Raw genomic sequence first — 72,089 nt, 5'->3', positions numbered from 1 at the left:
GATAACGGAGGTTAAGTTATTAGACGAATAGCAAGATGCATGAAAAGAAAGCATGATATGGAAGGGGAGCCATTAAAGCTGTCTAGTTATACATTAAAAAGGCTGAACATAAGCCTTTCCTCCTTTTATTCATTCTTCAACAGCTGCGGACTTCAGGGGTTATTAAAGAGAATTGACACCGGCACATGTTTACAAAGATATTACTTGACTACTATTTAAAGCCATAAAATATACACATAGTAGCTTGGAACATGCACGCGCAGGCACATATCACTTGATAAGCCAAACAAAGAAGCGTGTTTTCACTTGAGGTTAGCATAAATATTAAAAGTATCTTAATGAATAGTGAGCCTACAAGAAACAGGCAAAAAACTACATTTTGGTGTCATTCTAGCCACAGGACCCTACGGCATGAAATTGTATGTTGCGTTATGAAATATGCAGCACAAAAAGTTTGATTGTGAAGCGTGTAATTGGATTTCCCAGCACCCTTTGAAGTACCGTAATCCGGATGTCTCAAGACGGCAGCTGATCTCCTTACCCAGACACAAAGGCACGCCAGATGCATGGCACGGAGGGAGGAGGAGTACGAAAGAGGGTGGCTAATCAGAAATAAAACAACGGTTAGCAACCCTGCACTGGGGGAAGGGGGTGAAGCATGGCTCGGAAGTGTGGCGTAGAAGATCTAGATAGAAATCATTGCCTGGTGTCCACAAATATATTTTAACAGGTCCGCTAAGCCAGACCTCTTAGCGTCATACCAAGTGCTACGATGGTCCGACCGAAGACAATGACGGCACGCTCCAGCTCACGAGCGGCGCGCAGGCAGAGAAGCGAGCTCGGTGGGGGACATGCTTTTGAACATCTTAGCTGAGATTTACCACAATTACGAAATCACCTAGGGGAACAGCGATCCTTTAGTTTAGTTAATGGGGCTTAAGATCTCAAAGCGGCTCAGGCTGTGAGAGACGCCATAGTGGAAGGCTCCGGAAATTTTGACCACCTGTGGTTCTTTAATACGCATTGACATGACGCAGTACACGGGTGTCTTGCTTTTCGAATCCATCAAAAAGCGGCCGCCTGGGCAGGGATTCGATCCCGCATCCTCAAGTACAGCAGTCAAGCGCCGTAATCACTCAGCCAGTGTTACGGGGAAATTGTGATTTTTTTGCTAGCTGTCTGTTTTTTTCTGGCGGGAAGCTCAAGGCATCGCTAAATGACAGCGCAAAAGCCCCGCATCGACGGTCATGAAAAAGAATGCTTAGATATATAAGCTTACAAGCGTAAAAATTTAACGTTGGAAATTGTCAACGAATCGTGTTTCTGTATGAAAGCCGTGAACGTATGTATGTACGTGCCCGACATGCGATAAATTCATGAATGCCACAGAGAAGGGATTCGTGACAACGCTGCTAAGGCTGGCTACTTTTGCGTGTAAATGTGGCTCACCAAATGCGGTGCGTGCCATGTGGCGCGAAAGGAAATGATACATCAAGCATAAAGGCACGCACTTAACAATAAAACATCAGTCATCACTCCTCTCGGCGCACAGTTCATGTTGGTGAACATTTTTGTTCCTTTTTGGAACATATGTCAAGTGTATCGGAAAAGGGAGCATACGAAGGCAAACCGATGCCAGCCATTGAAATACCTGATGCTCGATCAAACACTGAAGGCGTTTCTGCCCTTAAGAATAAGGGAGACATTTTACCATTCAGGAAACTGCACTTTACCGTTTCGCCTTCTCTTTTAAATCCCCTCAGAGCACCGTTCCGTCTTTTTTCCTCCTGATTAATTTAAGCAGCAACTTTCTTTTTTTGCTCGCGGATGCATGAACCCATGAGTTCAATGGTTGGTCTCAAGGATCTTGTGAAGAACAGTGCTTTTACTTCAAGACGCGTAGCACTCACTGGCCGTACAACGCCAGGCATACGCCCCCCCCCCCCCCCCCATTTTTTTCTTCTGGGACATGTGATGGCACGGTGCATGCGTTTGTCTTCTAGATCAAACACACCTGGCACGCGATCACCCTTCAAGCGATAGATGAGCGTGTTACACATTATTGCTTGCACTTGTTCTGCCACGATCACCACAAGACATTTCATGGGGGAACATTGATCTCTATTGTCAGAGAATTCTAGCAATAACTCGATAGTTACCACACACACAGACTTGCTGCCGAACGGGAAAATTGCGATCACACTTACCGTTCTCGCTGATCCGTATGAAGGTCCGGGAAGCTTCATCCAGCAAAGCCGAGCTCACGTATTGTACAGGGACTTGAATATTTGGGGGCTGGGATTTAAAAAATTCCTATGCAAAATCTACTACCCCATTCCAGCTGAAATAACGTTCACAAAGTAGCAAAATAGCGTCTACGTTATCTGATAAGTGATTCAACATCGGTACTTGCCTAGATTTTCCGAAATCGAGAAAAAACTGCTCTCGGCGGCGTGCAAAATTTTCGCAGAAGAGAGTCGAAAAGCTATTTTGACATGATGCGTCATCTGTCGGGCAGCGAGGCAAGCGCGCCAACGGCCGGGATGGAGCTTGTCTCACTGCTCGACAGATGACGCATCATGTCAAAATAGCTTTTCAACTCTCTTCTGCGAAAATTTTGCACGCCGCCGAGAGCAGTTTTTTCTCGATTTCGGAAAATCTAGGCAAGTACCGATGTTGAATCACTTATCAGATAACGTAGACGCTATTTTGCTACTTTGTGAACGTTATTTCAGCTGGAATGGGGCAGTAGATTTTGCATAGGAATTTTTTAAATCCCAGCCCCCAAATATTCAAGTCCCTGTAGAAGGGGCACCGGACACACTGCACATGGAAGACAAGCCAGCAGTGGCACTTTGGCATTTCTTACGTGCAACGTTCGAGAGAACAGCCTGCACGAACACACGTTGTCAGATATAGTAGCTCTGAATCGGGATCAAACCAAATCTCCGAAGAAATTAGGTGGTCCCAGCTATCACAGAGCTTCCACTGACGGTACAGAAAGAATTGGGAGGCAGGAAAGGTTTCACTAGGACAGTGAATGAAGCTCGGTTTATGTTCACGTCACCAGTAATTAAAAAAATTACAACCTAGAGCATCCCAAAAAAGCTGTGCTGCCGCTGCGTCGCTACAGCCCGGTAAAGCTATGGCCCAGCCTCGCCAACTCTCGGCTGCTTGCCCGGCAGTAACAAGAAGCATTATCTTCGACCTTAGTTCGCACGCGTTGCAACTGAAATGATAGCGATACTTTCTTTCTTCTTTTTATGTGGCTGAATGCATTCTTTTACATTGGTTTCGAGTTTTCGCCTGATCGCACTCGAATTTTTTTTTTTTTTTTTATAGCCTTGGTATTGGATGCTGTTGTAACCCCCAAACCGCCCTATGTGTGTGCAGCTACCGGCGATGGCACTGCTCGGGGAGAAGAGCACAGCCGGGGAGCGGAGAGAAGGGGAAGAGCTCTAACCTTTAAAGAAATAAAATAAAATGGCCGCCACTGCACCAAGAGTTGTTCGAGATCGGCTTCGCTGTTGGCCATTGCAATAGACCACTAAGTTATCGGTGCAACCGATCACACCTCGTGTTTAACCGTGACACTATCTTCAGTGAATCGCCTGTCTTTGTCTTCACCAACTTCCACTCGAGCGCATTAGATCTAAACCCACCGCTATCGCATCGCAATCTGAAGCTGAGATAAGCTGTTCCTATATTTTTTCATTGCACTACCACTAAGGCCATCGGCAGCATTTTCATCGATCTTTACCTGAAGCCTGATCTTGAAACTCTAGCCTCGAGTCGAAAACGAAACGAAACGATGTGCTGGAACACACTTTCACGTTTTCCCAGCTTCGCTAAACTAGGTCCATTTTTTTCTTCTGGATGGGGCTGGCGAGTGCCTCGTCGCTTTTTCGTTAGGATTCGCAAAGCGCTATCAGTCTAACAACTCTCTTCTAGCGTGATGACCTGTTTTCCTCACGGGATGCATATAGCAAAGTTAAGGGGACAGGAAGTCAGGTATGCTGATGAGTTTGACGCGACGGCACTAAGTCACACCGCTATGCAGAAAATCGGCGATACAGTGAACATCACCTTCTCCTAGCGGCCCCACGTAACTGACAGGGTAGGGCGATTCTCTTCTCTGACTTACGTGCGTCGGTTCCGCCTGTACGTGGAACTTGTTCTGCGCTGCTTGCACGCTCTTTCTCGCTTCCGTTATAACACTGCTGTGTTATAACGAATTTTTGCTACGCGCTTCCGTGCTTTGGAGAAAGGGTTTTTTGCTCTTATCTTGTCAGGCAATATTGTTTTTTTTTTCGTAAAGATATAATCACGTGGTATACGAAATTAAAAATTAAAGGCTACCCTAGAACGAACCTGCGGCACGAATGTGTTTCTCTTTTTCGCGTTTGCATATACACTGTACTTGCTCGGCTGGCTTGAGCTTGCATCCGCCGTGCTCGTGTCCTGGTCGCATTTTTTTCTGTTACGTTTTGCATTTTCGTTTCAGCGGTGCTTCGTTCACTTTGGCGTCAAGCTGCTGACCCGAATGTCCCTAATTGACTCGCCGAGGATTGATGTTGACGAAATACGTACGAAATTACATTTTGTTACATCGCGGCACGTGAATGAGCACGAGTGGTTGAACTTTGAGGGTGGCGTTTGTACTGTTTGTTTATATCGAGACAGCGGGGCTGAGATGGACGTCCGCTAGCTTGAGAAAATGCGACGCTACCGCCTGAGTTAGGTCTTTATGAACGACTCAGGACGCGGCGTTGCGTGTTTACGGCATCATGACCAGCTTCCTCAGTTGTTCTTAGGAAAGCCTTGCCCCAGATTGACCGACCACTTGGACCCTCTATGAGTTCAAGCCGCATGAAACACCCAGGATTCATCATGCCGCGTGTTGATGGTGTCAACAATAGCGTCGTCATATTTTGCGTGGAGCCTGCTGAGCTAGCTATATAGCACCAACGACGGGGCGCAGCTGTCTCTCTCAAATCACGTGTAGCTGTGCCAGCGTGTACGCGCCTATAAAAGGACATATCGTCTCCTACTTGGCATCCCTGTGTAACGATGAATCGGCGTAGGCGATGTGATGTGACCGACCTTGAAATATACCCATAGTTCCCCACCAGCCCGCCATCACTGTTCCCGGGTCAGAATCTTGCCAGAAGAGGAGATAACGCGACAAGGACGTGTCTGTTGGGCGTTTAATTAAGGTTGCGCACATTACTAAATCGAAGTACTCCCACAACGAAACCATACGTTACAAAATTACCTCGTCCGTAACGAATCGTAACATGATTTGTCGGTATTGTTTCACGTCCTTGGCATCCGTGTCTTACTGGTTCTTAACTGGTTCTTGGTTCTTACTAGTTATCAGCGTTCTTCGAAAAATACAACATGCTCGAAATTATGAAGCACTGCTTTTACAATGTTTGTGCGTATAGTGCGTAGAGGTAGAGAGGACAATCGCTGGTCGCTTTTTTGAAAGATTAAAGATTTGAAACTGTTGTGGTCAGGCCACTTCAAAGCCAAAAATAAACAGACTCCACCCAACTATCGACCTATACCTTTAAAATTAATCTATGCAGAATAATGGAACACGTAACATTAAGTCCCCTTGTTAATTCGCTTGAAGGTAATAGTTCAATCTAACTCAGCATGCTTTCGAAGAGTTTTTCTCCCGTGCAAATCAATTACTTTGCTTTCCTAATGATCTGTACTTGTATTTGTACCGCACTTTTTAATACACTGCTTATTTATTGACTTTCTTTATATATTAGACAGCACTTGCACTTAATGCTTCCGCAAAAATGAAGGATTCTAATAATCGTCCCGTGGTTCCTAACTGGATTTATATCTCTTCTGTCGTCTTCAGTTAGTCAATACCAATGATACTCATTCTTTTACGCGCCACTTGGTTCGTGGGTTCCTCAAACATCTGTAATTGGTCAGCTACCATTCTAAGTTTACATAAATGACCTACCTACAACACATAACTCTAAAATTTCTTTGTTTGATCAGCACTGCTTAATTTGCCGCGACATAACTAGCAGTCTTGATAAGCACTTGCCCCAGGTCACTCCAGATGTCGTTCTGATTGCTGTCACATTTGGCAAATGTAACTCAATATTTAAAACTAAGTTTATGAGTTTTTCTCTGTCAAATTCAACTTTCCCTTGCTTATTTTCTTCACCGTCACCGCTTCGATAGCGCCGCATCGTACCTGTATCTTTACATTCATATAATTAATACCGTCCGGGAAAGTACATATTGAACATACCTCATTTCAAGCAAACAAAATACTGTAATATCTCGGAACAAAATTTCTCACTTGCTCTTTCTTCACTGAAATTATTATTTCACGCAGCCTACCACAAAGATACAATGCTTTACTTATATGGGTCTTCAGACCAATCACATGAACTCAGGTTTTACAAATTACAAAATCGTGCATCTCGTTTTACTTTGCCTGATTACCATCGTACGTATATCTAGGGCCACTAATTAAAAACGCCTTCATACCTCCTGACGTTAGCCACCCCCGTAAGCACTACCACATTTGGCTAATTTATAAGTTTATTGGCATGGTTTTAAGCTCGCTTTTGATGGATTGCACCAGTAACCCTCATTTCCTGCCGCTGTTATCATTAATAACAGGTCACAGTGCACTGTTGTAACACAGTGGCGTGTGCAGGTGTATGTTCAGCTAACCTAAGTCTAATAAAGGAAATTCTTCACCTGTCTCATTAACATGCATCAATGATTTCTTTAATTTCACGTTAGGTTAAGAAAATTGTTTGCTATTTTTGCGCTATTCTGGTTCTCTATATAACACTGCTCCTCAACTGTTTCAATAGCCTGTGTTTAGCGTACTTAAGATTGCTTACCTATGTCTTTATAACCTAAATTGTTTGGTAATATTTCATAAATTACGCGTTGTAAATTTTTTATTGTTAATGCTTATCTTCTCCCTCTGATATGTGATATCTTGGTTAGGGCATCGCAGATAAGTAAATAAATATAAAGCAGCAGTAAGTCATCGAAACCGAGGGAAAGATAGGGGAACATTATTTTTATTATCATGGTGTTACTAAATGAGCAATCAATAGCGCAGTCACTTTCCATCTAAATATAATTGATTATAAATTAGAAGAAAGAGCACCTAACATCAGCAAATTAATATGTAAGCACACTTTTTGTTTTGTTTTTTGCGGGCAGCGGAAGTTTCAGAGCTAACTTCAGCTCTCACAGAACAGGAAATTGTGAAATCTATGTATTGACGGCGGGGAGGGGAAATGTGCCGTTTTGCTCAAGCGCTGCTTTTCTCAGAGGGGTTCGAAGAACACTTCATTCGGAAAGAAGAAAAGCGTAAACAACCCAGGAGCAGGACGCAATAGAAGACAGACGGCAAAGCTGACGGATTCATCATCATCATCATCATCATCATCATCATCATCAGCCTGATTATACCCACTGCAGGGCGAAGGCCTCTCCCATATCTCTCCACTTAACCCGGTTCTGTGCTAGCTGCATCCACTTGACCCCTGCGAACTTCTTAATCTCATCCGCCCACCTAACTTTCTGCCGCCCCCTGCTACGCTTTCCTTCCCTTGGAATCCAGTTTGTTACCCTCAGCGACCGTCGGTTATCCTCTCTTCGCCCTACATGTCCTGCCCATGTCCATTTCTTTTTCTTAATTTCCACTAGAATGTCGTTAACTTGAGTTATTTCTCTGACCCACTCTGCACGCTTTCTATCTCTTAATGTTACCCCTACCATTTTTCGTTCCATAGCCCTCTGGGTTGTCCTCAACTTAAGTAGAACTCTCTTTGTTAGCCTCCACGTTTCAGCCCCATAGGTGAGTACAGGCAAGATGCAACTGTTGTATACTTTCCTCTTGAGCGATACCGGTAAGCTGCTAGTCATAATCTGCGAGTGCTTGCCAAATGCGCTCCATCCCAATCTTATTCTTCTTGTTATTTCCTTTTCATGGTCCGGATCTGCGGTTACTACCTGTCCTAAGTAGATATATTCGCCTACTACTTCCAGTATTTCGCTACCTAATGTAAACTCCTGTTCCTTCCCGAGGCTGTCGGATTATAGATTGCTTATTGTCGGCGCGGAGTGTGTATACTTGCTATCAGCAACATGTGAAATCCGAACACAAAGTCTGGAATGTAAAGACACAGACATATGCATTAGTTCTTGGAAAGGGAATACAAACGAGACTGAATAACATTTCTAAATAACATTTTTTTTGCACCTTTGATGTGAAATTAACAACTGCCGTTCGAGTTATCTGCTTTACTTTACGACAGAATGCAAAGTCGTATTTGTAATTATTGCCGTGCGTGGCACGGATGGGGTCTGCCGTTTACAATACGTGTAGTCACTACGTTCTGTATGGCTGCAACGTGCAACGGGTGCAACGTGCTTTCTTTCGCAGCGTGAGCTGTATCTCTTAATAGGAAGCTTTCATGGTAAAAGGGTAAAATAGGGAACCAAAGCTGGAGTTTGCTCCGCGACGCCAGCGCTTGGTTTCCAGAGGAGCGGAGAGGAACTGCAAAACCTACGCGCATCCGCGCCCGCGCTGCGCGCAGCTGTCTGCGGAGTCTGCGCAGACCGCTCACTCGGGAGCGCGTGCTACAGGCAGCCGCACGTGCACGCGGAGCGGGAGAAGAGAGTGAGGACGAGGGGGGATGGACGCGCGTCTGCGCGCGCAAAGCCGGCGCTCTTTGCCAGTGGGATTTCTTATTTTTGCTTTTTTTCTGTGCCCCGGCTGACATAGAGGCTGGCTGGAAGCATGCTTTTATCGGTGCCTTCGAAAGCGAGAAATTATGATTATTTGATATTCACGGAAATTGTTTTCAAAGAGCGCTTCTTGGCAGGATCAGACATTCAAAAAAAAAAAAAAAGACAAACAAAACATGAACGCGAATTCGCTGCTCGAAGGCAGAGGCAAGCGAGAGGAATTTTGAAGGACTTGAGGCGGCACCTCTTGATGTCTCTGTCCATGTTGTTCACAGAACGAAGGGTCCAGCCATCTCATTGAGAATCGATACGCGTGTACACAGTGACGAGTGCTCCGGGCGCTGGTTGGGGAGCTTCCTTTCTATTTGTGACTGCTCACTTGAAAGGGGCCTATTCAACTTTTTAGGGACACGTTTTAGGCGATGCTACCGGCGCCGTGGTGCCTGCTTTCGGCGCGTTTAGGACGCGTTCCCTACAAAAACACAAAGCATGCCGCCTTACCCTTTGGTTCGTGCTAACAGCGGTCAGGGGGAGTTCGCTGCTGTGGCGCTGCCATCCGAAATCAATCACTTATCTACCTTTAACGATGAGAGGTTTCTTAACGACCTGGATCACTGACGAGAAGCCGAGGCATGCCGTTCTTTCGGCAGTTTCCTCTCTCCGTGAGACGAAGAGCGAGGAAATGCCTGACGACTTTTCATGCAGGCGGGGACATCTCTCCAAGTAAACCTTTATCTTCTTAATTCCACAGCTACGCTGTGCAATCCCTAGTCCAGTTATCTCCTCTAGCGAATGCGCAGTTTTGAGCTTCCAAAGCAGGATCGCGTATGAAGATAGGACGATTAACGTATGTGTTTTCCCTTTATAAGCGCCGAGTGATGGCATTAATGACATATATCTGTTTCTTGAGGCCGACTTGGTTCTGCGATGGCAGCTGCTGCGGCACCGCCAGTTACAAACAGAGGTGCGAGATACGAGCGGTACGAGATACCTAAAAAAAAACGACAACCATCGTTTCAACACGAAAGAGAGAAAAACACTTTCACGAGTTTTGCGAAAAAGCGCGCCGTCACTTTTTCATTCCAGTTTTTTTTTCTTGCCCCCTTTGTTGGAGCGCGACGGCGGCCACAATGCGGCTGGAGGAGGACAGGAACAACCGAGCGCGCGCGCGCGCGCAAACACGTGCTGGAGAGCAGCGCGGAGCAGACGACAGCATGCTTTTCTATGCGGCGGGGAGCAGACGACGCGGCCGCACTGCGCGGAGGTTTTGACGGGATCTCCATCGAGGGCGCTGACGCACAGAGCGGCGCAGCGCGCCCTGGCCCAGGTTTTCTCTCCTATAGTGAGGCAAGGAAGCTTCCATAACTTTCACCATCGGTGTGACCTTGTGTTCTACGGATGCGCGTCGATGTAGTCAACATCCATTATCCTCTCCTGGCTTGTCTGGAATTTTGTCTCGAAAGACTAAATGAATGAAACCTAAAATGAAGCAATGGACACGATTTTTTATCGTGCCCTTATGGATATGCACATCTATACTCACATTTTCGCGCATGCGCATTGCAAAATATTGCTTGTCATTCAATGTCTGGTATAACCCTTAAGGGTTATATATTTCATATATTCTGTTATATCTAATCGTTGAATAACTTCAGTCAGTGTGTTCAATTGTGAATATTCCTGGAGAATTGAGATGGGGCGTCCGTCCACATCTTGTAATTTGTCATTGCGAATCTTGCGGGTAAACTTGTAGCTGGAAATATCTTTGTTCTGCTATCTTTAGCCACATGTAGAAATTTCTCTCTCTGCTGATGTTTCAAGTCCCCCTTCGGGGACGTACTCTTCCACAGTGTTTGAATGCTCATGAAGTTGGAGGTTCTGCGTCTCATGATATTATTGCGATGGCAATACTGCGCCAGGTTTCGAGCCGTCACGTGGTCCCGGTGGAGGCCACGCTTGACCTTGCATAGCCGAGGAGGAGGAGGAGCAGAAGAAGAAGAAAAAGAAGAAGACTGGTAAATTATGCTCTCGCGTCATACTCTTAAAGAATGAGATTAAGTGTCCGCAATAATGTAGCTTCTTACTCTGATAGGGCGTGATAAGGGAATAATGTAGCAGGCAAAAGCACCTTCCGCCGTTGCTATCGCAAATCAACTAGGGTGAACCAGAGTTAAGCCAGAAATAATTATTCTAATGAACTATTGTCACTTCCTCTGCGTAAATAATGAATTATATATGTGGTGTGCCGCCAAAGTTTGAGGGCAGTGGCATAGAGGTTACGTTAATAGTAAAGGCGTTCACACATAATTTTCTGGAACTCTATTGTTAGAGGTGCGACTACTAATTTCTTCATTGATGCGGATGGAGAATATACATTCGTTAAGTAGGCTGTAGAAAGCTTTGTAATTTATGAGTGAGTTCTCGTATCTTCCATACTCTCAAGGTCATTCACGTACGACACGTTGTCATACGATTTCAGCACTTGTGGATCCACGTATAATGCGTAAAATGTGTCTATGTACGGCTAGCGCAGTCAATCCCAGTTCCGTATGAAGGTTCGCCTAAACCACGTTTTTCATGGCGGATACTTTTTCGCCCTTTCTCACTCTGAACGATATTCATGTAGCATCCCATTGTGTCAACAATTTCACAAATTGTGGCTGCTATACTGGGGGCACTTTTTCTTGGCAATGGGCGCAAATGTAGGGAGGCGGGGCGTCTTTAAACGTGTCACTCCGCCATGTAGTTAAACCGCGCGTCTTTCGGCCCGCGCAGACGTTGCAGATCATTTCCATCGTTTTCTTCTAAAGCCAGCATCTCTCGAACTTGACTCGAATCTTGTTTGGTGAAAACGCTTCCAACCCTTGGGGAGTGGACGATCCAGAGCAACCGGAATGACTCGAAGAGGCGGTTGTCGCCATCTTGTCTCGAAAACTAGCGACAGACAGCAGACGAGAAACCCCGTTTTGAACCAAGAAACATGTTTTAGGCATAACAACTTCCTTTCGGAAAATCGGTTTCATTATAAAAATATACCGTGAATAACTAGCGCTATGATTTTAATTTGTTCCGGCAGGAACTGTCCATTTAACTACATGACTATATTCAGCTGCCACTGTGCCCAAGGACGCGGGATCGAATCCAGGCTTCGCCGGTCGCTTTTCGATGGAGGCGAAAAGCAAGGCGCCCGTGTGCTGTGCGATGTCAGTGCACGTTAAAGAACCCCAGGTGGTTGAAATTTCCGGAGTCCTCCACTACGGCGTCTCTCATAGCCTGAGTCGCTTTGGGACGTTAAACCTCACAAACCAAACCAAACCATATATTCAGCTGCGTAAGAAGATGATGCGTCCCGGCTCCGTAGCTTTAGCTCCATTGCCAAGAAAAAGTGTCCACGAGTATAGTAACACGGGTGGATATGACTGTATGCTGAGATGCTTTCGAGCGTTTGGTAACGGAATGAAGGCTGAATGTTTGCAGTAATGCAGGTCTTCTCCTTTTTTTGCCATACATAATTTATTTAGCCCGAAATATCGACAGCTTCTCTTGAGTACCTAAAGATTTCGTATGGAATATTGTTATCTTCCGGAGTTGTAGCTTCACTCGTTTTTTTTTTTTTTGCAGTCATGATCCTGAATGTGGGAATGGTAATGTTTTTCCTGTGTTGTCCACCACGTCACTTGTCGGTGGTTGGGCCCAAGTGGGAGCACTGTTGTGTGATATTGCTTTATGCGAAACGTTTGTGTGAAACAGAAAGAGCTACGATAAGGCTGCCTCTCTGAAAGCCCCTGGCTCGGATCATTAACCTGGCGGATAATATCCTTCTGCGCCGTGATACGGAAGCGATATATATGCTAAAACGTTGACCCGCTCGAGATGCACCTTCTCCACAAACAAGCACGCAACGCTTAGAGACTACGATATTCGTTTTAACTATATCTGTAACACATTCGATAACAAACAAGAATCATCGGGAACCGGTTTCGGTTTTGTGCAACACTCTGTAACCACTTTGACACTGCAAATGTGCAAATGCTTACTGCAGCCCCTCTTGCTATACTTCTCACCTGTTCATCATTTCTGTCCGTTCTTTGAGCTTTGAACTGCGCATTTTAGTGTGGTGCTATATATATATATATATATATATATATATATATTAGTTACAGAATTCTCGGTCTGTGAATGAGTGAATAACTCACTGTACCCTGACCAGAAAAAATTATGGGGACGCTCAGGCTTCGCCTTAAGAGCAGAAGCGATAACGCCTTCAAAGTCGCCTTTTCGTTGCGAGAATGGTTTCATTGAGAGACTGGCACAGAGTTTCGCAAATAGTTGAATGCCTTTAGTTGGTTTGCCTTTTGGGAAAAGACGCAGTATCTGTCTCACTTTTTTTGACGGACACCTGCTCTTAAGATGAGCGGCTAACAATTGAAGTTACATATGTTGTCGGTTCCAATCCTTATCAGGCGATGGTTAGGCTTTTTCGACCATACAATATGCTTGTGCGCAACTTCGTGTGAACTTGCGCATTCTTTAGTCATCTCGTTGCTGACGTTTTCTGAGCTAATTGGAATGGTTCGCGCGAGCTTATACGCTATTTGCGTTGTGACATCGAGCAGGGCAATACTTTGCGTCAGACCATCCAAGCGAACCCGTGTCAGCACGGAGGATAGCGCTGGTACAAGCTATTCCGGCACGTGCAAGCCGCGCTATTACGAACGTCGTCCCTGCACGTACATTTCCCTGCATGACAAAATGGGGCGTTCCTAAAATCGCGCATGAGACCGCAACGTCATCCTCTTCTCGCACTAGCTTGAGGCCATGTGACAAACTGCAACCACACATTCAAAATAATGCCTCTTATTTATGTCTTGTGGGCAAATTTGTCAGAGGAGACGGAGACGATAAGGATGATGACATCCGAAAAGCAGTTTCATAGTCTGGTAGCTTCGCGTGCAGAAACCGTCCACCGAGATACTGCCCCGAGGTTCCATGTGATCATTTAGTTATCATAGGACTGCTCAGCCTGTGGAAGAGCCGCATGATTGATTGCCACGCAGACACATTCCAGTCATGGAAGTTTCTCTTGAGAGAACTGTGCACTGTGGAGCGGCGGGTTGTACGTTGCTCAGTACCGACCTCTTGCGTGGCTGCCTCTATTCGAAGCATGTGTGTATCCCAGAATTCCGATCTGACGGCACATGGATAGCAGAATGCTGGTATGACTATAAGGTTTTTCGGTATGCGGCATGGTGAAGGCATTAAGCCTGTCACATTGGTTGTATTCAATGCAATAAAAAAGAAATTGAGATGGTGCAATGCTCTAGTGCAGTGGATAGCGAAGCTGATCAGACTCGGCCCGAACTCAGAACCCATTGGTGGCGACTATTTTATTCCATCAATGTTCGCAAAAATAAAAGGTCAAACCTGCTTCAGATCTCTATCGGAGATACGTTCGAATGCGGCTAGTAGTTACCTGCACAAAATAGCTCATTTGGCAGGCTAATAAAAGGTGGTAATACTCTTGTGTCACCATGCGGTAGCTTTATTTAATGGGTGTTTTAATTAATTTCTGAGTAGTCAAATCTTGTACTGGTTACATCACGCGCAGTGCTTATAAGATTATGGCTACTATTGTTACTTTTAGTTGATGAGCATAAAAGTTTATTTCCCTGCACATTACGCGATGTAATTTTGTTGGCAAGAATGCTAGAACTTTCAGAATGGTGTAAATGTGAAACATGCAGCGTCTACATCCCCGTGCGCCGTACCAAACGGCTTTCTGCACAGCGGAGATTCGTCGTACCCGCCTGAGCAGTGTGCGCGCTATGAGTGCGAGAGCGGCATCCTCATCTTAGACACGTAAGTAGCCTTTGCAAGTGAACTTTCACAGCAGTAGTCAAACATGTGTCTTTTGCTTTATAGGAAGTCCTCTGCAAACATTTTGCGGGCCAGTCCAGGTAAAAACTAGATTGTAATACAGGAATCCCACTTTTCTAGCGACTTTTCGGTGGACGCAATGATATTACACAGAATAAAAAAAAATTGATCACATTTAAGTACTCGGATTTGTGAAATTCTAGCTCAGCTTTAAGGTATTGCAGTTTTACAATATGCTGAGGGAAAGAATGGGAATGACCTGTTTTTATATATTTTATATATGTGCAGTTGAAGCCTACTGTACATTCTCCTCTGCGCAAACATATTGTACCATGGATAAATTGTGCATTCTTTCGGTTAGTTGGATTGTGCGGTTTAACGTCCTAAAGCGACTCAGGCTATGAGAGACGCCGCAGTGGAGGACGTAGGTAATTTCGACCACCTGGGATTATTTAACGTGCACTGACATCGCACAGCACACAAGCACCTAGCTTTTCGCCTCCACCGAAAAGCGGCCGCCGAGGCCGGGATTCGAGTCCGCATCCTTGGGCACAGTAGTCGAGCGCTCTAATCATTGCTCCACCCCGGCAGGGCTGTGCATTCTTTCATCACGGCCTTTAAGGGCATGATGCGCCCACGTTAATGGCTTCAGTCATGAGCTAAACTTTTTTATTTATGTTTTCTTTCATGCTCTTTGGAACTGTGAAATTCACTTTCATCCGCCTGTCCTCGTAATATGTCACATATCTAAAGCATACATTACCTGCAGTCGTAGGTTGCTACATTATGTGGATAACCCGACATATATATAAAGCCCCAAGACATGTATATAAAGCCCCAATACATGCACATAAAGACCTAGAAAGTCGTCTTAATGCTCCTGTGTGTCCTAGGTGTTGCATGTATGAGTCGGGATCCAAGGGTAGCGGGTTCGATTCCCTTTTGACCTTGCCATTCGAAAGCCTCCATGTTGGCAGCCGAGCAACAGAGTAGCAATGTATACCACATTCTTAATGCAATCCCTATCACCTGCACACTACAACATGCAAGAAGAGTGCTTTTGCTTTTTCGCTTACAACTCAAAGCGCCACTGCCTACCGTTCTCCGCCGCATTTCGTCCTACACTTTCACCTTCCCCTCTTCAGCCGCGGCCTACCTCAGTCTTGAGGCAGCACTGTACTACCGTTCAAAATCCTAGCTTGCAACGCTTGCAATAGGGTGGCCACCGCGGGCCCTTTTTTCAGAATACGTTTGAGCTTCGCCTCTAGCGTAGTACGCGACAGCTTTATGGGGTCTCTAGCGATGCCATTCACCACGGCTTTTTGCGAGAAAGCTAGCAGAATATTGTCACGTAGTGGTGACGAGGTCGACGACACAAATGAAGGGGTCGATGATTGCACTAAAGAAACTCTTTATTTGGGCTGACTTGCGTCCGCAAAAGAACTAAGCAACTCGGCGGCGGCGATAGAAACAAACGTGCTCGTCGATCGTCGAACAAAGAATGCCCGTCACACTCGTCAACGCTCAATTTAAAGGCTGCACAGAACAATCTAGATAACGTCGCAAACAGCTACCAGCACGGGCTGGAACATTGTGGAAAGACACACGAGTGGCCGGAATTTTCGAGATAGATCTCGGTGCATCTTGCGCTACAACAAAACTGATAAAGGTGTGACTCGCGACATCAAGCATTAACAAACAAAGATTACAGAATCAGAGTGATAAGCCTGTATACCGGCGGCTGTTAAAAAACAACAAATACAGTTTTAAAGGTTTTGCGGCAATATTGAGGCCCAATTTGACTAATGGCTACTGTGATACACAGGTGCCCTGGACCAATATACAGCTGCCCACCGGTTATGCCGACGCCCTTCAATCTAAGAAAGGGGGCCCAAAAGCTGCGCTCTAGAAACTAACATTGCCTTTATTATCGCCGTATACCGCACGGTTCAATGAAAGCCGTTGAAGTGTCATATTTGGTTGGTTGGTTGGTTTGTGGGGTTTAACGTCCCAAAGCAACTCAGGCTATGAGAGACGCCGTAGTGGAGGACTCCGGAAATTTCGACCACCTGGGGTTCTTTAACGTGCACTGACAACGCACAGCACACGGGCGCCTTGCTTTTCGCCTCCATCGAAAAGCTGCCGCCGAGGCCGGGATTCGATCCCGCGTCCTTGGGAACAGTAGCCGAGCGCCGTAACCACTGCGCCACCCCGGCGGGTGAAGTGTCATATTTTACGATATATTTAGGCGAAGAATTCGAAAACAACAATGATATATTTATAGCTACGAAGCGATTGTTGTAGTTTTACACACGCAAGTACTCATTTTTCGACAAGTACTCCTGTTTATACTGGGGTTCCCCGCAGCTGGATTTCCCCTTGAGGGAAGCGTTTCATAGCAGTCATCCCAGAGAAACCGTGCTACATTTCTCCGCTCTTTCTATACCTTCTTTCCTCCTTCCGCGGTACTCTTCGAAAGGTGCTCGTAGCACTCACCTGCTTTTTGCCCACTCGCTATACCTCGTTTCTTATTCGTTAACAGTAATTCCACTATCGTAGTAACTATTACATGAATTGTTCGTGTGGCTAACACCTTCTGGTTGTCCCTTCTTACGTTTGGGCCAATACCTACTTTGTACAGCTTATCCGCCCGCTATCACTACCCTTTCTTCTTTCGAGGATGACCACGCTCCCTACGCACGAAATGCGCCAATAGCCACTGGTACCAGGAAAACACAGGGAACGTTTTCTGTATCATTAATGTGAAACAACAATGCTGTAAGCGTGGAGAGAGTAGATTAGAAAGTGGAAAATGCAACTTAGCGCTGGTGGGATGCTAACCCACGACCTCCGAATTTCGCATGCGTGCCTTACTACTTAGCTAAGAAGACGGCTGTTCAATATTATATCAACGTGGAACACTCTTTGTTAATGCGAATGTAACGTGGAACGGGACACAACGGGGAAGGTGGAGCAGTGCGGGGACCTGCTTACACTGTGACATCAAGGATGTCTTATTCGAAGCCCCAGTTCGGCTCTTGAGCAAACAAAAGTAGGAAAAAGAGGCGCTTATTCAAATTTTTCGATGATTACGTTATTATTTCGCATAAATAGTAATAATATTTCCTTGACTTCTTATTATGTACCTCATAATGAGCCGGTAATTTCCTCACTTTTGATTCCTCCACGAGCTCGGTAGGGTTATTGTGGTTGCTACTCCTAATTTCGGATACATACGCTGTCACCATGCACACAGTTTACACGGTAATAGCCCGCCGATGGCGCCTCTCCTCCGGTTGCCGATTCCCACCCTCATTCCACACCCTACTGCTTTTAAGGTACCCAAATCTCCTCTGGGATTGCTCCGCTCTGTCGAGCTGTCATCCGTCCACGCTAATTACCTTCCAGTTATGCTGAATACTGCTGTACACCAGCACGAAGCCAAATTATAGCCTTTGACTCTAAATCAAGATGCAAAGATTAAAATTAGCAACCGTCACGGAAAACCATAGGTTAGATATAAAAATTTGCTATCGTTTATTGAAATGCTTACCAAACCGTGTGTAGAAAAGCGAGAAACCGATAGGGCCTATAGGCAGAAATGTGTTGCTATAGTCTTGAAGAACTCTCGGCTATACCTCTTCCATCCGTAAATATGTTTAATGGGAAAGCGTGAAGGCCCTGGTGATCCAGATTATCCGAGGTCAGTGTTGTGGGCGTTGGCTTGGTGAGCGAAAATCTGTGTTTCTACTTGTTGTGCCAAAATGTTGGGGACAAAATGTATGGGGGACATTTATAATACTTTTTCCTCTTTCACCGTCATGTTAATGCGTATTACCTGTTGAAAGCATCCTCATTTTATTGCATTGGGGGCTCTGAATTGCAAATTCACATAAATCACCTTGAATATAAACATTGCTTCTAAAAAATGTTTCTCGTTTTCGTAATATTTACATCAGTATTTGTGTTTTCTAGATGCGATAACGAAGAAACGGCCGGAAATGGTAAACCCGCTCGGGGAAATTACCCTACTTGTTGCGGACAACAGGACGCAGGAAGTTGAGGCCAGGATGCAAAAAAAAAAAAAAAAAATAGAAAGATTTATGAAAATGTTTTTAAAATCTAATAAACGTTGATATCAAAGTATAAATGTGACAGTAGTTCAGTTGCTAGTTGTGCTTTGGGTTTTTTAAATACCATGAACAAATTGTGAAAGAGAAACACGTGGAGGTTAACGAAAATGTTTCTACTTAAGTTGAAGACAATGCAGAGAGCTATGGAATCGAAAATGGTAGGCGCAACGCTAGGAGGCAGAACGAGCGCAGAGTGAGTCAGGGAACAAACACGAGTTAATGACGCACCCGAAATGAATAAGAAAAATAGGCAGGGCATGACATGTAGCGCGATAGGTCACTAAGAGCAAAAGTTTGGATTCCAAGGAAAGGCAAGCGTGGCAAGGGGCGGCATAATTAGATGGGCGGTTGAGTTTATCAGCTTGCCGAGGTCATATGATGCAGAAGGCATATTACTGGATAAATTGAATGGTATGGTTAAAGTCTGTGCCCTGACGAGGGCATAGTCAGGTTGAGGATGATGAACAAACTAGGTTATCATAATCGCTTGCTCCAGATGTCAATAAATACTAGTGTATTTGCGTCAAACCTGGAAAACAGACCTTATATACAGCTTTGCCCTGAATGCGTACGCTACAGCTTAATTGTTGAAATATTAATGAATCTTGATGGTCACGCCTGACGTCAGGAAGGTAAATATGATAATGATCAAGAGGCCGGCAAGGTACTTGCGCCTGCTTTAATGGTAGTTATTAAACATTTATTTGGTTCATTATGACGTGACAGATAGTTTACGAGAGACCAAAGGAACCAAACAACCATCCCGTACGCACATTGGAGTCACACAAAGGAAATATTGCAGGCAGTATACTTAGAAGAAAAAAAAAAACATTCCTAGCACATGCAGCACACTGTCACATGACTTATGCTGCAAAATAACTGATAACAGAATTATCACTTATTGGCAGGCTATGAAATGTTCTTCATTTAATTCAGCACAACTCCACGCCTCTGAACAACTAGCATAAAGTCAAGCTTTTGTATCCATCATCGTTGAGTGTTTCATGAGAGATAGTGGTGAACGGTCAACAAGCAAAGCGTCATTAGAAAATAATAGGGCTATGCGTGCACTCTGTGTTAGGCCTCGTTTTTAAGCTTGCTTTGGAAGGAAATGTGTAAAAGATATTTATAGAATAAAAAGTTTTAAAATACAGGGACTCGGTTCTTTAAATATATTTTGCTATGTTGATTTATAGTTGTGAATTAAACAATATTTTAGCTTTTAGAAGATCATAATAAAATAATTTTGTTTTGCAAAATTATGATAATGTTTGAAATAAAAATAAATAATATATAACATAACAGTAAGATTCAAAATCCAAAATTAATATAATGCTTCTTTTCAATATAGCTTATGTTTTTTATGTCACCGAGTTTGCGCAACATTAAGGCAACTTGCATAACATTTTTATAACATCATTCTAATGTTAGACACAACTTGGAAAATGACCCACAGCGATCTAGGTAGCTCCTTGGGACGAAGAGCAATAAGGATCCGATGAACTATTGGCAGTGCGCAACACAACGCGAACGTCCAGAAATGCGTCCCACTAAGGGGCCTTCGCTCTCAGCACTTCTTTAAAATGTTAGTTGGTCCACTTTGGCTCCGCTCTATGGCCTGGCAATACACCTCGCACGATCTCATCCGTTTGCTGTGGGCCCACTGTCATTCCTTATTTGTCGTCAACGGGACAACTCCAACAAGCTCTTGGACGCATCCTCTCGAAAAAGATCAGAAAAAAATTAAGAGGAACACACATGCTTCGCCGTAAGTTAGTCACGCGATAGGAAACGCTCACGGACGTTGTTTCTCACTTTCAAGCTTTTAATTACATATTTGTTTTGAAAAGAGTTTTACTGAGTACTGAAACGGGAAATCTAATCCTCCGTAAGCTGCACTGCGGACAACACAAAACACATGCAGTCTGGACTCACAAGCGAGCTCAAGCAGCGCAGCGGCACTTCGTCGTTGTCATCCTCATCTTCCCGAGATGCTGTCATAGTTCGCTACAATTGCCCCGAGAACGAAGAGGAACCACCCTGGCTACCTATGGCAAGGACTAGATGAGCAGGTCGTAGTAGGTCTTGAGACGGCTCACGTGGACAGTTTCACGGCACGCGATGACGCATGTCCGAAGAGGAAGTGAGCGACTCCATGATGTAATTTAGAGAGGAGGTTTGGTGGACGAGTCGAGCGCAGCATGGTGCAGCACTGCATTTTTATGATTTGTAGTCAATTGATGCGCATCTGTCACAAGTTTGACGGCCGCGACAGCTCTGAGAGCCGTGGCCAAATTTTTAGCACTTGAAAAATCGTCAGGGGTTGGGTATGTAGCCTCGGCCGTTCACTTTTCTGTACCCTACTTCGATTTCGTCGGAGAATGTACTGGGTGTAAAAGTAAGCACAAGATATTTGGTCCGTATCTCTTTGCCATTTCTCCTTATTTTTATCCTGTATACGTTGGTTACATTCTGGTCTCTCACGCCTTCCAGCACTTCATCTTCGGTCAGGTTCAGAAAGTCGCTGTCAGAAATCACTCCGCGAACTGTGTTCTATGTTCTATATATATGTTCTACATATATGTTCTATGAAGAACATATATTTGGGGAAACACTGTTTGGTTTTAGAAAAAAATTCAGTGGTTGCCTCGGTCCGCCTCTTTTTACTGAAGCAATCAGCTTGTTGAGAAGAAGCCATAAAAATGTGTACTGTTCGGCTACGGTGCCGGACACCCACCATGGAGCCCAACGAGGGGACGGGACAGGAATTGGCATTCAAGTCTGATCCACACCAGCCGCACACCGTAACAATACCCCAATATGGCGTAATTCAGAGTGGTTAGTTACACAAGGCTAACCCCCGCCGCCTGGAAGTAGGAAAGAACAATGAAGGTAGGGGAAAACAGGAGAGTTGTGAGAAGAGAATAGGAAAGTAAAAGGTGGAAGTGGGGATATGAAAAGGCGACTGCCAATTTCCCCCGGGTGGTTCCCGGAAGTGCCGTCTATGAGAAGCATGGCCAAAGTGATGAGTCGCCTCCGCCGATGGGCCTTAAAGGTCCGAACACTCGGCATCAGCTCAACAACCAGGATCCCTTTTTCCCCAGACACGGCGACGCCACGCACGGCGAAGCGTGGATGTTAGGGGTCCATGGTGCCGCATAGTACACCAAACATCTAACAGATGCCCCTGCGAGGTGTGTGTATATGTGTGTATGTATGTATGTATGTATGTATGTATGTATGTATGTATGTATGTATGTATGTATGTATGTATGTATGTATGTATGTATGTATGTATGTATGTATGTATGTATGTATGTATGTATGTATGTATGTATGTATGTATGTATGTATGTATGTATGTATGTATGCATGTATGTATGTATGCATGTATGTATGTATGTATGTATGTTGGTTTGTGGGGTTTAACGTCCCAAAGCGACTTCAGCTATGAGAGACGCCGTAGTGGAGGACTCCGGAAATTTCGACCACCTGGGGTTCTTAAAGTGCACTGACATCGCACCGCACACGGGCGCCTTGCTTTCCGCCTCCATGGAAAAGCTGCCGCCGAGGCCGGGATTCGATCCCGCGTCCTTGGGAACAGTAGTCGAGCGCCGTAACCACTGCGCCACCGCGGCGGGGTTGTATGCATGTATGCATGTATGCATGTATGTATGTATGTATGTATGTATGTATGTATGTATGTATGTATGTATGTATGTATGTATGTATGTATGTATGTATGTATGTATGTATGTATGTATGTATGTATGTATGTATGTATGTATGTATGTATGTATGTATGTATGTATGTATGTATGTATGTATGTATGTATGTATGTATGTATGTATGTATGTATGTATGTATGTATGTATGTATGTATGTATGTATGTATGTATGTATGTATGTATGTATGTATGTATGTATGTATGTATGTATGTATGTATGTATGTATGTATGTATGTATGTATGTATGTATGTATGTATGTATGTATGTATGTATGTATGTATGCATGCATGCATGCATGCATGCATGCATGCATGTATGTATGTATGTATGTATGTATGTATGTATGTATGTATGTATGTATGTATGTATGTATGTATGTATGTATGTATGTATGTATGTATGTATGTATGTATGTACGTACGTACGTACGTACGTACGTATGTATGTATGTATGTATGTATGTATGTATGTATGTATGTATGTATGTATGTATGTATGTATGTGCTTATTTCGCATGCTAGCAAGGTGATGTTAAAAATCCTGCAAGGTAGGCTGCAGCAGTATGTGGATCGGGAGCTTCCGGACGTGCAAGCTGGGTTTCGCAAGGGCAGAGGAACTAGAGACCAAATTGCCAACCTTCGCTGGATCATGGAAAAAGCAAGAGAGTTCCAGAAACCCATTTACTTCTGCTTTAATGATTATGCGAAAGCGTTTGACTGCGTAGATCACAGCAGATTGTGACAAGCTCTCCAAGAGATGGGAGTTCCAATTCACCTCATCTGTCTCCTCAGGAACCTTTATGAAGGGCAAGAGGCCACAGTCAGAACTGGGCATGGTCTTACTGATTGGTTTCCGATTGAGAAAGGGGTGAGGCAAGGCTGCATACTGTCGCCCTGCCTATTTAACCTATATGCAGAGTGCATCATGAGGAAGGCCGGTCTGGACGAGTCTTCAGCTGGAGTGAAGATTGCTGGAAAACGTATCAACAACCTTAGATATGCGGATGATACCACTTTAATGGCAGAAAGTGAAGTGGAACTCAAGAGACTTCTGATGCGCGTACAAGAAGAGAGTGAGAAGTTTGGGCTTAAACTGAACATTAAAAAGACGAAGATCATGGCGTCTTGCCCTATCAAGTCCTGGAGCATCAATGGACAAGAAGTGGAAGCTGTGACAGATTTTTTGTTCTTGGGCGCCAAGATTACCTCGGAAGGAGACTGCAGCCATGAAATTAGGAGACGCCTGCTTCTGGGAAAGAGAGCAATGGTTAGCCTTGACCGCCTAGTAAAGAGCAGAGACATTAGTCTACCAACCAAGATCCGTATAACCCGTGCTATGGTCTTTCCAGTTGTGATGTATGGATGCGAGAGTTGGACTGTGAAAAAGGCTGACCGCCGAAGAATTGACGCGTTTGAATTGTGGTGCTGGCGAAGACTCTTAAGAGTTCCTTGGACTGCCAGAAGATCAAATCAGTCGATATTGTCGACCATAAACCCTGACTGCTCATTGGAGGGTCAAATTCTAAAGTTAAAGCTCAGCTACTTTGGTCATCTGATGAGAAGAGAGGAGTCGCTGGAGAAAGATTTGATGTTGGGAAAGGTTGAGGGTCGCCGGAGAAGGGGTAGGCAGCGAACGCGATAATTAGATGGCATTTTCGAGGCATTGCAGATGAAGTTATGTGATGTTAAGATAGTGAGAGACCGGAAAGCGTGGCGTGACATGGTCCATAGGGTCACGAAGAGTCGGAGACGACTGAACGCCTGAACTGAACTGATGTATGTATGTATGTATGTATGTATGTATGTATGTATGTATGTATGTATGTATGTATGTATGTATGTATGTATGTATGTATGTATGTATGTATGTATGTATGTATGTATGTATGTATGTATGTATGTATGTATGTATGTATGTATGTATGTATGTATGTATGTATGTATGTATGTATGTATGTATGTATGTATGTATGTATGTATGTATGTATGTATGCCCCTTCATGGATCACTGCCTTGTCGTGGCGGAGGGGCTTGCGAAACTATGATGTCGTGAGCTCTGCTGTGTAGGGCCACCCAAGATAGACAGGTCACGGCAGAGAGTTCTGACAAAATGTGATTCACTGGAGAAAGTAATGGCAACCCACTCCAGTATTTCCTGCCAAGAAAACCCTATGGCCAGTCACAATACCATTAATGACATGGCGCCGGAAGATGAGCCCCCCAGGTTGGAAGGCGTCCCACATGTTACTGGGGATGAACAAAGGGCAATTCCTAGTAGCTCCAGGACGAATGAAGCGGCTGGGCTAAAGCCAAAAGGACGCTAAGTTGTAGATGTGTCGGGAAGCGACCGGAAAGTCCGATGTTGCAAGGAGATATATCACATAGCAACATGGAATGTAAGATCTATGACACAAGGTAAACTGGATGTCGTCAAGCGAGAAATGGACAGATTGAACATTGATATCTTTGTATCAGCGAGCTCAAGTGGACCGGAATGGGAGAATTTAACTCCGGCGACCATTATGTCTTTTATTGTGGGCACGAATCCAAGTGAAGGAATGGGGTCGCTCTCATAGTAAACAGAAGAATGGGCAAAGCAGTGCTAGGATACAACCCCAAAAACGACCGAATGATTTCACTTCGGATCCAAGGTCACCCTTTCAACATAACAGTAATCCAAGTCTATGCACCGACCACTACTGCTGAAGAAGCTGACGTTGAGAGATTTTATGCGGACCTACAATGCCTTTTAGACCGCACCCCATCATCAGACGTCGTTTTTCTCATAGGAGACTGGAATGCTAAGGTAGGGAGTGAAGAAATATCCGGAATTACAGGCAAGTTAGGTCTTGGTGAGCCAAATGAAGCTGGGCAGAGGCTAGTAGAGTTTTGTCAAGAAAACAACCTGACCATAGCGAATACTCATTTTCAACAGCACAAGAGGCGCTTATACACATGGACTTCACTGGACGGTCTGTACAGGAATCAGATCGATTATATTCTTTGCCGGCAGAGATGGAGAAGCGCTATACAAGCAGTAAAAACAAGGCCTGGGGCCGATTGTGGCACCGATGATCAGCTTCTTGTTGCCAAAATTAAGCTTCAATTGAGGAAAACGCAGAAAACTAGAAGGCCTTTCGGGTATGATCTTGATCAAATTACATTAGAATATGCTGTGGAAGTGAGGAACCGATTTCAAGAATTAGATCTAGAAGACAGAGAGCCTGAAGAGATGTGGACTGATGTTCGTGATATAATACAAGAAGTTGCTACTAGGGTAGTTCCGAAGCAAAGAAATGCAAGAAAGCAAACTGGTTATCTGAAGAGGCTTTGCAAATAGCTGAGGAAAGGAGGATGGCAAAAGTTATGGGGGAAAAAGAAAGATACAAAGTTCTCAATGCGGATTTTTAGAAAATAGCAAGGAGAGAAAAGAATGCCTTCCTGAATATACAGTGCCAAGCAGTTGAAGATAAAAGCCAATTAAGGAACACTAGAGCTCTGTATAAGACAAAGATATCAAAGGAAGCTTCTGTGCTAAGCTGGGCGTGATAAAGGACAAACGAGGCAAGGACCTCACTGAAGCCTCAGAGATAAAGAAGAAGTGGCAGGAATACACAGAAGAACTGTACAAGAAGGACCTGAATGTGCAAACCCAATATACGACGGTTGTGATTATTGATCTCGAGCCGGGCATCCTGAAGAGTGAAGTTGAATGGGCCTTAGCCAACCTTGCTAAGAACAAAGCTAGCGGAATTGATGGCATTCCAGCTGAGTTGCTTCAAAACCTCAACCATGACGCTGTTAACATTCTGCATCCATTATGTCAGACGATTTGGACAACCCTGCAGTGGCCACAGGATTGGAGGAGGTCAGTTTACATCCCCATTCCAAAGAAAGGCAGTGCCAAAGATTGTTCCAACTACCGCACGATCGCGCTCATTTCGCATGCTAGCAAGGTGATGTTGAAAATCCCCCAAGGTGGCTGCAGCAGTATGTGGATCGCGAGCTTCCGGACGTGCAAGCTGGGTTTCGCAAGGGCAGAGGAACTAGAGACCAAATTGCTAACCTTCGCTGGATCATGGAAAAAGCGAGAGTTCCAGAAACCTATCTACTTCTGCTTTATTGACTATGCGAAAGCGTTTGACTGCGTAGATCACAGCAGATTGTGGCAAGCTCTCCAAGAGATGGGAGTTCCAATTCACCTCATCTGTCTCCCCAGGAACCTGTATGAAGGGCAAGAGGCCACAGTCAGAACTGGGCATGGTCTTACTGATTGGTTTCCGATCGAGAAAGGAGTGAGGCAAGGCTGTATACTGTCGCCCTGCCTATTTAACCTATATGCAGAGTGCATCATGAGGAAGGCCGGTCTGGACGAGTCTCCAGCTGGAGTGAAGATTGCTGGAAAACGTATCAACAACCTTAGATATGTGGATGATACCACTTTAATGGCAGAAAGTGAAGTAGAACTCAAGATACTTCTGATGGGCGTACAAGAAGAAGTGAGAAGTTTGGGCTTAAACTGAACATTAAAAAGACAAAGATCATGGCGTCTTGCATTATCAAGTCCTGGTGCATCAATGGACAAGAAGTGGAAGCTGTGACAGATTCTCTGTTCTTGGGCGCCAAGATTACCTCGGAAGGAGACTGCAGCCATGAAATTAGGAGACGCCTGCTTCTGGGAAAGAGAGCAATGGTTAGCCTTGACCGCCTAGTAAAGAGCAGAGACATTAGTCTACCAACCAAGATCCGTATAACCCGTGCTATGGTCTTTCCAGTTGTGATGTATGGATGCGAGAGTTGGACTGTGAAAAAGGCTGACCGCCGAAGAATTGACGCGTTTGAATTGTGGTGCTGGCGAAGACTCTTGAGAGTTCCTTGGACTGCCAGAAGATCAAATCAGTCGATATTGTCGACCATAAACCCTGACTGCTCATTGGAGGGTCAAATTCTAAAGTTAAAGCTCAGCTACTTTGGTCATCTGATGAGAAGAGAGGAGTCGCTTGAGAAAGATTTGATGTTGGGAAAGGTTGAGGGTCGCCGGAGAAGGGGTAGGCAGCGAACGCGATGGTTAGATGGCATCCTCGAGGCACTGCAGATGAAGTTATGTGATGTTAGGAAGATAGTGAGAGACCGGAAAGCGTGGCGTGACAATGTCCATAGGGTCACGAAGAGTCGGACACGACTGAACGAATGAACTGAACTGATGTATGTATGTATTCTCAATGTTACCCTGAAGAAGTACGGTACATCGTCCGAAACTGTCCGATAATCGGATAAAATAGAATAATCGGGAAAATTGTGTGCCATCCTTGGAAGCAGAGCAGTCATGGGAAAGTAGAAATATAACCGTAAATACCGCATTCAATGAATTAAACGTGCTATGTGAATCTGTAACCTCAGCGAAATCTGAGAACCAACGGAGGAAAGCCTGTACCCATTTGAAAAACGATGGTTTCCTGAAAGTAGATTGATTCGAACACTGCATGTTTCGATTAACTGTAATGCGGATGCTCAAACTGAAAGGCCACTACTGCGCTACGTAATACTTAGCAATATCTAACTGTACCTAGCGGTCGCTTTTTAAGGTAAATACTGGCTCTTAAAGTAACGGCTGTTGTGGGGTCGACTTGTTTGTGCATCGACTCGGAACATTGTGAAAGCCTTAAAATGATTATTGCCAGGCATCATGCGTTTATAATTTCTCCCGAGAAGTCACAAATAAAGGGAAAATGTTGTATGGTGGTCATAAATCTGAGGCAGGAATTCGGCGGGAGAAGTTGGGTTTAAAATCAATGATGCATCTAAAACACCGAATACTTGAACCCTAAGTCGACGCTTTGCCGAAGCGATAGGATACGGTAAAGGTGAGCGAAGGTGGGTCAAGTTTGTTTTCAACTATCTAGAGAAGATATGCTATGTGCTTTTTGGTAGCTCTACTTTGTCTAGGGGCTTCACTTCGAGAGACGTTTGAGGCACATCGAGAAACACCACAGTTCGAGAGACCCTAGTCGAGGATACATTACCTTAACTGCAAATAAGATTTCATATAAATTGGGGGAGTTCATGAAACTGTTTGAACAGTTACGATTCTTCCGGGTTATGAAGTTACGAGCTGCTTACTGAGCTGCACAGAAAAGAGGAAAGACTCTTGAATTTTTGGGAGAGAATTACATCTGGGGACGCTAGGAGAATCCTTGTCATTCTATTAACTGGCAGGCGGAGCAGTTATCAGTGGAATCACAATAACACTATTCCCGCTCGCACATAAAGATCACCACCACACCCACCAGCTTCTTGACAACAGGAATATCTAGCAATTATTGAAATGCGTTTGTCGGCGTACAATAAACGTGCTTCTCGCTGACATGTGTACACCGAAAGCGGACTTCCGAAACATCGTAACGGAAGAGAATATCCTGCTTGCTGCGACCACGAAAGCTGATGATGCCAAACGATGCACTGAATAATCCACCTGTGTGCCTAATAATGGAGCCTTGAGCGATTACAGAGACCGAAAAATGAGCCACAATGGTTACTACCGCTGAACACTGATGAAAAAAGATTTCTTTCTGCTCTTGATGTGAACAATTGGGGAAAAAAAAAACGTGGTGTGAAGTTATGGTGTAAATAAAACAAGACCTTTTATTGTCCATGTTGAAAAAAAGTTCAAAAGAGCGTAGAGGGTGAAAGGATGACGGTTTTCTGCGTCGTTCTTTCTGTTTTTCGGTGTCATTTCGAGCAATTTCTTTTTCAACATGGTCAGGTGCCAACTCACCCACCTATCGACGCTACCTTTCATTGTACTGATATAAATGAACGCTGTAAGACGCATTAAACATGAATTGGCACCCATCAAAGTGAACCAGTAGTCTGGGTATCCGACCGCTGAAATCAAGGCCGCGGGGTTATGTTTTGGCCGTGGCGGCCGCTTTTCATGAAGAAGCGAAAAGCAAGGCGCCGGCTGAATGTGCGATGCAAGTGTGTGTTAATGAGCTCCCAGATAATGAACCCCCTTTCCCGACAAAAGAGCTTTGTTGGGGGCGGTAACAAAAACATTTATTGCTTCCAAGATGGAGTTACATGGATGTTGCTGTGAAATTAGGCTCAGTGCCTTTCCCCTCACAAAAATTAGGTGGAGTCCCTACTACGGGACTCCAGTAGCTTCCGCTGCCGAAATTGCTCGTTTGACTATCGCCTCTTTGGGCTTTCAGGTCGGAGAAGGCACGTAGGGTTGCCTCCCAGTCCTTCCGGGTGGGGTTTGGGTTAAGTGTAAGGGCTGGGTTGGAAGGACATGCAGACATCATGTGGAACAGTCTGTGAACATTTCCCCTCAGTGCGGACACTCACCGGAAAAGGCAGTGTCGAAGCGTTTCAGCGACGCCGGGTACATCATGGTGTTAGTAAGGAGGCGAAGAAACATGAATTCCGCCGCTGTCGTAAATCCTTTACATGGGGGGGGGGGGGGGGGATAATGTTGTGTCTGTTTTGATATAGTTGGGTTATATGCTCAAAAGTGTAGACCGGCGTGACCTACGCTTCTTTCTATGAATAGGGGGTTAGAGAGCGTGCGGGCAGCTGCACCTGCTGCCTCCTTTCCTCCCAGCCCCGAGTGCACAGACTATATAAAGCGGTGTGATGGACTTCCTGCGTAGGAGCTGTTTTGCTGTAGGCGATAGGCCAGGTCCAAGCTGTTTAGCAGTAACCGGTGGACTAGGTAGGGGAGGCAGCCCTGTTGAACGTTCCTACAGGCCACTCGCGAGTCCGTTATGATTGTCTTGGAATCTGAGTGTGTTGCTGCAAACGCGATGACGACCTCTCCTAATTGTGTTATGTTCCAGGCTTTAAAAGTGACCCATTCATCGTTTTGAATTCATGGATTACTGTCACCGTGCACCACCCTCCTTGGTTCGGGCCGGACGCGTCCACTTAGTAAGCCACAGATTTTCCTCCGTAGTGGTGAGCTAAGACCTCTGCCCTGGCCATGCGCCTACCTCGTGGTCGTCTCTCGATATAATAGTGGGGAGTGGTCTTGCAGCAGGGCGTATCGCCACTCCTGTGGATGTCTTACTCTTTCCTCGGTTAGAGTCGTGAGTTGTATAGGTAAATAGGCGGTGCCCCGACGGTGTCTGCGTTAATCGCGTGTATTGGCTTATGAGATAGGTTCTCATCAAGCCCATGGACAGTGGCACAGCCTTCGCTTTGCGCGCTGGCTATATACATAGCTACCTGACAAGGGGCGGGCGGGGGGGGGGGGGGGGGGGGCAAATCTTGAACGAAAGAAAATCGTAAGAATATGTGATTCTCGCCAACCAGAGCCGCAATAGTTTAAGGGAAAAATGCGATTAGGAGGAATTATAGAGACCTAGAGGCAGTGCAAAAGGCGTCCGTCGAATAGCAATACGTAATAATGCAGAAACCAAGATAAGAGGACTGTTCAAGGAATTTGGATTTATGCAATGTGACTGAGTGACTATAAGAGCTATTGAATATAGACCAACACAAGTCCTAACACACAATATCTTCAAATATAATTAGATCGAGGACGTTAGAATTTGTGGAATGATTAAAAACTGTTTAAGTAATCAAATTCTCGTCCATAGCAAACACACCATAGAAGCATGCACATGCAAAAGCGAGTGCATACACGCAAGGATAGAACCATGCCAACATAGATACATATTGTAGATATTGTTGCAGATGAGGTGGGTTTATCGAGGCGAATGCTGGACGAACAAGCGGCGGAACATAAATCCAGGTAAACGTCTTTAATCTTGCCTCAACCTCTTCCTCTTCCAATCCAGTCGCTGCGGCTTCTTTCAACTCAATCACTGCAAAGCCGTGACAATATTTGCAGTCTCTGTGGAAATATCTTAATATTATTAGCTAAAATTCTTTCATTATCATGTTCTGCCAGTATGCCTTCCGTTAGGTTGCTAGTTTTATTCTTTTTTAACTGATGCGCATACGTATGCTAACAATACTTTGATGTTGTTTCTTAGCCTAGTGTCGTAATTCCTATAATATTGTCGTCTGGGCTTGACATGGGAAACACCTGTTTTATATTTTGTTTTTATTTCCGTACTATTTCTCACTCACTTTGTACTTTATCAATTTTATATTCTAGATTGGCTTTGCACATAGGACCACGAGGCTGTGTGTTCCTCACCTGTTGTCCATACACTTCTCTGTGTATGTACATCCTGCAACAATTCCAAATGGAATTAGCAGAATCTGTAGATAAATAAACAAATATTTAAGTACCAATATTTAATGACAGAAAACTCTTCAATAGATATACCATAAGTGTTTTTACCCCATTACAGATGTTCTGTGCATTCACGATGATTTCTTGACTCGTGACTTTTAAAATAGCAGAATTCGTAACTTCTCATAGTTTTGCTTTTAAGATATCCTTGCATGGTCATTACGAAGTAAAAGTCACACGGGTGCGAGGGAGGACCCTGCACCGTACGTCTGCGGGTGCGTTGATTTGCCGACGAGGGTCACGTCTGTGGTATGGTCATGTGGAGCGCTTCCTTGTGTGACGTGATGGTGCAGACCCCATGATGACCGCAGCTTTGAGGCTCGGCGGAGATCCCTCGCATTCCATGCGCACTTCATTTAGTGTGCATGGCTCACAAGGAACGTTCATCAGTGCCTTTACAAAGTTACGAAGTCTGATAATATGCGATGTTTGTCACAACTGCGGCTTTCTTGGATGCACCACGCAAGCGACGCAGTATCCTGCTCAAATTTTTTTTTTTCAGAATTTATTGATTGAATGCAACGAATGAATACAAATATTTGTAAGTACAGGAGGAGGTCCCAAAGCCAATGGCTGCACAGGGGACCTCCTGTTACAAGTATACAAAACAAAAATAATTAAGTGCAAACAACACTACATGCGTCAATAGATTCTTTTAAATATTATTTATTCTCTCACACTATAGAAACGCAGGATTCCCTGGAAGATTCATGTCTTGCACCACCTCATGATGAATTTGCCAATGAATCACTGAATAAACTGTGACAATGCATTTTCCCCTTTCCATTCTATTATGCGCATTTCGTAATAATACCAAGGAGGTATCCGCATAGAAACGTGTTTGCGGGTGATGTTTTTTCCTTTGCACGCTTTGTTGTTGTATCATGATCTTTGTATATGTACCCACGCCTGTATTGTCTCTTCTTACATGACACCAGTATATGTAAATAAAATAAAATAAATAAAATCAATGTGAAAAAAATTGAATCTCACCGATTACAAGGAGAAAACACTTATATATTCAATAATATAATTAAGGATAGGAAAACTTACATAAGACACGCGAAAGAAAAATTCTGACCCCTCAATATGGGAACTTCAAGCATCGCGCAAACGACCTATTCTCTTTCCACTACTCTTTAATGTTGCCCTTATCGGCCTCCAGACAGGATCGAATCCGTGAATGTAAATTAGCCCCAGTACTGTACGCAGAGTGGGCGTTTTGCATGTGGGGGAAAATATTTCAACTGTTAAGACGGTGCCCAAATTATGCGTTAGGGTATATTCTGGGAAAACATGTAACAGGGGCAAAATTTCTAGTGTAAAGAGACAGGAATTTACTTCGTGGGTGCACGCTTGCAACCGATGAAGGCATCTGCATCATTGCGGTGGTGCACGAGCAAAAGCAGGTGAGCAGGGGAGACCACCGATGTGCTAATGTTGGAGGAACTGGTCATGGCTCTCGCCGCCGCCAACTCTGATACGGCGTGCATAATGCATGACTCGCAGCAACCCTGTCGAGATTAGGTGATGGGTAGGGTAGTACCTTTGGCCGGAATATTTTTGGCGAATGGGAGCGATTCATATTTAGCTACTATAGTAACAAAAATAACATTGTACAGGTGCCCGGTCACCAGGAGATGGGGGGCTCCATTCAATCCCCTGATTCTGCAGCAGCAGTCATAGATCTCGCCAACATCCTAGGCGGAGATTAGAATTCATTTGCCTTTATGCAGGTACCTACTGCCAGTACTCCTCAGGAGTGTCTCGAACGAACCATTGAGTGCCACCTTAGGACGGCTCTAAACCGCGTTTTTCTAAATTTAATTTCATTTAAATACCTTAAAGACCCCTTTCAGGGTACTACATAAGGGGGGGGGGTGTTAACAAATAAATGAGATTTATAATGTTCGAATATGTGAAGTTGCAGTTGTCGCAAACGTAGATGAGCAGGTGATGACAGCAATGACGCGGGGAAGGTCGTTCCAGTCGATAGTCGTTCGGAGAAAAAGGAGCCATCAAATGTGCTGGTTCTGCACAGTGGTCGTGCAATATGAAAAGGATGCGCAGTGCGGTAGAATATGCGTGATGGCGGGGTTATGTAAGGGGTATGATTGAGCGAACTATGAAATAGCTTATGGAACAGGCAAAGGCTAGCGATGCGACGACAAGTGCGAATTGGTTCATAAGATCGGATTGAAGTTTTAATGCTGTTACGCCGGTATTAAACGAATAATCAGAGTAAATGAATCTTGCAGAGCGATTCTCTAAAGTGTCAAGTGCGTTAGCTAGATTGACTTGATGCGGGTGCCATTTTGGGGATGCATACTCCACCCTAGGTCTGATAAGCGATTCATACGCGAGTAACTTTACGTGCTGTGGTACATGCCTTAGAGGACGTTTTAGAAAACCGAGATATTTATTAGCAGATGATATCTCGTTAGAGATATGCGCGCACCAGGTAAGATCACTGCTTAAGGTTACGCCAAGATATTTATAAGATTGCACGTGTTGAATAGTGGAAGTGATGATAGTGTAGTTAAATACCAGGGGGTGTTGGCAACGATGAAAGGAGACCTGTTTGCATTTGCTAGCGTTTAGTTTCATTAGCCACTGGTTGCACCTTTGCTGGACGTGTTGAACTTCATTTGGGAGAGCTGTTTGGTGGGATATTTTAGTCACTGTGCGGTAGATGACACAATCATCGATAAACATGCGAATATAACATATTAGAGGTATTGGTAAGTCATTAATGTTGATCAGGAGCAACAGCGGACCAGGACAAAGCCTTGTGGGATGCCCGACGTTACGGAAAGGGAGGTAGAAACTTGATTGTTAGCAAAAACAAGCTTTGAGCGGTTAGTCAAATTTCTTGATCCATGCGAGAACGTTAGGGTGCAAATTTAACTGCTCTTGTTATATTAGTAAACCTTCGCGGGATACCGTATCAAACGCGTTTACAAAATCTAGAAAATACCACCAGATCTAATACTACGATCGAGGTTAGCATGCAGACAAGGGATGAAAAGTGCTAGCTGGGTTTCGCAAGAGAAGCCCTTGTGGAAGCCATGTTATGCAGGATGAAAAAAATGTGTTAGCGTCTAGAAAATTCGTGACATGGGAGTAAATGACAGGTTCCATAATTTTACTTGGTACGCTTGATAAAGAAATAGGATGGTAATTAAGGGGAGATTGTTTGTCACTTGATTTGTACTCTGGAATCACCTTGCCCACTTTTCAATGAGCCGAGAGGCTTTCTGTAGCGAGAGACAGCCTGAACAACAAGTCCCAAAATTCACAAACAGGTGCACCTTCTCCGTGCAATATGCTGACCTAGACCCAATGGGGAGGGCCTGACAGTGCAATACATATCCAGACATAATAAGTCAACCAACAAGTGAGAGATAAGAGGTGGGCGTGTCCAGCGTTAAATTGGAGTCTCTTGATCGAAAGAACTAGAGCAGCAGAGACGGCTAGTGTCATCCAGTGCAAAATCATCTGCACCTCCCTTTCCCAAATTAGTATTTTGTTCACTAAGCCCTATCTCGTGCTACTAAAATGAACATAGCAACAGAACTCCATTGTGTTTGCAGCCGCTTTAAAACCCTGCATGAGGGAAAATGGTTTTCTGCGCGATACACAAACCGAGCAACTACAAGACGTATGCGGGATCTACGAATGCGAGGACGGAAAACTCGTCAAGAAAGTGTAAGTAAATATTACGGTTATAATATTTCGATGCGTAGTAAATATTGTAAATATAGACAAGAGAAGCAGCACAGTAGTTTCCAAAGAACCGAGCCATTCGAAAACCAGTTTTCTCCAGCATTCATATTCTTTGAAACAGTATATTACGCAGTGCAACAAAATGACGCTGAACAAACATCAAGACAAGCCGCGGGCATGCAACGGATTTATCATCCTTCAAGAATAAATTTTATGCAGTGTAGTGTAACTACCAACAGAACCATACTTAGGCTGAGGCAGACGTCTTCAAGGCACAAAAATACTATCAGGAGCCAGTAGTTCAGCACTTGTGGATTCACCAAAGGTGTCATTCTTGTTACGGTAGAGTACTTGAGCTCACGTTTGCGGGCCACCTAATTCCTAAGGAAAATAAACATCTTCCCTGAACATCTCGTACAAATGTTAATTTCTCTAATTACTATTTTTCAGCATTCATCATTACGTTCTGCGGCCAAATTTTTGATTATATTTAGAGTTCCTCACATTTTAATCCTTTTACTGTAATTCCCAAAAGGGCCCTTATGGTATATAAAAAGCTTAAGACTTAAAATTCAAACCATCTGGCACACAAACTTCTGTCCAAGAATGCATATGTGCGACATGCGTATTTAGACAACTATATCCTTGATACTACTAATTTTGTCCACGGAAAAAGTTGATAGTTGCTTTCAGTAGCGTGAATGTATAGTAAAGTTAAAAGATTAGAATGAGCTCATGAGAAGTTAATTAAGCATTGAAAACGGAGGAAGCCATGGCCTTGCGGCACAGGTGCCTTGTGGGTGCCTTGTCCGAACACCGCGCCCGTCCCCATTTTCTACCGGTCTCCTCAATATGGATGCAGGTTTGTTCGGGAATAAAGCCTGGATTTCTTGGGTGCATAGCGTGAGAAACCAGATTGCGTCTTTAAGTCCAGTCCATTTTAGCCAAATAGGAACTTGTGGAAAAACCTATATGCTGGCTTTTGCTTCTGAGGTGAGTTTAAGACGTTTGAAAGGGTCTTCTCGGCTGGTCCTTTGCGCAACAGTATGGTTCATGACAATTATTTACGGATACCATCGCAAAATATGTCAAGAACAAATGTGAGGTTGCCCAAGTCTTGTTCAAGCGATGATTGTTTACAAGGCCTGTGGTTTCAATCCGACACCTCCCGTTTGTGTGCCATATTATGACTGATGGCTCCATGAATGGGACGGAAAGAGCCGGTAGTGTGCAGCTGAGGGGCGCGGAAGGCCTTAGCCGATTTATCTTTCGCCATGTCTGCAAACGGAGACGCACAACTGCGCATTATGAATTGTTGTGCTTGTGCGGATTTCGCTAATTTAGCCAGCGAATGAAACGATCGCTGTGCTTACAAACAAAAACGGCTCGACGCCTTATCCAAGTATTGCGATATTTCCGCAATGTTATCTTACTGGCGCCGCCATGTGGCGAGCTCGGGAGACTGGCACGCGCTCGTCTTCTTCGCTCTCGGTGCTCGCCCGCCAGCCGGTTCCGTGCCTTATCTTGCCGGTGCTTTTGCTTAGTTGTGAGTAAATCTGCTTAACCAGTTGTACTGGCTTCTGTGACAATATTGTTTAACAGATAGTTCAGCAGTGCACAAGTGTTTTAAAGACTGTTTGCTTAGCTGATCCAGTCGATGTAGAATTTCATAAATGTAGGTTACATGTTGCTGAAAGGTAATTGAAAAATGGAGTAAAGTAGCAGTGTAGGGCTAGCAGCTCGTCACTAGAAGCTGTCATATCAGCTTTTAAGATGTAGACAATATTGCACGAAGTTATTCAACAAGGTGTATGTATTTCTCGCAAAATTCGCAAATTTCGTAAGTGTCGACGTGAGCCTATATGTCACGTCTACCTCGCTGCGCATAACGCAGAAAGTAGGTCCTGTCGAGGCATGAAATGGAAAATCACGTGACATCTGCGATACAGCGTGATGAGTTTTATGGCACGGCGCTTAGCGCCCTCTGCGTTCGCGCGAATTCTTGGATTGTGTCAAAAATTGTCCACAATTTGTTGAGTCAGAGCGCGATGTGCATTTTGCGTTTTTAAACCTCTAAACAGTGATATAGCTGTTGTGTTCGGAGTTTAGCGGTGGGGCAGTTGCGCGTTCCTGCCGCGGTGTGGTGCGAGTGTGCTCCAGACTAGTAACCAGGCGTGGGAGACTGGCGTCACACATATCAGCGGTGCAGTGGAATGCGGTGTGTGTTTTTCTTGAGTGTTGTCACGGCTGGGGCCGGACGAAGTTAAATAAAATGTTGTGAACCCGACGTAACATTGGCGACGAGGATGGGATGCTGGGTCGACGTCGTTTCTGCTGCGGCTGAGGGAAGTTGACATCGCGGACGCCCACCTGTGCAGCATGGCCGCCACCGCCAGCGAGGGCTACATTGAAGTTTTCGACTTGTCCCGCCCCGAGGACTGGGAAGATTATGCACAGCGTTTCGAGTTCTTCCTGGATGCGCAAGGTATAACAGACGGCGGGAAAAAGCGGTCCACGTTCCTTAGTCGTTGCGGCTCCGCCACTTTTCAGTTGGTGAAAGCGCTCGTCGCGCCGGCCCAGCTCGGAGATACCCCGTTCGAAACAATACTCGCCGTGCTCAGGGAGCACCTGGCCCCGAGGCCGCCGGAGCTCGCAAGGCGATACGAGTTCCACCGACGCGACCAGGCACAGGGAGAGCCGGTGGCCGCCTACCTTGCTGCCCTTCGAACCACGGCGCAGCATTGTAATTTCACCACCCTGGACATCGCGCTTCGAGACCGTTTTGTTTTCGGGTTGCGGAACGACAAGGTAAAGCGACAACTTTTGGCCAAGAAAGAAGTGACCCTCGCGAGTGCTGTGGAGGAGGCAACCGCTGCCGAGGCCATCGACCGGGAAGCTAACCGCGGCGTCCGTCCAGGTCTAACCACGCCGCGCATCGAGCCAGTACATCAGGGAACGAGCTCGGACGTCGATAATGAGCAAGACGCCACCGAAGATGTCTTGCGTCTACGGAACATTCCTGCCCAGCGGACGGACCCAGAAGGAACAGGGGGCGTCACCTGTGCTGGTTGCGGCGGCCCCCACGAACGTCGTCTGTGCCGTTTCAGGAACGCCCAGTGTAGGGGCTGCGGAAAAATTGGTCACATATTGAGGGTCTGCCGTTCGCGGAAGCCAAGGAACTACCGCCAGAACTCCGAGACTGACAGCAGGACGCCTCGCGCGAATATTTCCTACTGCGACGACCAAACTGCGACCGCTATACACGATGTGCCTGCACCCGCCCTGAAGAAGGTACATGTGGTGGTCGAAATTGAAGGTAATCCATGCCGAATGGAGGTGGATTCGGGGTCAACTTTTTCACTCGTATCTGAAGCCACAGCCAGGCGGATTTTCCCGAGCGGCCGTTTGCCATTGCTGAAACCACTGGATATCATGATGAAGGATTACCAGGCCAATCGCATAGCCGTGCATGGGTATGGCACGTTCAGAGTGAAGTTTAAGGATTTCGATGTCCTGTTACGTCTTATCATTGTCAAGGGTGAGCGTCCAAGTCTGCTTGGACTGGACTGGTTCCCAGCATTGGGTATCAACATTACAGGAGTGCAGCATATCAACCAGCCATTCCACTTGAGTGCTGACATATTCCAGGAGTTCAGTTCAGTGTTTGATGGAGCACTGGGGTGTTACAAAGGGCCACCTGTGCAGTTTGCACTCAATGCCAAGGTTGAGCCAATCCGACTGAGGGCACGCAGAGTACCTTTTGCACTTCGTCCAAAAATCGATGCAGAGCTGGACAAGCTCATTCAGCAAGGGGTCCTGGAGCCAGTTGATCATGCAAGATGGGAAACACCTATCGTCACTCCTTTGAAGGCTAATGGGGACATCCGTATCTGTGCAGACTACAAGTGCACAATAAACAAAGCATTGCAGCCACATGCATATCCAGTACCAGTGGTGAGCCATGTGCTGTCGTCCCTCTCCGGTGCAACTGTGTTTGCTAAACTCGATTTGGCTCAGGCTTACCAGCAACTGCCAGTGACCAAGGAAGCGGCGGAAGTGCAGACTATCGTAACTCACCGGGGAGCTTTCCGTGTCCACAGACTTCAATTTGGGGTCAGCACCGCACCCGGCATTTTCCAGAGTCTCATGGAAAACCTTCTACGGGGAGTGCCTGGGGTTGTTGCTTACTTTGATGATGTCATTGTTGCTGGAACCTCGGAAGAAGAGCTGCTCAGTCGTCTTCGTGAAGTTCTCAGAAGGTTCCAAGATGTGGGGCTTAAGGTCAAGAAAGAGAAATGCCAGCTTGGGGTGGCTGAAGTAGATTTTTTGGGGTTTAGAGTCGACGCCGAGGGAATTCATCCAATGCCGGAGAAGACTCAAGCGATTGTGAAGGCACCACGTCCTGCAGGCAAGACAGAGCTACAGGCATTCCTGGGGCTCCTCAACTTTTATCATGCATTTCTGCCCCATAAGGCAACTGTCGCAGAACCACTGCATCGGCTCTTGAACAAAAATGCGCCCTGGGTCTGGGGTCACACACAGCAGAGAGCGTTTGATAATGTGAAGCACCTCCTGTCATCCAACCAGGTCTTGGTGCATTTTGATGAGAACAAACCACTCATTCTGGCTTGTGATGCCTCACCATATGGAATAGGGGCTGTGCTAAGTCACAAAATGCCAGATGGCAGAGAAGCACCAATTGCATTCTACTCAAGGACGCTGTCTACTACTGAGCGGAATTATGCTCAGATTGATAAAGAGGCACTTGCAGTAGTTGCAGGCGTAAAAAAGTTCCACGACTATGTATATGGCCGGCCGTTTCAGATCCACACGGACCACAAGCCACTTCTGGGATTGTTTGCACCAGACCGCCAGACGCCGCAGATGTTGTCCCCTCGGATGCTGCGCTGGTCCATTTTTCTGAATGGGTACCAATACTCTCTCCTTCACCAGCCTGGAAAACAGCTGGGCCACGCGGACGGCCTCAGCAGAATTCCCCTGACAAACCAGCAACCCGAGGATCCGTCCCCAGCTGAGATCATTATGCTTTTGGACACTCTTCCAGAACCCCCACTCCATGCGGCTCACATTGCCACGTATTCTGCCAAGGACCGTATAATATCCGGTGTACTCAACTGGGCATGGAAGGGGTGGCCACCAAAGCACAGCATTAGTTCTGAGTTCACACCATTCGTGGTCAGGCAAAATGAACTATCGGCCCACAAGGGCTGTTTACTGTGGGGTGACCGTGTAGTAATTCCGCAGAAGTTACATTCCAGGATTCTTGAAGCCTTGCATGCCGGGCACCCAGGAATTGTTCGGATGAAGGCACTTGCCCGCAGTTATGTATGGTGGCCGGGAATCGATGCAGCTATTGAGGAATGGGTGCGACGATGCTCTCCATGTCAGGAGACACGGCCAGAGATGCCCAGAGCACCAGTCCATCCATGGGAGACGACGCGGACACCATGGTCCCGCCTACACATTGACTTTGCAGGGCCGTTCCAAGGACAGACGTTCTTGATCGTGGTGGACTCGTATTCAAAGTGGCTGGAGGTCATTCCAGTTTCATCGATGACATCACTCACTGTGATCAACGCTCTGCGGAAGCTGTTTGCAACACATGGCCTTCCAGCCACTATCGTGTCTGACAACGGGCCTCAGTTTACGTCTGCCGAGTTTCGGGGGTTTCTCGATGCCAACCTAATTCGTCAGGTGACTTCTGCACCCTTTCACCCGTCCACAAATGGTTAAGCTGAAAGGATGGTGCGAACCACTAAAGAAGCACTGTCCCGCATTATTCAGGGGAATTGGTCACGGCGGCTAGCAGATTTCATGTTACAGCAACATGTAACCCCGCACACAGGCACAGGGCGATCACCAGCCGAACTTTTGATGGGCCGCCGGCTGTTAACCATGCTGGACCGGTTGCATCCGGACAGGGCCCCAGACAGGTCTTCCCAGCATACAGAAACGCTGCCGATGCCACGTTCATTCCAACCTGAAGACCCGGTGTTTGCACGCAACTATGGCCAGGGGCCTCCATGGGTCTCTGCTGTGGTAGCCCGAGCCACAGGCCCAATCTCCTACGAAGTTACGCTGCCAGATGGCCGAGTGTTGCGCCGGCATGTGGACCAGCTCCGTCGACGGGCCGCTACCCCTTGCATAGGTGAAGGACCAGTACCCACAGAACAGCAGCCAGAAGTCTGCCCCTCACAAGGAGGGCCACCGGAAGAAGCTTGTCCTATGCAGGGAACACCACCCGAAGTAGTGAGCAGCGAGCCACCTGAAGACCAACCAGTGGAGGAGCAGCCAACAGCTGAACCTTCCTCTGACGATACTGTCACACCACAAACAGTACCAATGGCTATGCCTCTACCACTGTCTTCAGGGGAGAAAAGTGACCCTGCTGAGCCACCAACCCTACGTCGCTCACTTCGAGCTCGGAAGGCTCCGTCCCATCTGCGGGACTTTGTGCTGGCTCTGGCCGACTGTTGAGTCCGAACTAAGGGTGGAGGAGTGTTGTGTTCGGAGTTTAGCGGTGGGGCAGTTGCGCGTTCCTGCCGCGGTGTGGTGCGAGTGTGCTCCAGACTAGTAACCAGGCGTGGGAGACTGGCGTCACACATATCAGCGGTGCAGTGGAATGCGGTGTGTGTTTTTCTTGAGTGTTGTCACGGCTGGGGCCGGACGAAGTTAAATAAAATGTTGTGAACCCGACGTAACAATAGCTATTACTAATGACTAGCTACAAAATTTATAATTGCAACTGGGCGGGTATCTGTAATAGTTCATATGAGCAATTAGAATTGATATAGCAGACTAGCTATCTAGTAAACTCAGTAAACTGCTCTCTGATGTCCACGAACAGTTGCATCACTGTGCCTTGGAAATAACTGCTATTGTTTTTTACTTCGGCGCACATTTTCATTATAAAAATTATTGTTTTTACATCGATTCGATGTTTGGAGAAAATCTTGTTTATATTTATTAATTTAGGCTTTCTCCAGTAGCCACTCAAGTAGCTTTGTTACCAGTAGTGTGGACACCCCCCCCCCCCCTCCCCCAAACGCTGATCTCAGTTATAACTAACATTTACAGGATTGATGCAAAAGACTCAATTATATTGCATATGCACAAAAGGATTACCCAAAAGGAAGAGCTGAGCAGCATTTTGTACAGTTGCAACAGGCCAGAACACCAGAAACCATAACGACCATGGTGAAGTACAATATATGGCGAGGGGTTGAAAGTGGGAACTACAAATTATTTCTATTGAGCATGTATTTGTTAATGTGCGAGCTAGGGACACAGGAACTAAAATTCTTCATGAATATGTGTGCCTCCATGCCAATGTCAGAACAAAATACAACGCTAGCGCCCACTCATTATATACTGCATTGAAGTAAAGCTGTAATATGGGACATAAATGCACTAAAAGAGCGGCTCGTTATAACATCACTATAGGTAGTCTGTAAGGGACCGACGGGCACCAGATAAGCGCGGGCCCCGATGGAACGCTGTGGCGAACGCACTCGTGACGATAGGCGGGTCGTGACAAGAACGCTCTGTTCTTTTTTTTTTTTTTTTTTTTTTTTGGGGGGGGGGGGTACACCGGGTTGAACGCGCTGTCTCGACCGCGCGGGGGCAGGTGAGACGCTCATTCATGAAGCGCCCAATGGAAGGACGCAACCCGAGGAGTTTTGCCTTTCCTTTTTTGTTTATGAGAGAGAGTGTTTAGTCATCTTGAAGTTGAAGGGGGTGCTGGACATCAGAACCAACCAATACGGTCGATGTTTCGTGGTGATTGGTAGTGACGGAATTTAGGGCTGGACCTAAGGGGGTTGAAACCAAGCCCGAGGGCACAGTCCGGCGTTCCGGACTAGGTTTTGATGCTCGACATCGTCGGCTATGCCGAGGTGAGAATATTTCCCTTTTAGCCGGTTCCAACCGGTATCTCTGCTGTAAATGTTGTTAATATTTGCTGTGTGTATAAAATTCAGTTTTCTTCTCGTCAACCCCTGCCTTCAAGTCGTCACTCATGCCGTCTCTGACGGGGCGTCTCTGGCGCAAGGAACTTCCGCTGCAACACGTATATACAGTCTCTGACGGCGCACCCCTGGTGCACAAGGTAAAAACAACCACCAACGGAACATCACTGGCGCAGTCGACAGGATGTTCTGTCTACTTCTACGATACTAAGATGTTTTCCTATCAATACGATCACTTTCGACGTTCTTACAGCCACTGGAAATATGGAGAAGATGTATGTATCACTGCTATGCTGTGTTCTCAAAAGTGATCAAAGGAGTTTAAATCATGCCGGTCTAATATGAGACAGGGTGCGGGTATTTAGTGACTTTTGTTCGAAAAGTATCACTCGAAAGAAGGAAACCCAACCTAAGACGAAAACATTTCGCTCTGTCACTGATTCTTAGAAAACCGGCGTTCATTAAGAGTCGTGAGGACTGTACGGAATGTACATAAATCTTAACATTTCTTATTAAACAGTTTCGGATTTTGTTCGATTCTTTTTAAAGGAAAACAATGCAACAATAGTGTGCTCCAGCACTGAACGCGCAAATCTCCTGCATGCTAATAGTTTCGTCTCCGAGGAAGCAAACCTAAGTAGGCTGCGGCGAAGTGAGCGTAGCGACGAGTATGCGTTAGGTGTAATATAAGACATAACTAAATCGTTTAAGGTCGCAAGTCAGAATAATGCCCAGATATTTGTACTCAGTTGTCCTATTTAGTTCCATATACAATATATCCAATGGTATGATTAGTGGTTCTATTTTTTTATAGTTAAGTCATGCAATAGGCTCCGCAAAAACACTGCAGAGTGCAAAAATTTAAACTACAGGACTAACAGACATGCGATACGGCAATTCTACGCCACTGAATGCCTGTACTCTGAATGGAGGCTTCACACATGCGGCAGATATTAGCAGGGGGGAGGTGTTTAAAGGTTGGAGAAGTAGAAACGGAGGCAGCGCTCAGCTATTTGTAGGATGCGATAAAGAGGTGTCTAGTGGGTGGTGTTTCAGGGAAGTGCAGGCGCTAGCCATGACTATAGTCTTAGGGACTTCATCTCAAGAGACGCCGGGATTCTGGCGGTTAGCGGAGCACTAGTCCTAAATTCGCAATAAACTGAGTTCATATAAGCGTAGGAAGCTCGTTAAGGTGTATAAGCATTCGGGATTAATTCGTGATATGAGGTTACGAGCTGTTATTGAGCAGTAAACATAGCCGAAAACACTCACGAACTTGCAGAATGAATTGACTTTAGAGGAAGCTAGGAAAAAGCTTCTCATTATGCCAATAAGAACCATTATCCTCACTATCATACAAATACCACTTTTACCTGCATATTGACCATATGAGGTTTTAACAATCCTTGAAATGCATGGTCCGCGTAAATTAAAGACTACTTTTTGCAGGTGCGTGGAACACGGCACTGGAGTGCCGAAACCTCGTAACGGACAAAATTTTCCGGAATGTTGCGGCCATGAAAGCTGAAGAAGCCAACAGATGCACTGAAGAATACAGTTTTCTTTCTATATCTGAACTTCTATCGGTAACTGATCACGAGATAAAAAGCCGGAAATGTGACAACTGCTGAATATATATTTTGTTCCGTTCATGAAGTGACCGAATATTGAACAAAAAAGTACTACGATAATATGATGTAAATAAAAAATACTTTCTGCACTGATATAATTCAGCCCTGAATATACGTGTATTAAACAACAATTTCTGCTTCACCGCAATGGCTCAGTGGTCACGGCGCTTGACTGCTGAACCCAATGACCTGAGATTTGATCCTGGTTGCAGCGGTGGTTTTTTAACCTAGGCGAAAAAAAGATTCCCGCGTAGTGTGCCATATCTGTCCGGGATAAAGAACCCCAGGCGGTCCAATTTCCCGGAGCACTCCCCTACAGCATTCTCCGTTCTCTATCTAGTTGATGTCACAGCTGTACATTATAAGATGCACTGGTTTTATAATTCTATGATGTTGGAGGCGTCTAATGTAAAAGCCGCTAGTTTATGAATGCGAAATATTTTGGCGCTACTTTTAGAATAAAAGGGCGCAGTCGCAGATTAAAGTCGCATGGCTTTAAAGCTTCGCTGTGCCACTGAGCCACAGGGAAAGAGGGGAGGGGGCGGTGAATTCACGGACGGTACCTGTACATTTTCCGCATCAAACCGATTGATTTGCAGGAGCAAAAACGACGTTACCAAAAGCGAAGGCCTAGAAGATTTTATTGGCGACGCCCGATAATGCTCCGCTTGGTGTGTGTGAATACCACGAAATTTAGAACAGTCACCGTCCGTGACGTCACTTACAATATTCTTCGCAGTTTCTGGAGGGCGTGAAAACAAGTTTAAGATTTAGTCAACGCTTAGATAGTATCCGAGAATAAAGCAAAAAAAAAAATATATTGTTATGAGATGGCAAGCCAGTGAAAACTGGAAAGCAGAATACACAGCTGACCGATGACAATGAGGCAAATTTAAGGAATACCGGTGGGCCTAGCGTGAGCTCTCCTGCCCGCGCAACTTCCCAGTCCTTCTTCCTCATCCGCGACACCACCCGGGGCCACCGAAGTATTGTGGCGATCTTGGACAAGGACGAATAACTAAGATGAAGAGACGCATGTCATGACGATGTGCGTGACTAGGTAAGTGAAAAGTGAGAAGAGGAGGGAGGAGGTTAAATGCTTGCCGCAGCGGTAATGAAAAGATGAAACCTCGCCCAGGAAACCTTCGTTGCGCAGGTTTCTGGGATCCGACGACTGAGTCCCAGGCACGCATTAAACTGGACAGACAGGGCGATGTACTAACATGTGTCGGTGTCCTGGGTTGATGGGTCTTCTGGTCGGTATCTCGGTAAGTGGGATCATCTGGTCGGGCTTTGTCGTATCATGTCGTCGTATGAGGGGCGTCTCAGGTCGGTGGGGTCTCTTCAGTGTTGTGTGTCATACCTTATAATCGGGGCGGTGGAACAGCGAGGTTGCGTCGGGTCCGGCAGACTGGGGAACAGCCAAGTGATACGTCCCAAAGAACCGTTACTGAGAGTGGAAGCAGACGCGGGACAGCGAAGCTTCAATGCCTCGATGACAGGAACGAAACCCGCGCCTCCAACCAAAGTATTACGTGGCGGAAAGGCAGTGAAACGGGTAACAGAGGACAGCCGTCGGACCTGAGCGAGCGCTCCTGCTCGCGCCATTGGCCGTTTCTTCTCCCTCGTCCGTGACATTACCTTTGTACCATTGAATAACGTGGAATTCTCTAAGAAAGTATTGCAGTTTGTCTGTAAACCTTATAATACATACAGCAGAACAGAGACGAAAATTATTTATTTTATTTTGCCAGTAAAAATTGCCCGAAACAAGATGTATGGACATCGTTATAATGTTGTTTTTGTAGACGTATCTCACTGCACGACCTCATGAATGCATCTATGCAAACTATGGTACATTAAATAAACTGTACAGTAATTTAAGAACTCCCTTAGCATCGCCGGTGTAAAAATTGATCTGTTACAGGTGGCGTCACGGTGTTTCGCATTTCTTTTATGAAAAGGTAAACTGGTCAATCAGTCGAGTTGTGAAATTGTGTTTGCAACTCGACTGAGTTCATAAAGAAGGTAAGCGACATAGCATCAAACTATGACGAGATTACGGTCTCGTTTGACGTCAAGTCGCTTTTCACATGCATTCCGTTGACCTGGCCGTACAAGTTTGCTCTGTTGTACTCGAAGTGGCAAGTCTCTACCTAAACGAACGCCAATTAACGTTGTAGTTACAGTTCTACAGTACACGCATACAATTCTGCACGGAGAACACTTATTTCGCATTCCAGGGACGCTTTTACCATCAACTTCAGGCCAAACTAATAGATTCCTTTATATCTGTGACCATCTTTAACCTCAGTATGGAATCCGCCATTGCCTTGAGACGTTCGCATTACGGCAATAATTTTGCTAAAATATGTAGGGTACTGCTCTTGCCGAATTCGAAATGTGGACTTAGCCGCCTTCTATTCCCATTTGAATTCTTTAGAAGAAGCAATAGACTTCACTACTGAAGAAGAAGCGTATGGTGTGCTGCCCTTTATGGACATTTTGATAAACCGGGACTGCAGGAAGCTCATATTCAGCAATTACAGAAAATCGACCCACGCCAGAAGATACCTCAACTTCAATTAAATTTACCCGGCCATAGAAAAGCAATCAGTCGCTATGTACTTGTTCAGACGATCGGAACGCACCTGCAGCTCCCGTGAAGACCAGGCAGTTGACTTGCAAACTATGTGACAAGAACATTTCAAGTATCAAGTACCCGACCTCATTTGTGCAATTTGTCGAAAATGAGTTCTCGCTCAGCAATGGACACTTCCTTGTCGCCCTTGAAACGTGCTGCCGTGCACAAGACTCCCTGAATAAGCAAATCCTTGGCTTGCATTGCGCACCTTCGGAGGCCAGGTTGCCCACGTTACGACAATAAATCTGTGACATGCGTTAGTAAGCATCAAAGGCCCTCTTCCCAATAAAAAATTATCTGGCGTAGTGTAAAAAATTCCTTGTTCCGAGTGTGAATGCGTATACATTGGCGAAACCTTGTAACAACGAGTGGCACCTAAAAGAATACAACCACGACGTAAAAACAAAAAAAGGTGAATTGAAATGCTATTGCCGAGCATGCCGTATCTACAGGCCACGACATCGACTGGGGTCGGGCTCGCGTGCTGACAACCGAAAATAAGCTATGTCTTTGTCTGCACTTGGAATCATTAAGCATTCACTCTACAAGTAACACCCTCAACTGGAATGATGGCAATCTCAACCCAGTCTGCACACGCTCCCTGTGCCGTCTTTTCAAGCATAATGTCGCATACCATTCAAATCTGTATTTGTTACAGCCGCTGGCATGCGGCCTTATCGATGCGATTGTAGCACATAGATCAATTCTGTATTCTTTTTTCGACGACCAGTGAGTATGTTGGTTTTTATCGCCGCCGTCGAATTGCTTAGTCTTTTGCGGGCGCGTGTCAGCCCAATAAAGTTTATTCCAGTGAATTTCAAGCCTCCTCAATTGTCTCCAACGGCATTGTCCCCACTATGTGACATCTGGTAGAGGTGCTGAATTTCGTCAACGTGGAATACCCTAGAATATACCGGATGAACAGAAACCACCCCTGTCTTCTTGCAGCTCCAGGAGCCCCCATCTCCCAAAGAATGCCCACTGAAAACGAAGACGACTAGATGGACCTTTTTGACCACGGAGCAGAGTTCAGTGGCTGGAACGACGCTGCGAAACTAAGACAAGTTTACTTTGCTCTTTAAAGATCTGCCATAATATGGTTCGAAAATCATGAGACATCTTTTAAGGATTGGCAGACATTCAAGGCGGAGTTTTTTACGGCCTTTGCAAGTGTCGTCAGGAAGGAAAGAGCCCAGGTCCTATCTGATTCAAGACTTCAACTACCAATGAGCTTGTCCTGGCTTACGTTGGGGCGATAAAGCCCCCTTCTTCGCCGTGCCGACACCAACATGACCGAAGGGGAGGTGAGAATGTTCATGAGGGGCGCTAGAGTCGCATTTCACGAAACCTGTCTGAAATCCGCCGAAAGCCGTGGCTGTTTAGGGTATTGCACCAGAAACACAGTGTATCTGAAAGATCAGAGACAGAGTGCTAAGCTAGAAAAACGCTGTTTCGCTCTTTCGCACTTCAGCCAATTACCTAGGCGCGGATAGACCGAAGGAACACGCGTCGCCTGCTGTGTCATCAAAACCGCTATACTTGGTTGTCGACACAGAACACGGCTCAATATTTCACGAATGCCATTTGCAGCGCACATTTCTCCGTTGCTGTAAACTTTCATGTGAGAGTGTCCAAGTCGCGTACTAACAAAACAGAGTACAAGGATAGGAAGCATGGTAACAGGCCGCCAAAGGATGACGACCTTAGGAATCACAGAGCTTGAAGGAAAACATACAAACGCAAGCAAAACGCTAAGCGCCCGTGTAATGTGCGATGTTATGGCAAGTTAAAGAACGCCAGGTCCTCAAAAGTTTCCAGAGCCCTGCACAACAACGTCGCACATAGATAGGCTAAGCCACTATAAAACAACCCATAAATAAAATATACGCTTATAGTCTTTTGTACTAAGTGATGAACAATGATAATCAGTTAGGTAGAATGGATGTTACTTTGTTATTTTGAAAAGAACATTAAGTGATTTAATCCACGTTGTATCCCCGAGAGAAGGAGATTACAAAAAGATATAGGTATGTGATAAAGCTGTGTATCGACCTGAAGGTGGTCGTATTCACGTGCGATTATCCTCTCGTCGGCAGTCTCAGCGATTCTAACAAATACCAATAAATGTCAACCCCAGACAGGCGTACATGCAATTCAGCGGTAATTTCAAGATGGCAAGTGCGTCCTAAGTTTCGTTTTCAGCGCGGAGCAACGAGACACAGGGAACCGAGCACACAATGCAAGGAGTTACTAACAACTGAGCTTTTTATTGATAGAGCACTTGCTTAAATACAGCAGTAATCGTGATCAACAAAAAGAAGGAAAATCACATACGAACGTATCAATGCAGCATGTTTCGCATTATACGCGCTTAAAACCTATTTTCAGAAATGCACTAACTAGCTTTCAATAACATACTTTCAAGTGCGGTTATGGTCATCTATCATAATCACGTTTGAATGGTATAAAATACTGCAGTTTTTTATGCGATTTATTCTGTTAACCAATGAGACCACCCTCAATTCATTAACTTCCATGTGAAGTTTTCGCCGCTAAGAGCGCAAAAGTTTCAGGCTCCTTTAGGAAACATTTGACGAATAACTCGATCGAAGCACAGGTTTTCTAGATTGTCCTTGCTTTCTGAACTGCTCTTTTGCAGACATCACTTGTGCAACGCTTCAGCACATGTATGCATCTATTTACGCATCTATGAATCCATGTACTCACGAATGCCTGAATGTACGCAGTGTAATTAAGATGACGTGGCGCCAGCCCCGTCAACTAGACCCCTGAACTACGTCGTTCAGCCAATCCCGCATTCGCCCGATCCTCAACGACGTGGGCGTGAAACGGTCCATGTCTCTCGATTAAAGACGTGCTGCGACCCAGACGTATTGTTGCCCCTTAGCTTACCAGGATCGCTCCCTCTTCTCCTGGGGTGTGATTTAAAGAAAACGACCTGGCGTCAGCGCGCCGGAGAGAGACGCGAGCACCTATCTGGACGAGCCAGAACCTGTAAGAGGCTATCTTGACCTAGCCCTAGTAAACAAGCTGGTCTTACAATAAAGCTCTTTATAGCACAAATTTCTGAATGCATGCATGTATGTACGAATGTGTGTAAGAATGCATATAAGCACGCGTGAAAATCTGAATGCATGCGTGGATGGGTGCACGGCGTGAATGGATGGATGTATACATGCACTCATGCATGCCAGAATACATGCATGGACGGATGTATGTACGCATCTATGTATGTACGCATGTATGGGCTAAGTATATACGCATATATGTACGTACGTGTGTACGTATGTACATACATGGTCGGATAGATGGATGGACGGACGGATGGACGGACGGACGGACGGACGGATACATGGATGGATTGATGGATAGGCGGACGGACGGATGAAGGCCCGGGAAAGGACGGACGGGTGGAAGGATGGATCAATGAAGGTATACAAATCAGGCTATATCAAGCAGCACGTCAGCACAGACACTATTCTCGATTCAAAAAGAGAGAGAGGAAAAGAGAGAAGGCAGAGAGGTTAAGAAATTCCCGCGATATGCCAGGAAGCTTCGGGCCACTATTTCGTACAGTTCGCGCGCGGTAAAAGTAACGCTGCATGTGGTAAAGTAAATCATGTACATGTCGAGGCAAGAGCCTAAAGGCCAGTACGCTGTTGTTGTGGCTGTACGAAGAAGGAAAAGAACATGCACGGGCCTGCTACTGGCTCTGTATCTGAGCCACCTCCGCTGCCTGATTTTTTTAAACTGATTTATTTATAGGAAGGGATCATACGGACAGAAGAGAGAAAGTAGAGAGGAAAGAAAGAAAATAGGGGGAGAAAGACGCAAGCCACAACCTCCGTCGTCCACCACCTAAGCGGTGGCGGGTGCAATGACGGCCTACAACAGATAAAACCCGCCGCAAGCGGCGTTTACTGTTGCTATGCAGAAATTGTTTGGTATATGAGACCTTTCCACCAGAATGTTTCAGCGCCAAAGATTTCGGGTATCGGAGTAGCGTTGAGGCCGTTCTTAAGAATGGTCAGCTAATCACCGCCAGGACAGCAACGGTGTTTTATTGAACAGTGTATCCTTGTCGGAGAATAATAATGCCTTAGATGAGAGTAATCAAATTGTATTGCTAGTGATGATATCTGGTGCGCATTTTAGCAAGAAGGCTTCACTCGACTATATAATTTGCAATGCTGTCAGGTTCAAGTTTGCTAATGTTACACGTCGGGCTGTTAAAGCTACGACTGGTTTCTTTTATTTTGCTGGTTTAGGCCTTCAATGAGTGCTTTCCTTTTTCGGCTTATTCCCAAGCAAGTAGTTCACCAATTGGTTTGTTCATATTGAAAACGAGAAACCCATTTCGCTTTTATCGCTATTAGGCCTGGAGCAGTCCCAAAAATGTTTTCGGTCATTTTGTCCCTTTATAAAAAGCTCTTCTTTGGCGCAAAAACATCTCCGTTATGCTTAGAACAATTCCCCGAAAAGTTGATGTTCTCCTTCAAACCATGGAGCTTACATGTTGAAGACAACACTTTACCTGCCTTGCTTTTTCCGGGTTGGTTATTTCGTTTCAAGCAGACGACAATTCTAAGTTGTCAGTGAAGAACTCAGTCAATTATTTTTCTCAATATTCTTGTGTGTCATTTACAGGTTTATCCAGGCATAGATTGTCATTTTCAACAACCGCTTCTACTCTAAACATTTTCCGTCGTGAAAAGTTAGTTTTCACAAGAAGCTTTGTTTTTTGCAAGAAAATAATTAAAAAAATAAAGCGCTTGTGTTATACGTGCTTTCTTACCGTGTGCCCTGTTATTTTGGGCTAAACAAGATGAGCTTTAAGGCTCATCACCAACTAGCCCAACATTTAACGCCTTTTTGAACGGCCTCGAAATGTAAGATCTGGAAGATATTATTCTATTCATTTCCTGTCAGCAGCCACAAAGAAAGGAGTTTTTGGTACAGAAAGTGCCCACCGGAAAGCCAGTCGCGACGTCGGTGACCTTGTGGTTGCGGCGCTTTCACTGGGACAACCTCTTTCTCCCAGGGGATACACGGGCGCCCCCCCTCCCCGCTTGTAGCTTAATTTTTTTCCCAACATTCGTAGCCGGTGGAAAATATCAGCAGCATTTAAAATGTCGGCATTTCATTTATTTCCCTATGCATTTCATACTTTTCAAGAAATTTCTTGTTTATTGCAAACACTTTAGTTCCACTCCATGAAAAATAAAGGATCGGAGTGGTAGTCACCCGCGGGGAGATTGACGAGGGCGTTTGAGCAAGTAGGAACAAGAAGGCAGGAAAAAAGAAATAAAGTAGTCAGGCATGTTGTTTCAAGAAGTGCAATATTGACGGTTGAGACTTCTCTGTGGGCAAAACAAAATAATACCCGCTTATGGCTGCTCGCTTCAATGTGCATTATTGTCACTTGTGCCACATGTTAAGCGACACATTATTTCCGGATCAGAAAATTGTAATTTTGTTTAGTGCCTCTTTTGGGATGGGAGTAAAACAAGCTGGAACTCTTTCATGATATCCAAGAGTGATGAATTACCTTTTTTTTTCTTTTTTTACAAGAAGGAACAAACCCTTTCAGCCTTTCTCGTTTTTATCTATTTATTCATACCTCAAGGCTGCTGTTTGGGTATTGCATGAACGGGGGGAGGGGTGTCTGTTATAGTATTTCTGTGACGCTTTCAATGAAGCAATGGCCGCATGAGGTGACATCCTTTGGCAATGCGTCGCGCGACACCGACGCCATCGCCTGTCGTTGCGGGTGATGTACCCGCACAGACTGACGGGTCTCGGCGGCAGTGGAGCGTTTTCAATTTTGCTCTATTGCCGCCGCATTATCGTTCGGCTATGAAGACTATAACTACACTAGTATGCTGTTTCTAGCATTTAACGGCATGAAATACGATAAAAGTGCTCATGAAAATTTTGGTGCCGCTTCGCTTTCTAAGGACGGAACGCAGTGGTGCCAAACTGAAATCTACGATGTCGACTTTTTTTTTTTTTTTTCGAAAAGTTTGCCACAAGGCATAAGCTGAGAAAGGGGGAATGGGATGCAGGAGATAGAAAGTTAAAAGGAGTGAAGCCCAGTTGTGCTTAGGTATTCACAGAGGTTGGCGGTGTAGCGATTGTCCATTGTCCACTTCTCGTAGTCACAATCGCGGTTCCACCGCAGGCCCACCTCCATGAGTAGCCGTTGTCTAATTGCAGTCGTCGCTGGACACGTCCACAACAAGTGGCACACATCACAGATCTCAGGTGCAGTGTCACAGGGAGGGCACCTGTCAGTCACTGGCAGATCTTTATCACGCCACCAATGTCGTACAGATGGGGTCAGAACCGCCCTGCCCGAATCCGCCGCACTGATACCTCCTCCTGCCGACTAAGATTACGGGGGAGAGGGTGCGACTTGCAAGACGGGACACTCTCCCACTCCTTCCGATATTTAGCGCATATCTTGCAATAATATACGTTGTTGTCTTTTATTGCCTTGTCAAGCTTTCACTGAAATGTCTCGATGGGCTCATATAATGCACGGATCGCACGAATCAGAAGAAACAAGCATCTGCAGGCGCTTCGCTCAAACAAGGCTAAGGAAACAAGCTTCACTCCCAAAAACACCAGAGGGAAGTAGAGCACCCACAAACATATCTGAGATCGGCTGCCTTGTGAGCTTCACGGCGCTGTCGTGCGGGGTGTCTCCGCGAATTGTCGCCTTATGAGGTTAGCGCTCAAATACTTCAAATAGTGCTAGACGATCTTGATAAATTGTGCCTGCTGGGAAACAACTCCATGCTTTTGCTGGAGTCGTTTCAAAGCGGATCACAACGAGCGAGCAATACTAGAGGATGGTTTGTGGGGTTTAACGTCCCAAAGCAACTCAGGCTATGAGAGACGCCGCAGTGGAGGACTCCGGAAAGTTGGACCACCTGGGTTCTTTAACGTGCGCTGACATCGCACAGCACACGGTGTACTAGAGGAGATACTACGCTCAGAGAAGAGGACTTGAGAAAGAAGAGAATGAGGACCTCATGAAAGTCGTGTGCCAAGTAGGAACAGCATTGCATGAGGTTGTGACGACTCGTGATATTGAGCTCTGCAGGGTAAAACCACGAGAGGAGTCTGCTTGTCCTAACATAGTCGTCCAGTTTAAGAACAGGTCCAAGCCTGATTCCTTGCCCTAGAAGGCTAGAAAAGCGAGGCTGATCTTGTTTTCTCTTCTAAAAACTCTGTCTAGCTAAATGAACACGTCTCGACAGCTGTTAAAACGTTGCTAGGCTAAACAATTGCTATGAAGGAGGCCTGTGGGCGGAAGTTTGTATTGACTAGGAGACCAAGAATTTTCACCCAAGTAGATGAACGATCCGAATTCCTCCATGCAGAACACAAACGCGATGTTGACTTCAATATATACGTGGACGTCATCATACCTTGCCGTGCAGCTCCTCTTGACCTTTCAGCCGGATAATGCTAACTCTGCACAACAGAGCTTGGAAACAATCCTGTCATTGCACAATTTGACTAATAAAGTTACGACACGTGTCGTAACTACCACGCACATTAATAGACCTCTTTATTACAAACGTACCTACTCGTGAAATCATTACTGGTGTTATAGAGTCGAAATTAAGTGGTCTTTCTCCTATTTTTATACTGTTCCAAAAATCTTTACGCCGAAATAAATTCGGCTTAATGTTAAATATGAAAATTCAAAACGTTAACGAGAAAACATTTGACAGTTTTTTTTTTAATTCAGACATAGGTAAAATGAGCTGGGCTAATGTTTACCAAGCCCTAAAACCTGACGACTAAGACAAACAACTTTCCGGTTGCTCTCACATGTGTACTTGATAGTTTTCTCGTAGTCACTCTTCCAAGGCATAAGAAAGCACATAAGCCGTGGATATCTAGCGAATGCCTTAAAATGATAAGAAAGAAACCTTGTTTAACAAATTCATGAAGACGCATGACCCGTTGACTTGCAGGATTCTTAAAACCGTCGAAATAAAACTAACGCGTTTCTTTTCCTTGCAAAACAAAGCAAGATATTTCATTTCTATGAACTTGGCTATCATAAAAAACGGATACAATATGCAGGACAATTAACGTGCTGCTGAACCGTGCGTCGGCTAATAAAATCATTACAAATTATAATAAACAAAAACAGTGTATGAAAAGGAGCTCACTGAAATTTTCAATCATTGCTTTGTAAACACTTTAAACAGTTCACATTGTTCCGAAGCTGCATATAGAGTGAGTAAGAATGAAAACAACTTGTTTTTGCCCCCATCAGTGAAAGTCAGATTATTCACGCACGCTGGTTTAGTATCTGGGCAAAATAGGTTATAGATAATATCCTGACAATTGGGCAGTTACTCTTGCTCAGATCGTACCTCCGCTGATGCTTAGATACAACCTTGCCTTGGTCAATTTTATAAAACCACGCAGGTATCTCCAGTTACGGCGATTTTTAAGGGTGGCGAAAGAAATTGTTTGTCTAACTACCGTTCTATGTGTACCCTACAAGTATCTTCAAAAGAATTTGAGAACGGCATACACAATGTAGGAAATTTTGCTAACAAGTCTGATCCAGCCCACCTCAGTTCGGGTTACAAAAGCATAGGTCAACAGAGCTTGCACTCCTTGCCAAAAAAGAATTTATTCTGTAAGCTTTTGCAGAAAGGCTATCAGTGACAGGAATACACATAGGTTTCCCAAAAACGTTCTTACTGCAACAACTGGTATTATTTGGCACAGAAGACAGTGCACCGGATTTCGTAACTTCAAACCTACAAAACCAAATGCAAACTCTCACGATAAAAGAAAATATTTCAACTGGCACATGAACGTGTTATGCAAGGAACATTCTCAGTCTGGTTGTTTTTAATTTATATAATAATGCATAACCAATATCAGCCCTCATAGAGAACACATAATATACGCAAATGGCTCAAAACACTTATTTCGTGGTTTTAATTGCCGCAATGTCCTACCAGACAAAAACCGAACACTGACTGACCAGCATGAAGTGAAATATTGCTTTGAAATGAACGTTAACAAGACAAACGCATTTTTTTACGCTACAGAAACTTCGATGCAACGTTAAGCACATACATTATTCCTGGTAATAAAATCATAGAGGTAATGAATGCGATAAAAATACTTGGTGAATATTTCTATAAAAATTATAACATGGAATAATTGCTAGTCTATCGGGTACGGTTGGCATACTAGCTAAATTCAGCTTTGTTTTATACCCTGCGGTGAAATTACATATCTTTCGTGGTCTATTTCTTTCTGACATAAACTCGCTTTTTTGCAGGGAGCAAAACCCATGAAACTAACCTAAACCGTGTACATGTACCTCAGAAAAAGGCCGCACGACATACTACGAAAAAATACGTAATACACACACAAGGCTTGGCTTACGGTCGCGATGTTTCTTCATTTAATTTGGTGAAAAGCCACAAATGCCATCTCAGAGATATTTAGCTTCCACTGAGGACAATAGCTAATCTGTCGTCGAAGATTTCAAGGTACCCTACGCGTTCGTCTGAACTTTGGAGTGCACTTTTCTTTCATTCTTAGCACAGTCAACAAATCCTTCAGCACTGCCTTGTGACTTTACTCAGCTGTCTCAGTGATTTTAATCTTTCGCTCATAAGTGTAAGAAACAAAACAGTAAAAGATTTTTGTTGTAATGCGATAGAGGTTCGCAGAAATATTGTATAATTCATGTCTTTATGTATGACAGAATAAATGTTTTCGTAAATATTCGGTATATGCTATTGTACAAAGGGGGATCAAACCCCATCAAGAAGAAAGTTTTCTACTTTTTTTCTAGCTTTCTCCGCCTTGACGGAAAACTCATTCACTCATCTTCTCACGATACACTTTCAACCACTTCCTCTTTTAATACATACTCATCTGTTCAAAACAATACAATATTAGAAGTTACTGATGTGAAAACTGCCAACGAATCATAGAATGCAACACTTGCTAGTAGTTTTTTATATTGTATAAGCACACAATATAAAGCACACGTTATGGACGAGGTCTCTACGAACCACGAAGCTGAACCAAACAAAAATCTGCTATAAAATGAAAGATGGCTTAGCTCCGCTATGCCTGGAATGCGTAGCGAAAAGCAGTGACTACCTCGAGATCAGAAGAAGTTCATTTCTCCAGTGTTCTGCGCCGTTCGCCAGCAGCTAAACTCTCCTTGGCTTCCATGACGAGCGCGCTTAAGTTCACTAGAGTTCTATAATTCGCTTACAGGAAAGGAAGGCGCAGCATGTCAATGGTGGAAGGTAAGAAGCGCCACCCGGCGACGTTGGAGCGCACTCGTTCCCGCTTGGTCCGCATAGCTGATGGAAGATGGGTGACGTCACATCCTTGACATCACCTACATGTCATACGCAATGAGACATGACGACTGAATCCATCATCTAATAACTTCACAACACGCGTTGCATTTTATCTCCACGTTTTGAAGACACGTTTGTAGAAACATAGCGTAGGCTTTCGCCTTAAAAATACATAAAGCAAATCGTGCAATGAAAACGAGACGGTACAGGCACTTCGCGACTACACTTAGGGCGAAGCTCAGCCATCCCCATAATTTTATTATCGTGTTCGTTATATATATTGACAACTACGCTGATTCCTTATTGTGGTTTCATATCCTTCTTTCTTTTTCGGATATTCTTCGGTATTCAATTATCGAAATATTCTGTGAATATATCTTTGCGAAACAGTATGATTCTAAAAATGATAGATGAAAACATTAGTGCCGTATAGAAAAAGTAAAAAGAGTCAATAAATTTTATAGATTTAATTTATTGTCAACAACAGCATTTATTTTGTGCCCAACAACTTCATGCAGCATGCTATTGCCAATGATATAAAAGGAGCGATCACTACACTTGTGAACCTCAGCAGTGAATGTTTTGGGTGCCGATCTTGTCACGCTGTGGAAAGCGTTGGCGGAAGTAAGTGTCTCGCCATCAGTTGTTGAAATGATTGCACCCAAGCTTTCCGTATTAAGCAGGTGTTTAGATTACATGTTTTCAAGTACTCAGCTCTTGAAAACAGCTGAAACAACTGTTTCAGCTCATTAATTTAAGCATCGTGCTGTGTTGACAACCTGCGAAAAAAAAGCTTTGTAAGTTTTCACCAGGCGTGAATATATATCATGCATCGATAGTAGAGCTGCAAACCGACCCTTTTAGCAGTGAATTTGAAGGCGGCTATTCTTTCCGTTGATGCGCAAACCTACAGCGACCAAGCGTGCTTACTACCACCCGCTGTAATTTGGTGCCAGAAATTGCGGTATTCAAGGTACGACATGTCGCAACATAGTTTGGAACTTGTAATGATTCTATTATGATTGCACGCGCTTAAAACCGTAAATTGTCAAAAAACTGAAAATGACAACGAAGGCTCGCCTTGCCATATCTCCGTTAGCGGATGCCGGAACCATAATAGGACAATTTTTGTTGGACACAGCACTTAACTTGTACAGCCCAAAATAATAAATAGGTATAGCCGACATGCCATTTTTGGTGGAAAGCAGCTTCTGAAGCAGGCTAAGAAAAACATCATCGGAAGGTAATGACCTAGAGCATACGCATTGGACTTCATACAGGACAGCCGACATTTAATGGTAACGTTATTCTGAGAATTTCTTGGCACCATTCTTCGTATTTCCCGGCCCATCTAGTCGTCATTGGCCCAAGTAAACAGGTATCATTAAATTTGGAGGCAGTTGATATCGCCGACCAGATTTTTGAGACCATGAGCCCTGAAAACTTGTGGACGAAAAGGTGAGACGATGAGCATGCACTTCAAAGAAAGTATAAGCGTCAAGTTATTGTGACTATACTTCGATGGTCATGTCTGTCCTCAACCTGCCGTATGTAGAAGCCAAGGGCAACTTTGAAGTAGCAGCCTACTATAAGGCCGCAGAGGAGCCCAGAAAGATCTGTCTCCTTTATTACCGTAAATTTTCGTCACATAGGACCAGAGTGGTGGTAATAACTATTAAAAAAGAGAAGTTTGGGGCATGCATGCCCCTGCGACCCCGCACGGCCCCACTAGACTCAAACGTTCATGTTCCTATGGTTCATGACGTCGGCAGCCCAGTCTGTGGCGATCTTCTGCCGAACCGGGTCCTCAGAGTGCAGCAGGGTCTCCCAGTCCTCCCAGGTGATAAGGTGCTCTAGACCCCGCGGGGGAGGATCCGGCGGACATTGGAACAGAATCTGGGCGAGGGTGGCAGTGGGGCTGTTGCAAAGGGTGCAGGAGGGATCGGTGAGGGTGTGGTGGTAGCGAGACGCACTATAAAGGGACGGGAGGATGCGCGTTTGTAGTCGTCGCCAAAGCGTCTGGTGATAGTTGTCTAAAGATGGCTGAGGTGGAGGGTAGAGATCAGGGCGTGTCTGAAAGAACAAATCATCCCACATGGAACGAGAGAATCCCTCCACTAAATATGCGGCTGCCGCTACTGGGATTTTCACCTTCGACCTAATGCTGAAGGTTGACCCCATGACTGAAGGTTGACCCTTCCGTGTTAGATGTGATGGAGAGCAGGTCAGGTCAGCATAGTTAGGATTGAAATCTCGGTAGTAACCCATGAGCCTCAAGAAGGATCGGACTTGCTTCTTTGTTGTCGGACGAGAAGATTATTGTATCTTCTGTAGGGTATTGGTGAGGGGCGACATCTCTACGGACGCAATTTGGGGGGCCCAAGAACGCGATGGCTTCCATTGCGATCTCGCATTTGAGCCTTTGAGCGGCCTCAATTCGGGCAATGACCTCGTACAATTTGTGCCGATGCTTTTCCTATGTTACATTTGCAATGAGTACATTGTCGAAATAATACGCCACGTCGAGAATATTGGCCAAGAAAGCAGTCATCTTCTTTGAATCAGGTGACAACGGTACCTGCCAATATCTCTTAGATAAATCCAGCTTGAAAAAGAATTTCTTGCGGCCTATCGAGGCGATAAGGTCGTCCACAGGGGATTAGGGCTCGACGTCGTCTGCTATGACTTCATTTAGTTTCCGGAAGTCAATGCATAGCCGATGCGTCCCGTCAGGCTTGCGTACGGAAATCACTGGGGAGTGGTAGGGTGACTGCGATGGCTCAATGATATTTAGTCGGAGCAAGTCGTCCACTTCTGATGCAACAGCCTGCCTCAAAGCGTACGGTAACGGATATTTGTTTACATTGATCGGCTAGTCGTTCTATAACTTCCGTTGGCACTCGATCAGCGTGGTCTTTCCCGGGAGCTCCGCAAAATACCTTCGTAATGTTGCAGAAGCTTATTTGTGTCTTTCTGCTCTGTGCTGGTCAGGGTCTCGGAAATGTGCGCATCCTTGACACACTGTTTATGAGAGGGCTTAAGAAGCTCTATTGCTCCAGCGTCTTTCTTCTGCTGAAAATAGCGCACCGACGGCTGTCATGATGGTGCCGCCTTTCTTTTGCTGGCATTTTTTTAGTATCTTGATATAGAATATTTTTCTAGCGTAAAACTACACTACGCAAATCAGAGCCGAGTTTCGCGTGATTGTGCTCCGCCTGTTATGCGCATGCACAGGAGCCGGGTGACGTCACGAAAGGCGAAGGTGCGCCGCCTCCTCGCCACAGCCGGCGTGCGCTCCTCTGCGACGCTTGACCTTTAGCCGTAGCCGTCTTTACGACAGTTGCGCCGTGCGCTACTGCGCATTCTTTACGTTACGTATATCCAGGCATAGCAGACCTAAACCACTGCCAATATTTTGTGACATAGCAAAAATTCACTTCATAGTCGACATTGCCCCTGCGGCTGATTACAGAAAAAGCCCCTTCCATTTCATTAGCAGCTTATTGTGCTCTGTGGGAAGGAAAATAAGAACCTCATCTTCCGGTTTGAGTGAGCGTTTGCAGCTCTTGATGTCGTAGTAGCGGCTGTAACGCTCTCCTGCACGCTCCAGCTCTTCGGGGCATATTTAAAGGTATTCTCTAGTCTGTCCCGTAGAGAACGAGCGTACACGTACGTAGTTCACAACTCGTCAGGGATGGTTGTATTATTCCAAAGCTCTCTAAGTACCGCAAGAGGACCAAGGCTCGTTTCGCCTATGCAAGAGTTCGAATGGGGAAAAGCCGAAGCTTTCCTGCGGTACCTTCCGGTATGCGAAGAAGAGTGGAGCCAGGTAGTGATCCCATTTGGTCGGCATCTCCCGACATGTGCGCTTCAGTATTCGTTAAAGCCTGTCATTAAACCGATCGACTAGGCCTAGGTTTCACAATCGATTGGTAGGGAGAGGTATGCACTTGTTTTGCCGACAATAAACAGCTAACCTTTTTGATTACATCGGACGTAAAATTAGTGCCACTGTCACTGCGGACCTCTCTAGGCACTCCTGCACGGCAAAACATTTTGACAAAAGCTTCGGCTGCCCTTTCGGTTTCAATGCTAGGAAGTGCGGCTGCATCAGGGTACCGAGTGGCATAGTCCACCATGGTCAGGATGTAACGATTCCTTTGAACAGATATGGATTTGTGTGGGCAAACAATGTCGATCGCCACCCTCTGAAACGGGGGTCTCAATGACGGGAACTCAGACCAAAGGCGCTTGTATGGTGTGACGCTTCGGAGTTGTGCTTTAGCATAGATCTCAATTGGCAACAAACCGCTTAGCGTCAGCCTGCATTGTTTCGGGGGGGGGTGTCCCGTGCGTACACAAATAAAACATTTCTGTTCATGGCGGCTCTCAAACTCGTTCGACGATCAGAGCAGCGCTCCCTTTCTCTCGGTAGTCTTGGCGTTTTCTGCCTTGTCTTTTAGGGTGCTTTGTTTTCCGAACTTCATCAGCCACGAGCCTCCACATACTTTTCTGCCCTTGCTACCGTTTCCGCGAAGGATGTGTCCTTTTCTTTCAAACACTTTTGTAGCGGAGTGGCGCAGTTAGACAGTAACTGTTCCCTTAGAGTCAGAATAAAAAGACCTGCGTAATCTTTCACCATATCCGACAGTTCTATTCATCCGTCTAGAAAGTTTTGTAGGCACGTCACGAACTGTGAACACGTTTCCTCGTTCCGGGGATTAGCATACCTGAATTTTTCTCTGAAACCCTTCCTCTGTCATACGGAATCGAATCATGAGTACCAGCCGGAGCTTATTGTAGATCAAGCACTCGGACGCAGACATGCGACTAAAAACGCTGACCACTTCGCCGCTTAAACACAGACACTGGCTGTAGCCCACTGGTTGCGAGACCAACTATTACCCTCAGCGACGCTCTCGAAACGCATGAGGTAAGCGTCAAGGTCGTCTCTGCCCTCATTGAAAACCGGCCTCAGCTTGTGCGGGCTTATGCGTTCGGGCCAAGCATCTTCACCCTCCCCCGTTTCTGACCTTGTCTCTGTGATGCTACTAGCTTCGGGTGCCGGATTATTCAGCAGGTCTCGTCGGAGCATCAGTAACTCCTTTACTTTCTGCCATCTCCTCCATCCGTAGTTTAGACTTTTCGTGGACCTTCTTCAACTCTAGTTTTGCCTCCTCTTTCCGCCGCACACGTTCCTCATTGCGTTCTCAACGACGAGCTGGCTCCTGGTCTACCCATTTGCGCGGCTCTCGACCCTCAAAGCCAAAAGTTCGGCCATACTTAACAAGTAGTGACAAATATGCTTTGGCGATCTTAGATTGGAATCGCTATGCAGTACCAGGACACAACACTAAAAAACAAAATTGCACCTTCTCCTCTCTCCGTCACCGACATTAAGTTGACCAGTCCTGTCGTGGACGCCAATTGTCACACCCACCTTTATGGTCAACAGAGGGGCGGGATCCCCTTTACGGTTACCCGCCGTAAATTTATGAGGTTTGAAGACACAATTGAAAGCTAGGCCGATCAACCCATGAAGTACGCGTGTCGGTGTGCGATTGAGGAATAAATCCAACTTGGGAAAGAATTTCTTGCGGCCTATAGAGGCATAAGGTCGTCCGCACGTGGTAAGAGCTCGGCGTCGTATGAATTGAGGTCCGGAAACTAAACGAAGTCATCGCAGACTACGCCGAGCGGGGGTTTGTGACATTGTGCCGATGAAGCTGATTGATTAGTTCTGGAGCGGGTTCGAAACCCAGCCGCTGCAATCTTTCTTTTAAGAATTTCGTTACGACAGATATAAAGTGGTATGCCCTATTGCTATGCGATAAATTCGCACCTTTTTCATGGCAGCAGCCATTGTTTACACAGGGCGAAATAACGCGACCCTGAAGAACTTGAGCAGTAGAGCTTACGCTATAGAGAGTCTTTTCCTGAGCGGCATGCATTCAAGCCATCCTCAGTGAAAGCACGAGAAACTAGTTTCCGATATCTTAGACTGTTAACCAATCTCGGCAGGCTCTGAAATTGCTTTAAGTATAGAAGCGATATTCTCTTACCTCTACAGCTTTCACGACCCTTTTCTATAGATAATCCGATGTTGTCCGCGTTATGAACGACAAAATACTGGCGTTTTTCCAGCAGGTTGTAGTTCCTAGGTCACATGATCGGGAATTGACTGCTCGGCGGATTGTACGATCTTACCAGATCACATTGCATGATCGGAGCTACCAATTTGGCCTCCTCTTTCCTCCGCTATGGACAGCGAGATGAAACTCGAACCTTGCAGAATCCTTGAACCTAGTTAGGCCTTCAGCCCCCTTCGTATGGCTGTTGTTAATCGAAGTCTTGGATATTTCCGTTGGATAATCTTTCACGTATTTGGGTAGCTGATGACTGTATACTAGTAATGTGCGCCAGATATTCTAGTGTTAAATGTGTGAGAGACCAGGGGCTCTTTATGTTCCATATGCGAAATGTTGTTGCATCGGCGGGTACCGATACCCGTGGCTAACGCTGTAAATGGGAATCCGTTGTTTAGCAAGACGACCATTGCACGTAGCGCAAACACTACATTCTTGTAGCGTTTAGGCAGCCCATTTGAGGAAACCTAGCTCTAAATTTGGATACCCTCACCGTTGTCACATCCCGTCGATGCCACAACAATTCGCATATGGAACATGAAGAGCCGAACTCGTTACTTAGAAAGCGAGATTCGAACGAAAGCCCAATGATTGTTCGGTCATCGCGACGCGTCTTCTTCGCGCCTTGTCATTCTTTCCGACGTTCTTCTTGTTCCCGTTGGGGTTCGGCATCGGCTACACGTACATGTCGCTCCACGTCTTGACGTCGCTGCTTGACGAAGCGTTCAGCGCTTTTTGCGCGTTTCCGACCTACACTTAGCCCTTCGAGCTTCATTCTTACGCTGACGGGCCTCTTCATGCCAAGCAAAGACTTCGGGGCCGTCCGAAGCAGGTTCTCGCAGCAGGCGAAGATGCTGCGTGCAGTACACGCTGACCATCAACTTCTTCACCCATGGAGCACCCGCGCAGTGGTGCAGCTGTTACCATGGTAACGGCGCATGCGCAGTCTTAGCCCGGCTGACAACGCGAAACTCGGTTCCTACTAGCCTAGTACAGCTCTCGCTACAAAACCTCTAGCCGAGAATATGAACCCGCCATCTAAACAGGGTTCAGCTGGGGGCGAGAGCTAGACGTTTGCATGAAAACTCGCAATCACTCCAAGACGTCACCTACGTCGATGAAACCAGCTACAAGACAGCCCCAATAGATTCGCCATGTGCGGGTATCCCAGCCTCGCTGCTCTAACCTTCCATCCCGCTCATTACCCCTACGTTATTCACGAAAACTTTGAACACCGCGGAAAATCGATTCCCGCAGCCGGGTCAGACCCTTTGCATAAAGCAGCAGGCTGCTTGGAGATGACTTCCGACCGGCTTCTTTCTCAACACAAATATGTATTCGCACATTCTTCCGCAAATTTCTAGTGCGAACTGGCGTGAACACTCTCTCTGTTGGTTGTAGGGAGAAGAGGTGTGTATGATGTGTATATATAGTTAGGAGCTCGCGGCCAGAATCGACCAACTATGGAGAAGGAGAGCCCGGCCGCTGCTCAGAGTGTAGCCTATGCTATCCTAAACGTATACACGCAGCTTTTGCTTTCAAAACTCAACTAGGTTCAACCGGTGCTAAAACACTGCCAATTTTTTTACTCTTATTTTGGCTTTGTTTATTTTACAGGTATATACATATCGACACAAAGCAGACTTGCCAGATGCTCGTTTGCAAAATGCTGGGGGCCCTACTTCTTTACGTGTCCCATGGGACCGCAAACCAGTATCCTAATGTCCGAATATTTTACGCTGTTGGTGTGGGCGTAAATAATGGTAGGTATCCAAAGTTACGCACACTTGGCTTTTCACCCATTTACCTTAAGCTGACAGTGTTAATGGTAACACCTCGATTCAGTAAAGCCAGTTTCTGTGTTTTCTGAGAGCATTCGTGACCTCCCACGCACATGCACTTTCAGAGTAAAGTTCACTCCAACCGCAGGCTTCGCCAGATTGGCGTGAACTGTACATCGAAAACTAGGCAACAATTTTTCCTATGGTAGCCAAACCGAAAGTGCGGCTGCACGACTGCAGCGCGCGCTGCTCTCGTAGCGTCGTAGCCTCGGCGCCTTGACTGATCGTGAAACACGTACTGCACGCGATTTATCTGTGTGCGTACTGCTCGCGCCCTTTGCGCTCGTCTGCTCTCGACCACGGCGACAGCATCAGGTGCCGATTATATTGATTGGTGGACAGTAATTCAATGTTTGAAGAGGTCTCGCAGCTGCCTAAATTCGGGGATACGTATTGCTGATCTTGCTTGCTTCCACTGCGTCTTACTTCCCTCGAATGACGAATTCGCCTACTGGCTTCTGTGTTATGCACTGAACCTCTAGGTATGCAGATGACAGGGATTCTATATGCAGGTGAAATGTCATTGCAGTATGTCACGGCACTGTATCACTATCTGGGAAATAGTTGGAAAGATCTATCACCTGTGGCAACAAAAGGTAGTACGCCGGCAATCCTTTAATATACAATTTGCACTTACTCGCTCCCTGTAAACCGGCAGCGCGTAGCATTATAAAAGAGAAGCTAGCATGCACCACCCTATATAAAAAGTTCTGTCGCATACAAAGCGTAGCAGTGCACTCGGCAGATTACAACCCTTGCACTCTGTATTCCCAAGAGCATTTCGAAAGCATACAGAAACAGGCTGGCAGACTCAGTAACGCAGCCGAGCAGCCAATATACACTTCGCGAGGTTTCCGACCGATGGCGCAGCTATTCCGTCTGCACTAATTTTGCACTAAAGTCCCTGAACAGTTTTCACGGTGTAGTACGTGTGTTGATATCGTCTTTATTAAAGTACACTTTTTTTACATTATACTGAATTTTATTGTAGTACAAACTTGTAGCAATAGCGTGTATATTTCCGCAATTGTATAATATTCAAGCCCACGATCCTCGAAATCTATGAAGGAACTACAGTCTGCTGCGCAGTGAGCTGATGCATTTTAGCTTCCTAACTTCGGCTGCATAGGCACAAAGAGATATCTGGGAGAATAGTAGTTTTTGAGGTTAACGACACAAGGCTCATTTTATAGGGCAGGTAAAGCAGCAGTGGAGGACTCGGTGTCAGTAGACCTTTGTTAGAGCCCTCAGAATCTTAAATACATTATGACCATAAATTAAGGCAACACCAGTCAGAAAATCATGGAAACAACCAGAATGGCAAAGCGTTATCAGATTACTCGGTCGTGATTACAAGTATAGCCTAGTGCTGAGTCAGGCGTCGGGTTCAGATGGTGGTAGCCGAAACAGAGATGGAACCAAATTTAAAGAGAATTTGACAGGTTTATTTAATAATGAGCCCTGAAAAGGAGAACTTAGGTCTCCTTTTTAGAGGGTTCCCCTGTGAACCTGACCTTAGATAGAGAATTTACTTAATATAATACCCAATCCCTTCGGTTTGGTAACGTGCGCAGCCTAATGAAACGCCGAACGGACCTCCTCGGCACACCCTCTCCTTTTCCGTCAAGATGCTGACCCGGGAAAATGATGTTGGCTCGTAAAGAACTTTGGTAGTTGTTCATCGGTCAGGTGATGTAATCATTGACAGGGGTTCCCAAGAAATGATGAAGTGCCCTTTTAAAGGCGCAAACTCACTGGCGCCACAGCTCATTATTTCAGAGACACAGCTGCTTCATGTCGTCGGTCAAATAGCTAGGGCACTCCCGGAAAATAGGAATGCTGTTGCTGTCGCCATTCACACTCGGCACCATTCCGCCTAGTCCTTTGTGGTTCATAAGTTTGAAATACCCATTTTCTGAAGCATGGGAGCGTACGGCAAATAAATCGTTCACAACGGCTTCAAAGTGTAAGCGAGAAAACACACACATGCACGCAGAACAAATTTCTTTCACGTACAGATAGCAGACGTAAGCAGTTCAGCTGAGGGCTAGTAGGCCTGCTCAGTAAGTTACGTGGAACCATTCGCACATGCCTGCAAAACCAAGCTGCGATGCCTGGGTCCCACATAGAAGAAAAAGTTGCTGAGCCTTAAAGGGCCACTGTCCAGGGAAGGCCCTTTTAAGAAAAGGAGCCCAGTGTTTCGATCAGGTACCGGAGATAGTCTGTGCAAAATTCTACAGCGACACGCGCGCCGCAAAGCATCGAAAATACAATTCAAAGCTCCGTCATGCTCTCCTTTGAGAAGCCAGCTTCACCGCTTCCTGCGCTGGCCCGACGGGCCCCGATAATGACGTACGTACCGGGAACGACGTCCATTGGTCCGTCTCGCTGACTGACGGGAGAAGGATGTGTGTCTACCGCTCGCAGCGCGCTTTTCCCTCGCCATGGCCAGACTGAATCCAGCGGCGCGCGCTCCTTCGACCGTTTTTTTTTTTTTCGCGCTCGCGGAGAGCCACGCCCCACCTCCCGCCAAACGCGGAGAAGGAAGGGGAATTTGTATTGCGGAGGCTAGACGACCTCGGGCAGGAGAGTGAAAAACCTTTGCGAGGGAACGGAAGGAGATAGGCAGGATAGAATCGGGTGATTGCGGTGGCTGTAACTGCGTTATTAGTTACTCTTTTCAAAAACATTTTGCGGCCTTGCGTTCTAGGGGCGAAGTCTCACAGTCACCGGGGAATAAAATATTTTCGACCGGAGGGTGGACAGTGGGCCTTTAACCTGTAGGTCATATTCTCGCTACAAAGCCACGCGAGCAGCGTCTGACAACTGTTAGCTTATTTGGTGGCGCTTAGGCTCGCAAATAGCATATATAAGACACTGACGAATCAAATCGTAACAAATTCTTTCGAAATTGGATCGAAAGAGTAGGAAAAAGTAATGCTGGCTTTGATCATGCACCGCGTTTGGTTCGACAGGTATCGAAAGAGCTTAATAGCCACACGACAACCGCTATCGCTGCCTTCAAGTCTGTAGATGAAATCCCGTGCATGCCTAAAACCTGAGGCTGAGCTGTATTAAAGGTTTTGGCCAATTAATTCGGTCGTCACAATCACGCTTTAGCTACATTTCCACCAGACGTCTGTTATTCAACAATACGTCGTTCACTACACGAAAGTCGCTGTGTATAGTTTAATACGCACCCAATGCCAAGATTGGTTGATACACAGGAGATAATACAGTTACCACAGGAAGTAAGAACTTAGGAGAGGCTAAAATTAGGCTTGTGGTTGACCAATTTTTCGCCATTAAATCTGTCGGGCAATCAAAGTTATTTCCTCCTCCTCCTTCAATGAAAGGAAATGAGTTTGATACTGCATTGTATGCACAGTACAGAAAAAAAGGCGTAGGTATCACATAATATCCACACAATTCTAAGAAGCCATAAGTGCACCGCCTTTTTCGTGGAAGGAAAGAGAAAGGTGTGAGACAAAGATCAGTCTGTGCAAGTGGTTTAGGCCTAAACACCTAACGGTGTTTGTTACACACCAGACTAGCCTTTCCAAGACTGCACCGTATCTGTGGGACAGATTCGTGTTCCTAGACTTATTCCATGTTGGCTGAAATGCAAATTTATCCAAGCCTGACGCCAGTCGGCGACGCTAAGTGGCTCCAACCTGGCCGCTGTGTGCCATGTGGGATGTACTCGAAGGAGCGGCGGCCATGTCATCGGGAACTGCCCGTCTTCGACGCAATGAATCCCGTATTTTGAAAAAGAAAGGATTGGAGCTCAAGCAGTCTTTATGTCCAAAACTTCAGAGCTAAATTCGGAGTAGAAAAGGAGCTAACAGACGCTAGCCGCGCTATATACTTGGCGTTTCAGCGAACAGTTTCAAAAATGCCTGAAAATAATGAGTTCAGAATAGCAAAAAAAAAAAAAAGAACATCTTTAGGAATAAGCTCTGCGCCACGGCCGACACATTATACTGCAAGCCCATCCAGTCATCCAGATAACTAACTAAAACGCTGAAATTAGCTTTTAAATGTTGCAGTTCAGTATTTAGTCAAATCTGGTGGTTTGATATCGTGAACAAAACGTACCATACCAGTTTTGAAACGAAAGAAGACTAATTTTCTAATGCCCTGCAGCGAGGAAATTCATTTTTTTTTTATTTTGAGTACCAAACCAAACCATGCATATTGTCACGTGGTGGTAACAAGGCCGTAGACACCAAAAGAAGACACAGGCTTGATGGTACTGAAATTAACTCTTTATTGGGCTGACTTGCGCCCGCAAAAGAACTAAGCAACTCGGTGGCGGCGATAGCAACAAACGTGTTCGTCGATCGTCGAACAAAGAAATGCCCGTCGCACTTGTCAACGCCCAATTTAAAGGCTGCTCAGAACCATCTAGATAACATCCCAAACTGTTACTAGCACAACCTGGAACATTGTAGAAACATACGCGAGTGATTGGAATCTTCGAGACAGATCTCGGCGCATCTTGCACGACAATGAAACTGATAAAGGTTCGTCTCGCGACATCGAGCATTAACAAAGAATACAGAATATATATTCTTGCTCGAATCAGAGTGATAAGGCCGCATGCCGGCGGCTGCTAAAAAACAACAAATACAGTTTTGAAGGTTTCGCGGCATTATTTATTCACCTGACCGGTTAGTGCAAGAAAAAAAGATCAGTAACTTCCAACAGCGTATTCGTTACTGCTTATAGCAACGGAGCGAAATAAAGTAGTACATGACACGCCATAGTAGAGCAGGGAGTTTGAATTTGGCGCCGTAGCCACTGAGTTACGTCCTCACTAGACGTCGCTTCTGGACTGAGTTTCCTGCGCTTCCCTAGCGCTCAGTTATGGTCTCGGGGTTTAGGGCTTAAAAAATGAAATTTTCTTGACTTCAAAAAGCTCGTATGACATGGTCGTGTTCACGGCTAGGAATTCCAGATTAGGGCTAACCACTCAACATTCATAATTAAAAACTTAGTGAGTTTTTTTTTACCTAACTAGACAATTACAGCAGTTTAGCATCATCTTGTGTCCGCCGCGGCTGAAAGGTTGTTCTTGTAATATTTTTGTAAATTGAATAGACTATATATAGCTCGAGTAGCGTTTGAGTGGCGCTCAACAAGACGGTTATCTGATTGCCCGGGTTGGGACCACCGCTTCGCAAAGTGCATAAAAGTTAGTTGTTCGCCGCAATGAAGCTCATTTCTGTTATGAGGCACTCACAGCGCAAGACTCCCGCTTGTCGGTGAGCCTTTCTGTTCCGTCAGAGCCGGTCTCGAGGGGGTGGGAGTGCACAAATAGAAAGGGTAACCTGGCACGCTCATACAGTGTAATAGAGATTTGTCCGCTTCCCGCAACGACGGCAGTCAGGGGATGAAAGGGAAGGGTACCAGAGGTTGAGAAGCGATGCTGAAAGAAAGGTATTAGTTTACAGGCAGCGGTAAGTCTTCCTCTTGAGTAGAAAAGAAGCGACGTGGGCCACTTATAGCGAGAAATGACAAAATGGTTTCGCAGAACAGATAGCAGATGCGGCGGGTAATCGGAAACGAACGCTGATATTTTCGCATTCCAGCATGGGCTACGCACCCAACCACTCTCGTTACCTAACGCTCGGTGGATTAGGCAATCCGGCAGATCCGATCCGCAGCATCATACGTTATTCTTGGCGTGGCCAGAGGCATAAACTGTTGAAGACAACTGATCAAGGCTCCAGTCAGTAGCGGCAATCGAAAAAAAAACGCATGCGTCAGTCCATCACATCACCATAGCTTTGTCAACTAAGCTGCCGCTCATACATCAGAGATGTTTTCTGGCGACATGAAGATACTAAACAGCTCTTTAATTAGCCAGACAAGGCAGCCTACCATTTCAGGCTCCAGGAGCGGTTTCTATTACTGCTGGAGCACATGACGCGTGTCTCTGCGTTAAGATATAAACG

Source organism: Amblyomma maculatum, chromosome 8, assembly GCF_055883805.1.
Source record: "Amblyomma maculatum isolate TAMU_Amacu chromosome 8, ASM5588380v1, whole genome shotgun sequence".
Lineage (NCBI taxonomy): Eukaryota > Metazoa > Arthropoda > Arachnida > Ixodida > Ixodidae > Amblyomma > Amblyomma maculatum.
Note: the sequence above shows the minus strand (reverse complement) of the source record.